The 72,089-nt window shown below is 39.6% G+C and overlaps 3 long non-coding RNA genes across 3 annotated transcripts; all 3 read left to right on the top strand.

Annotated features, from left to right (window-relative positions):
- The first annotated feature begins 30,232 nt into the window (after positions 1–30,232).
- LOC117292902 lies at positions 30,233–45,916 on the top strand. Its single transcript, XR_004519331.1, has 7 exons — positions 30,233–30,376; positions 31,228–31,317; positions 33,040–33,074; positions 37,543–37,635; positions 38,759–38,855; positions 41,732–41,837; positions 45,039–45,916. It is a non-coding gene; the product is annotated as an uncharacterized LOC117292902 (long non-coding RNA).
- Positions 45,917–51,791: 5,875 nt separating this feature from the next.
- Positions 51,792–53,563, top strand: LOC117292173. Its single transcript, XR_004519267.1, has 2 exons — positions 51,792–52,196; positions 53,059–53,563. It is a non-coding gene; the product is annotated as an uncharacterized LOC117292173 (long non-coding RNA).
- Positions 53,564–56,089: 2,526 nt separating this feature from the next.
- On the top strand, positions 56,090–65,904 carry LOC117292946. The gene is made up of 4 exons (XR_004519336.1): positions 56,090–56,198; positions 62,625–62,751; positions 64,630–64,720; positions 65,833–65,904. It is a non-coding gene; the product is annotated as an uncharacterized LOC117292946 (long non-coding RNA).
- The last annotated feature ends 6,185 nt before the right edge of the window (positions 65,905–72,089 follow it).

Genomic DNA, 72,089 nt, shown 5'->3' with positions numbered 1-72,089 from the left:
CCACTGCCTTTAATTATATAAGTAAAACACAGTTTTAGAGGATTCTCACGGGTCGTAATGTCTTGTTTGTTTTGTTTCCTCGCTGGGTAGTTTGTCTGTCTAGGCTGTCTTCTCCAAGGCTTGTCTTAATCGGACAGCCCCACACTCTCTTTATTTTGTTTTACATAGATTACATATTTCCCCATCCGTCCTCTGCGCTCATTATGTTGCTCATATGTAATATTCTGTATACGTTAGAGAAATAGTGTTATGAACTCAATGTTGCTTGAACTGAATCGAAAAAGGAGTGTCACAATCACAGCCTAACAATCGTGCAGTGATATATTCATACTTCTGAGGTTGAAATAAGCGAGTTGTGTTTATTTAATCAGTGACTACTGACTGCCTTAACTGTGTGAGTGCTAATTATGAGAAGTGTGGGGGTTGACTTAATGACTGTTGTACCGGTAATTCATTAGAGCCAAGGTCATAGCGTGATGTTGCCGGTTTAAAACGATTTTAATTACTTCGGGACAGTTATCACGAGTTCGGCTTAATTAATCAAAAAGTAATAACATGAAATGCACTTATTTTATAACAGATAAAATAAAATTAGCTGTTGCAAACAACTTACCAACCAAATGGACCGATGGTTTGCAAAAAAAAGTTAATGGCCTGACGTTTCGACCCTAGCAGAGTCTTTCTCGAAAGCTAAATGAGAACACAACAAACATGAACAGGTAACTAAGTGAAACATAAGCAGTGAAGTGGAAATATAATAGATGTTAAATTTGCATCGGGGACACTTGTTAAAAAGCCTTCAGAAAAGAAACAAGGGTTATAACATTAACAAATGATGGCCTGTAATGTAAAAATTGTTGTTTTGGTTTAGTTTGGGCCCACCCCTTGCTGTTGTTTTTGTTGTTGTTGTCGTCGTCGTCGTCGTCGTCGTCGCCGTTGCCGTCGCCGTCGTCGTCGTCGTCGTCGTTGTTGTCGTTGTTTTTTGTATATTTTGTGTTTTCTTTGTCTTCTTCCTATTGTTGCTGTTCTAATTGTGATGTTATTGTTTAGGAGTTTTTTTATTTTTAATTGAGCTCAGAAAAGTACATATTTTGTTTTGTTTTTTGTGTTGTCCGTTTTTGTTTGTTTTGCTTGTTTGTTTGTTTGTTTGTTTGTTTGGTGTTTTTTGTAAAAAAAAATTGGGGGGGAGGGGCCTTCTTTCTGTATTTAGAATGACTTGCGTTGAAAAATGCATGTGTTTCCTTGCTTGCTGTTCAGCATTGGTTTCTACACTATCGGAATCCTGTGTCAAAATAACCTTGATAAAGCTCTCTATTTGTTACTTATCATTTCCGTGTCGGAACCCGAGTTTTCGGTTGACCATTGGCCGGTATCTGAGTCCCTAACAAAATGCACGACCCGGAGTACCAGAGTCCATGTCAATTGGCCAAGGGTTCCTGAGAATTAGCAAATGGGTTCCTGGATTGAAATGTATAGCCTTAGCCTAATATGTGGTATACATTAAGGTTCTTGGCTACTGAATGTTTTTTTGTTTTTAACACAATAGACTTTTACTATATCAATTAAATATATAGTTTTTCTTTATTTTTTCTGCATCGCGCACAGTTTAATTTAAATTGAATCATGCACTGACACGTTTAAGCGTGAATTTAATTCATTGGGTTGCAGTGTTATTTAATTGATTTAGTAATACGTATATAATGTTTATCGTAAACAGACTGACTCGTGCAGTTATCCAAAGTCCATGGAACACGTTGTCAAGCCTGTCATCCATGAGTCCATCTTCGTCACTTCAAGATCACACTAAAGAGCATGGATAAAATAAGGTATGTAAACACAGCAAGCTTTAATATTCAACCTTAAGCTGACATCATTTTGGACCCGGGTTGAAGGTGTCTGTCTAACATCTAAATATTGGAAACCTCTGCTCTTTTTGAATGAATTTTGTTCCAGATTTTTCTGACAGTCATGAACTTGCATCACTCACATATATTGGTTAAAATGTATGTATCTTTGTTTTGTTCTTGGGGACGCTGTGACAAGGAGTATCGTATTAAAATATAGACAAATCCATCAACGCCCAATATATAAAGAATGGGGAATAACACTAAAACTTGCTAAGCACATGAAAAAAATGGTTACCATACAACATACCATTAAGTTGAAATTAGTTGTGACTTGTGCCCCCTCATTTTTTGCTTGGTAATTAAATTTGTTAAGCAGTATTTTCTGCTAAGCTGTCGTCACTCCAGACGCAATTGTGATTTCTCGGGATGTTTACCAAAAAAAAAATGTCATGCGAAAGTCCTTGGCTAAATCCCTCGTTTCCAAACCCGGATCTGATGGGCAGCGATATAGAACATAAAACCTTAAAAAAGGGACCAATTAAAAAAACATCCTTGTGGTCAGCCAAACTGAACAGAAAATACAACTCCGATTAATTACCATTGCAGATTACTACCTCTTCGCGGCGACTATTTATTAGTTTTCTTGGCCGGTATTACTTAGTAATCACCTGGCGTGTTTTTGTCAGTTTCCTGATAACCTCATTTAGACCCGAGAGTCTTACCTTGGAAATAACATATTGAAGAAGAATAAGTCCCCCTTGTCTTTCTGGTTCCGCTGACTTGTTCATCAGGCTCTGATAAACCATTGATTTGCTACGAATGGAATTGTCTTGGCATGTACAAAATCCCTACATGCAAGTCTCCTTGAGTGTATTCATTAGCTAGTGTGGGGAGACGAAGCCAGAGATAATTAAGGTGAAGTTAGCTTTAGGTAGAACGGCAACGATTTGAGAGAGAGTGAGAGAGAAGAAAATATGAGTTCATTCTGTGTGGTTTCTTGTCTCTCGGGAAATTAGATCTTCAATTAGTAGATTGAGAAGACCTAGTTTTGAGATATTCAACAGGTGTTGATGACCGTGTTCAAGACACCCCCAATCCAAGAAAAACAAAATGTAAATCTCATGAATAATAACAGAACGAATGCAGCCTTACCACTCGAACACATCCAGTCGTGTGTTGTTTACCCTCTCGGGACATTTGAACGTACTTTTCGAAAAGAGGCCAACCACAATTAAAGGGTTTTGATACATTTTGTGTATCCAGTTTTTGGCCATGATATGAATCCCCATACTCAGTGTGAATGAAGGTTAATGTGACATTATTTACATGTGAAAGTTTCTGCTTTATAAGTCGTCAAGTTTGTGAGAAATAAAAAAAATAAAAACACGCCACCATGTTTTCAGGAGTACCGCACATCCGCTTTAATTTTTTCGTGAAATAGTTTTACTCATTTTTTTTTTTAACTACAGCACCTCGGCAAGTAGTATTTTTAAGGGAAGATTTATACAATAATCATGTTTAAACCGAGTAAGTTCAATGTAAATCTGTGGACGTTAATTGTGTTTTCTGTCTAACAAACAGTTCCCGAACCCTTTAAAACATTGTCTAAAACTCATTGAAAGCTGGTTTCATTTTTGTTCAGAGGAGATCCCTCTAATATTTTTCTTTGCGAACAATTAATTGTAATACTCATAGTCGAAAAGGGAATTCTCTAATATATACAGGAACAATTCGGGTCAACTCGTACCCAACTCGTAGCCGCGTCAACTCGTACTCGAGTCAACTCTTACCCAGTTCAACCCGTAAAAGCAAGAATGAAACAAGAGAAAGCAACAACTGTCTTAAGCGTGAGCAATCGTATAAATACCACTCTCATGGAGGTCTAGACTTGCAGTGTGTACAATACTCATCTGTACAAACACAATATGCAGACAAATTAATGCAAGAAAAACCCCCACCAGCTGTACATTTCATTATTTTGTTGAAGCTTCTGTTTACTCACCCACTCGGTTAGCTACTTGCTGTTTACCTTTCTCACTAAAGGGGATATTTTGAAAGAGACCCAAGGTGAGAAATGTGCTGTATTTGCATTGTCTGTCCGTTAAAGGAACTGGACACTATTGGTAATTTACTCAAAATAAATGTTGGAATAAAACTTACTTGATAACGAGCAGTGGGGAGCTGTGCGCAGTGTAAAACATTGTGAGAAATGGCTCCCTCTAAAGTAACGTATTTTTTTATAAAGGGGTCATTTCTCACTCAAATTACAATGCCTTTTTTCGGCATCTGAAAGCACAACAATTTGTGCACAAGTGTTTTTATTTTATTTATTTCATTATACTGGTCTTTGACAATTACCGAAGTTGTCCGGGACCTTGTAGATGTATACAGAGAACGGTATTTATAATGAAATTGTAACGTGCAACCTACAACTCGTGTTCTCCGATCATCATCTACCGCCCACATGGAATTCAACTCTGGTCCTATCCCCCGCACTCGCTGTGGAAACCGCTCCTTCTCAATCGCCACTCCCACTCTTTGGAACAATCTTCCCGTTCACATCCGTGCATCCACTACACTGGACTCATGTAAAACCTCTCGCAAAACACACTTATTTAAATCCATATAAGCTGTTCTGTTCTTGCTATTTCATCCCCGTTTAATTTTTCTTTTTCTTTCGTCATTCACTTCTTGTTCAGCGCTTTAGGAACCTGGTATCAAGCGCTATATAAATGCATGTTATTATTCATTTTATTTTATATTTTCTTACTAGAGTCGCATACTCTTGCTCTTCTCTCGTTAAGGGATGACAACTTATTTCCGTTTCACAAGGGCCCTCGTTGTATTTTCAAAAACTACTTTACCAAATTGCCTGTAGAAGAATTATCAATAACTATGGCAAACATATTGACCTACAAGTTGTTCTTTATATTTAGATACCCGACCCTTTTCCCTTTGTACTGTGTTATTGGTCTACTTACTTGCATGACATATTTAAAGGCAGTTGACACTATTGGTATTTACTCAAAGTAATTATTAGCATGAAACCATACTTGGTTACGAGTTATGGGGAGAGGTTGGTGGTATAACACCTTTTGAAGTGACCCCCCGTAGTTTTCGAGAAAGAAGTAGTTTCCCACGAATTGATTTCGATACCTCAGATTTAGAATTTGAGGTCTCGAACAAGGGTGTTTTTTCTTTCATTATTATCTCGCAACTTCGATGACCAATTGAGATCAAATTTTCACAGGTCTGTTATTTTATGCGTATGTTGATGTGACCTGTGTTTACATTCAAACAGCCCTCTGTCGACAAAAAAATGTATACGTCATGTTTCGCCGGTCATGGTAAGATTACATACCCTTTCCAGCTGGCTGCCAAAACACAAAGGTTTTTCGTGGGAAACTACTTCTTTCTCGAAAACCACGTCACTTCAAAATGTGTTATACCGTCAACCTCTCCCCATAACTCGTTACCAAGTATGGTTTCATGCTAATAATTATTTTGAGTAAATACCGTATGCGCGCGAATCATGTTGTGATTTTCGAGTGACGTCAGAGGGTCACATGGCACATATTCTGCTATTTAAGTACTCTTGTTTTAAGTATGCATATCCTATATTTATTGATATAGTACTCTTGTTTTTGTAGGCATGGCATAAAACACGGCCTATAGTCCTTATGCGTGCTCTTGTTTCTGCAGTTATTGCCTGCGGTTGTCAACCATTTAGTTATTTTGTTGATGTAGGCATGGCATGATGTAGGCCTACAGTATTTTAATACAATACATTACATGTATACACCAATCGGGCCTCACCCTGGCCGATAGTGTGTGTAAAACTAGTGTGTAGTATTGTAAAGACATTAAGCGTCGGGGGACACGACCAATAATCAAAGACAATGAGCAGCACATTAGTAATCTAATCGGTCTAATGACAATAATAAAACCCCATCACTTCTTTGTGATGGCGCGAAACTTAATAAATGTGGCTTGAAGATCAGTCATCCTAAAAGATGTTTTTTTTATGTGAAAGCGTTGAAAACAAAAAACCGAACAAACAAACAAAATGATGAAACGACATTGAATAAAAACTCACCAACCATCAGCAAAGTTCGTTGCTCCTGTTCGAGTTATCCACAAGCCTTATAGACACTTTTAATCGTTCTCAGGTTTAGGTCCCTATCCCCCAACCTCTCTACCTCGAACCGAAGGCATTCCCAAGAGCCGGGGTTACAAACAAAACATGGGTGTAGAACAAGCCTTCCCCTAAAAACAGTGGTCTGGAAACGCCCAGTCTTGAAATGTATAGAATCAATTGACATTACTTTTTAATAAGTTTCAGCATGCTGCACTAACTATGACCTGGCATCAGCACTACTCCTAACTTGACCACTCTTTGTTGTCTTTTAGCCGCAAGGGATAAACCCGATGAGTACGATTTGTGTCTTTTGTTCTACTCGAGAGCAAAATTCATAAAAGTGATATCCCGGGATTTTCAAATGTACATCTCCCTTTTATCAGACCAGTGATCTTGGCTAACAAAATGGGATGCAAACTATCAGGTTACTATTGGGTGTGTAAGGATGATAATTAATTTTGAGAAGGGATTTTATTATTTTTCATTCTGCTGTTTGGGGAGACGTGGGCGAGTCTTTGGTAACTTTGTTAAGGACTTGAACAATGGAATTTTCCTGTCCTTTCTTTTAACAAGAGTGCGAACAAACCTGGCTTGTAATATGACCCACTAAAGGTTTTTTGTAGCTGAAAAAGGGAGAGATGTCTGATAATTTGCCAAATGGTTTTTGTATGTTATTGGATCTCTTCTCTTAGTGTTGCATTAAACATGGCAGACTTTGCACGGAAAGGGGCGTGGGGTATTGATTGCATATTCAACTGGCCTAATAAATGAACAAAATCCGTTCAGAATGGACCAAGATATGAGCAAAATAAATATCGAAAGTCCGCTGGATGTTGTGAGAGCTTTATCTCTATTGGGTCGCTCAATGCTGGCTCGTCCAACACGATGCTGAGGACGCGTGTAGTTAAAAAAAACCAGCAACATACAGACAAACTAAACAAACAACCAAACAAACAATCAAACAAACAGACAAACAGACAGACAGACAGACAGACAGACAGACAGACAGACAAACAAACAAACAAACAAACAAACAAACAAACAACAACTGGACAGTGACACCTTCCTTATGTGGTACCGGACACCCAAACTGCAATAACACATTCACTGACAATGCTGTCACTGAGGTCTTTCAATGGCCATTTTAATGTACAAAGGTTTGTAAAGTAGACGCGACCATGGCAACAACCAACAATATGTGCCAACTTCGGCAACCTGCCTACTACAAACACTTTACTTTTTTTTACCAGATACCAAATGAAAATCAACGCAATCTCGACTTGGTCCAAGTGAGATGCGGTTCGAACACATTCAAACAAATATTAAATGTTTCACATAATAGTTATTCCTAATTTTGAAAGGGCTTTCAAAGAAAACGAACTGTTGTAAGAACTGTTTCTTTCATCTTCACTTGCCTATTCTGCGAAATTCATTACCAGCTTACGAAAACGGAAACAAGGTTATGTCCAGTTCAACTAAGTCTGCTAATTTTGATATTTTGGTTTTATACAGAAATGAAATACGTATATTGAATACTTTTAGACGCATACAAGAAAATTAAAAAAAGGAATTTCTAGTTCAAAGCACACTAGCAGCTCTTAAAAATTTAAAAACAACAATAAAAATTGAATATTTGCCTATATTGAACGAGAAACCTACTTAAAGGCAGTGGACACTATTGGTAATTACTCAAAATAATTATTATCATAAAACCTTTCTTGGTGACGAGTAATGGGGAGAGGTTGATGGTATAAAACATTGTGAGAAACAGCTTCATCTGAAGTGCCATAGTTTTCGAGAAAGAAGTAATTTTCCACGAATTTGATTTCGAGACCTCAAGTTTAGAATTTGAGGTCTCGAAATCACGCACCAGAAAGCACACAACTTCGTATGACGAGGGTGTTTTTTCTTTCATTATTATTTCGCAACCTCGACGACCGATTGAGCTCAAATTTTCACAGGTTTGTTTTTTTATGCATATGTTGAGATACACCAACTGTGAAGACTAGTCTATGACAATTACCAATAGTGTCCACTGTCTTTAAGTCCGCATTATCGTTTTCATCATCGAATCGGACCGTTACCACATCACTCTGACTTATCAAAATACTAAGGACCTATCAGTGTGATCACGAATGAAGTTTGAGATTCTTAATGAAAACAACAAAAAACAAATCAGACATCAGATTGGCGAATCAGATAAGTTGCGTCAACTATTTCTTCGTCACGCACATCGGTTTTCGAATCACTCCATCTTTATGATTGCTTTTCACTGGAGTCTTCGCCTTCCTTTTGGGAACAGTTGCTGGCCACCCTGGGATTTCTGCAAAAGAAAAATCTTCAAAATAACCGACATTTTCGTAATGTCAATACTGGTGGTGGAAAGTATCCATCGCATGATGTTGCTTTCTCTCAAGACACCTGTATTGAATTACTTTTTGTACATTATGATTTGGTACTGAAGTTCCCCGCACCTCTCCCGAGAAACAGTTACTCCCCCCTGATTCATTAAAAAGAGACTCCTGCAGTAAAAGTCTTGGTGACAATTCCAACAGTTTTTGTGAACCAGTCTTTTGAATATAAGAAGATTATGTTACCGCACATCCCTTGTTTATCAAATAAGAAAAAGTGATTGGGTGGCCGGAACGTGGCAAGTCTTAATTAGAATTCTGTTGGGTCCGATTTCATTCCGCTGTTTACCGAAAGATCATGAAGCCGAAAATCACTGAATAGAGAATGTGCTAGATTTGAATTCGACAATCAGAACAAATATCATCTCGCTCATTTTTAGACTCAGGAAAATAGAGTTATAGGATACCTTTCGTAGATGAAGTTTTGTTGATGACGTTTTTTGCCCTGACATGAATCCCCACTCATCACTGGGCATGAAGATGTATGTGCTTAGTTTACCTGTAGCAGTTTTAGCTTCATTTGGGAAGACAAGTGAAAGTCACAGAGCATTGTTTTTAGAATAGTTGCTAAAAGTACGTTGTAATTTTAGAAAAGTTGTTTCTGCAAAACTGGGGGTTTTTTTCGGTTCAAGTTAACCATGTTATGTTATGTCAGTACATGCTATGTGGCAGCACAACATGGTGTATTCGATAAATAAAGTATAAATTATTTAATCACCGGGTGTGTTAAAGGCATTATATACGTTTGGTAATTACTCAAAATAACTCTCGCAACCTCGACCACCAATTGAGTTCAGTTTTTCACAAGTTGGTTATTTCCTGCATATGTTGAGATACACCAAGTGAGGTGTCCAGTGCCTTTAAGTGATTGTATTTCAGTACATCGCTATTGTAGGTATTTTCAGGAATTGACCAGTAATTTGTGTTACCATCAATGTATCAGTGAGCACCTTCCATTCAATGTAGCACTGATGATCACTTTCTTCAGAAGCATGGCCTAAGTCACAATGTCTTCTCTACTCTCATCTTTCTTGAGAGGGTCTAGGATTGGTGTCCCACCTCCGACGGGAAAAGGGCATGAGGATAAGCTTCCAAACATCATAAGAGACACTTCGTAACCAGAGATGGAATTTAAATAAATATCAAGATATTGTATTATACCGGTAAGAAGATACTGTAGGTTGTTTTCTGAATCTCAGTGTTGAACTTTTCAGAAAAAATTATATACATAACGTACGTGCTGGTAACTTGTTTAGATCATCAGCTAAAAGGTATAAAGCCCGGCTGCCGTGTCCAGGCTGTTCGTTTCATTCCTCTTAGATTGCTTATTATTTAGAGGAGGGAGGGGGCCAGGTGTCTTTATCCGTGCCCACACAATCAAGAAGTCAACTGTACTTTTCATTATATTATTTTATGTACCAACAACAGATACGAACGTGACCGAACCTCCACCAAAACCATGGCTCTTTCAATGCGATTTGTTCTTATAATGTGTCACATTACAAGCTTTGCTTCTTTATTGATCCCTCGGCAGTTTCATGAACTCCAACGCGTGTTCAGTATTTAAACTATAGTCTTATCAAACAACGCTGAACTTCCAACTTCTATTATCTTTTTTGATGGAGTTATTGATATACATTTGCATATCCATCTTATCCCCATCCCAAAAGTTAGTTTGTTTAAAGAGATACATGATCGGACCAAATTTGAGTATTATGCTTTGCCAAACTAACAACTTCCAGACGTACCGTAGCTAGCATTTAAAACGGCCTCTTGTCACCGAGCGATTTCGGTTAGTTCTAGAATGCAAGATAGTCGAGGTTTCGGGGTTATTTTGTTTCCTCAGTTTCAAATATTAAACAGGCACTACTAACGTATATACAAATTTCAATAATAGTGCAGTTAAGCCAGGTAGATGATTTGGGATACTGCAGGGGAGCTCACTAAGAAGCACGGCTTTTAAGCGTGAGCCCCAAACAGGCAGGGCCTACGCTCGGTGAGCCCAAACCAAACACCCATGTAACACCCACAAATACATACGTTGAGTAATAAAATAGCAGTCGTTGGTTCAAGTTCCCCACGAGATGTTTGTGGACTTTATCCCCCTTTTAGGACCCAGAGCACAGAGCATGTATTGCTTATTCACTATAGTGTGTATATAACAAACTCTAATGAAATTGAACTGTGCCAGTAAACGCGATATTTCCTTCTCTTATTACATGCCAGACGACTTCCTTCTTGCCTGCTCATCGTCGTTTCCGTCTTCCGTTAAGCGATATCATCTTGCACTTTCCCCCTCTCCAAAGCATCTCATCGACCCTAGTGTTATCCCTACCCCAAACCTGTTCCCTTTACGATCTACCGTGCAGCAAGAAAAGGGCCGCGACTAACAACGTTTAATTTCCATTATGGTGGTATCACAGCAAGATTTACAATAACGAGTCACGTTAGGCGTTTCCCGTTGCAGGGTCATTTTGAGGGCCGTTGTTTTCATAAGGCACGGTACCTCTTAGTTGAATGTTTTGTCCTGGTCACCGATATATAGTTCACCCTCTCACCCTCTCAGGTTCAGTATAACTGCTCTTCGGAGCAAGGTTGGGGCATGCCTCTTATCTTCAATATCCCTAATGATGGATCGGTAAGGGAGCTTTTGATAACCGGAGCGGTGTTTCTTCAACGTGCCTCTCGCTTCCTCCCCGAGCCGAGAAAACATTTTCGGTAACGCTTTCAACTGTCGGTATATGTAGCCAGAAGACGCGGGCAACAAACTTATATCGTCACCAAGACACATAAACCAAAGGGAAAGCATAATGTGTTATAAGAGTTTATACACGGGAAAAAGGCTTATGTGGCTTATAGTAACTTCCTTGCTTTAACGGTCCATGTACCTTTTGTAGATCAGTTTTTGACCATGACATGCATCCCTGCTCACGTGAGTGAAGAAGTATGTAATATAATTTACCTGTAGAAGTTTCGACTTCATTAGTCGTCAAGTTATGAGAAGTGAATTGAGACATTAAATTCGTTGAACATTTTAGAATAGTGTTAGTGTTACTGTAACGAGCATTGTTTTCGTGACATTGTTTTGGTAGTCACTGTAGTTGACCTGTGGCTATGACCTTTTTGTAGTTGAACAGTGGATATGACCTTCATTGAAGTTGACCATTTATTGACCTGTGGCTATGACCTCCAGTTGCAAAACCCCTCTACTTCAGGGTACCAGGGAGCATAGCCCATCTAACTGACCTGGAAACTGCTGAAAGATGGGTTTCGTCTCAGATTCTGCGACTCAGTTAAACATAGTTTTTTTTTTTTTTTTTTTACACTGATTCTTGGTCATATAAAAATAATTTGGGGGCACCTTTACAGCGGTATTGGGTCATACGGACCTAAATGAGTCAGGTCCCATAAGACCCGGTGTGGCGGTTTCAGTCTTCCGCCGTGTTCAGTTTTCCGGGTGACGTAGTCGGACATATCAGCACGTTGTTCGAACGGTTTTAGCTTTCCGGCGTGTTCAGTTTTCCGGGTGACCTGTCAGATACCGCCGCGAGTACCCTGGCGAGTACTGTAGTTCTCTCAGCAGTGACCTCAAATTGTTTATATTATTATGATTCTTTTCTGTGTAGTCACATAATCTCTTGCCCCATCTTTACATGTATTCATGGTACAACTTTAGTCAGGTCACACTCTGCTTGCATAAAAAACATTTCATACGATCCACGCGTTTGCCGCTAGTTGTACTCGACTCGTGGACGCCGCCATGACAGCTACCGGATGGTAACGGATGACTCAATACGGCACTAAAAATGGACTACTTTCGCTTGCTGTGCGCAGGCATCGCATGACGTAATGCTACCGTATTTGGTCATTCGGAAAACTGAACACAGCGGAAAGTTGAAACCGCCACACCGGAATGGTTTTTTCCCCGGTTTTTCCCAAAGGATATCACAGTGAATCGCAAGATCCCTCTCAAGTGTACCTTTCGGCTCTTCGTTGAAACTGCGCTTAAAACAGGAAATTTGAACGTTGAAACCAATCTAAAAAACATTTACTGATGGGTCTTTCTTTATAGAACGAAGTACAGATAACCAATCCAGGGAGGAACTTGCAATAATAATTACTTTTAAAGAGAGTCATCTCACATCCGAGTGCAGGAATTCAAATTAAATTGTGTTTCCTTATAATGTCCAAAGTGATGCCAGACTTAAAGGGTTAATGTTAGCCGGAAGGTGGGCAGGGCGAAGGTATATATTTTTCATCAGTGACTTGTTGGACTAATGAAATCCCGTTCTTGAATATTGAGTCTACTGCTTCAGGGTGGAAAAATAATGGGTTGGACTTAGACGTTGATATCTATCTAAATCCTCGCTTAGAGTTTTACTCTAAAAAAAAAAAAAAAAATACACACACATATGTTTTTGTATGGTCTATATTTATAATACTTGGAAGGGAGATGGCCTGAGCTTTCAATCCAAACCGGACCTTCGTAAGGGGGCATTGAACATGTACAAACAAAACATATGTCTATTATAAATAGCAAAAAGATGAGCAAAGGATTGAAGGTGTAGTGGACACTATCGGTAGTTACCCAAAATAATTGTTAGCATACAAACTTACTTTGTAGCAAGCAATTGAGAGCCGCGTTGATAGTTCAAAACTTTGCGAGAAACGGCTCCCTCTGAAGTAACGTAGTTTTTGAGAAAGAGGCATCTCAAAGGAAACGCATTAATTGTGCAACAAGGTCGTGCTTTATTTCAATCTTCTTTTGCAACGGCGATGACCAATTGGTTATAAATGTTCCCAGATTTGTTATTTTACGCATGGGATACATTAAGGGAGAAGACCGGTCTTTGACAATTACTCTAAGGGTCCAGTGCCTTTTAAGTGAAGGTATCCGTAAAGAAACAGGGACAATCATATACAATCAAATTGATTAATTTACCAATCAGGGGAATATAGAGATGATGATGGTCAGCGTCAAATGGTGGTTTTCTACTGGACCATATGCAAGATTGTTTCATCTGTTTCGACATTTAGGGCTCTTCTGCTCTAAACTATATTCCGGTTATGTTGTTTTATGTATTACTTTAATAACAATCAAGTACTTTGCTAGTTCGTTCTGCTTCTTCTCAATAATAACACAAAATAATATTTCTTCAAGGATACAAAGCGCCTTGGAGTTTACTATTACGAGACCTAATCCTATGCACCATGTAATGGTTTACATGGTGCTGTGGCCGTTTATGCTGCCCTTCAAACCAGGAACACCAGAACAAAGCCCTACTCTTTTCGATAAGTGCACTGGGTTCTTTAAACGTGCGTTACACAACACACGTGACCAACGGTTTTATGTTCCATCCGAAGGACGAAGCCAATGCTTTAAGGACACAATAATCCAAATCCGATGCTGTCTCATTTATAACTCTAAGGACATTCGGGGCTCGGCTTCCCTAAACTAGTTCAGTTTATTTTCTCACCCACTCGATGATGTTATTCTTACTTTTGTTTTCCCGGTTACATCGGCTGATGTCAGATTTGATTCCACCAGACCGGAGTCCACGTTATGCATGGAATAATCAGCATTTGACGAGTGGTAAAGCATTGGTCAGTTAGGCGTGTATAACAGACGCAGTCAGTCAAGTGGTGGAGGCATTTCCAGTTGTTAGTCATCGGGAAATACAATTGTACAGGTGGTAATGAACTACCGGTGTGGCAAATGAACTTAGGCCTATAAATCAAACTCATATTGTGCTGGAAGATTTAACGTTTTTTATTGTTTTAGTATTTTGTGTGCCTTATGGTGTCGAGATTTTGGTTTTTAATTGCAATTTTTAATTGATTGTTTTTAATTTGTGACAGTTTTTTGTTTTACTACTTAAGTCCATTCGTGTTGGGCTTTGGTGATTATTTGGGACCTTGTATTGTTTGGGTTTTTTTAAGTTTGTCCCTGCCTCCAGTTGGTGTTTTTGGGGCGTTATTTTGCCAGGATGTTTAGATTTTCTTTTGTTTTAATGTTTTAACGTTTGAGTGCAATCTAATTATTATAACTTTGTATATCGTTGGCAGTGGTTTGGTTGTACACATCTCCAGATGACAGTTTTTATACTTTTGTATAACCTTGACAGCCCAGGCCCAACTTGTAATCATTGTGTTTATGCTAAGATTTAAACAAAATGTTGACACAAAAATACCGTTGGTTACGCTGGTATGTAGTGCTCGTAAGACATTATGTAACGGTTTTACATTAAGGTAGAAGGAATGAAAATCCATTTCTGATTACCACTGATTTAGAATTCCGAGTCGTTATTGGATAACATATCTTTTGAGAAGACTGACCTTACAATATAAGAACTTCTTATCGGGATAAAGGTATAAAGTTCATAATGCTGGAACGCTCGACTCGATACCCTCGTTGCTCTTTTTTGCATGCGTGAGTTTACAAGAGCTTCGTGCATTAACAAACATGAATACCGGCTGCTTGTTTTCTACGTTCTGCAATATTTAAGTGCCACTCGGTATACATTCACAACCCGTACCGCTCCGACGACCGAAGTCAAATTGCAAATGAGCAGCACTTACAGTTTAGCCAGTATCTCCATGATGGGGTGTTGATACAGCTATGGTTGGTTTGGTCCTGCGGAATCAGCAACAACGGGCAGACGGAGCTACCACGCCACGGTTTGATCAAGCGTGCGTCGAACTCATCCGTTGCACTTCAGTGGAACATCGTGGAATTGGAGGCGCCCTTGTGGCTCGTTCGTCCGCACGTAATAACTCCCCTGTCTGAAACAAAAAACAATAGCAGCAGCAACATTCTCATCAACAACATCAATACAGATCAGCAGCAACAACAACTACAACAGGAACGACACCACATCAACAATAACAACAACATCAGCAGAAACAGCAGCAGCATCAACAATAGCAATAAAAGCAGTGGCAGCATCAGCAGAAACAACAACAACACCACCAACAACAACAACAATAACAACAACAACAACAACAACAACAACAACAACAACAACAACAATAACAACAACAACTAGAACAATGATATAGGAGCAGCAGCACCAACAACATCCAAAACAACACTAACAATAATAACAACAACAACAACAACAACAAGAGCAATAGAAGCAGCAGCACCACCAACAGCAACAACAACAACAACAACACCAACAACAACAACAACACCAACAGTAACAAAAACAACAAAGACATTCTAATTTTAGAAACAGAGTTCAATAAATAATCATAAGAAAATCGCCACATGACTGTACTTTATGCTTCTGAATCTGCCGATGCGTGATGCAAATTCAGTTTAGTTTTGGCATCTGGAAACTAAAGTCACATTTCCTCCGATGGACTAATCCGTCAATTAACATTCATTTAGTTTTGCAAGTGTATCACATTTCGTGTTGAAATCCCCTGCGAATAATATTGGCATGACCCAAGGGAGTATGTGCGATAGTGCCATCAGAACGAAAGACCCGTTCAAATTAATCGGTACCAAATTACACACTTTAGAGCGCTAAACATGACTGCTCAAATTACTCCAAGCAGACTACCCTTTTTTTTTCTCCCACCATTTTCTCATTCATAATAAATATGCCGAAGGGGACGTACCACTGCTATTTGTGCGGGGGTTTATTATAATTGGATATTTGTGTTGCTAATTAAAGCACCTACAGCGAGGGCACTAACTATATACCGTGAGTTCTGCGCCTTCAAACATCACAGACAACTACAGAATGGTTTGTTTTGTGAGAGGGGCTCACCATAGTTCGGTGTCCAATAGAAATCATATGGTTACTAATTTAAGACCCAACTGATAAATTCGTCAGCCATACATGTATAACAACGTTATGTGTGCTGCCATGACATTATTGAGTGAAATTGCAACTTGGTTTGTTTTTTATGGGAGGGGCTCGCCATACTACCATGTCTATATGATAATACAGCTACCACCGACATGTCAAGAGATCATTAATGGGTGCTAATTTAAGACCAGACTGAATCAATCATCAAGACGGATATAAACTTTGTGTGTGCTCCCGTTACGTCATTGAGTGAAATTACAAAATGTTTTTGTTTCTGGAAAGGGCTCGCCATACCCCGATGTCTAATGGTATTACAGCTACCACCCACATGTGAAGAGACCTTTTATTCCCTTATTTAAACACCCCACGTGACGCGCTCTCCACCAATAGGAGTAGCGAAACTGTCTGGGGTATTTATGACCCAACTGCGAAATTCATCAGAAAGATATTGAAGTTGTGTGTGCTCCCGTGACGACAATGAGTGACATTGCAAAATGGTTTGTTGTGTGATGGGAGGGGCACACCATACTTCCATGTCAGATGATAATACAGTTAGCACCAATATGTCAAGAAATCAAAAATGGGTGCTAATTTAAGACTAACTGATAAAATTGCAGACATACGTGCACATGTACAATAACTGAACTGATAAATTTGTCAGACAGATATTTAAGTTGTGTGTGCTCCCATCATAGAGTGGAACTACAAAATGATTGTTGTTGTTGTTGTTGAGGGGGCACACCATACTTTCATATCCATTGATAATACAGCTACCACAAACATGTCAAGGAATCATTAATGGGTGCTAATTTAAGACCCAACTGATAATTCATCAGACAGATATTAAAGTTGTGCTCCCGTGCCATTATTGAGTGAGACGATGGGACTTGATTCGCGGGTAGATATTGCCAATTAAGATGAGCGTAATTCAACTATGATATATAGTGCTCCCAATGGACACGCTTAATTAGAAAGCAGCTTTCAAAACAGCTACCCCCCCCCCCCTTATCTTTCTCTTCTCTCTCTCTGCCGATGACTTTTGTTTACGTATTGGACTGATATCAATTCCTCTTTACTTCCATATGGAACTGTAATAAGACGGTGGGGCACGGTGGGGAACGGATTTTGAAGACAGACAAAATAGTATGATAATGCAGGATTATTTTGGTGTTTGGATGGCATGGAAGGTGGTGTGGGCAGGGAGGGTGTGTTTGAACAAGAAAAGAACATCACATTAATGACTTATATGACGTATGTGGCCATTGACTTTTGCTTTTGTGTGCGGTGATTGGTCGTGGCAATTTACATTGGGTGTTTGAGGTTACATGTACATGTACGTACGTGGTATTTGCAAACTATATGGTCATCAATATATTGATATCAAACAGATTACACTGTAGAAGCATCAGATAACAGTATGGAAAACTTTGGTATATTGGGCCGAGCGAGCCAGTGAACCCAGTGTAGTGCATGTCTTACTGTGCAACGCCATTAGCACAAACAACCTTTTTATATTGTATAGTTATTTTTGTTATCGTTGGCAGGGGTCTGGTTTTACACATCTTTTGATGACAGTTTTTATACCTTTGTTTTAACCTTGACAGCCCATGTACAACTTGTAACAGTTGTGTATGTCTAAATATTTAAAATAAAATAAACAAATAAAAAAAAAACGACGAAAGTGATCATGACAGCGACATGGATAATGACAAAAGCAACACCAGCACCAACAACATTAATATCCAAAACAGAATTGTATTCTGATTGCTGTTCTCCTAAACGTAGAGCCTTTAGAGTTGTATTGAAGTTATAGGGCCTATAATTTATTACCATACCTCAAAAACAGTCTGTCATTTTAGGCCAACATACTTCTGAGAAGTGCACTTTAAGCTCGTAACGCGGACAGGTTAAAATCGTAAACAAACTGCTTACGTGTGAAAATACGTTATTGCTTTCCAACATTCACAGGTGCGTTTTTACACATACTTCTCCCCTTGTTTTCTTTCATCATCGATTTATTGCTATGAAAAAAGTTCAATAAATCAGAGCATTTTTACCCAAAGTGTAAACTATATTTTCTTGAGGCGCAATCTACCCAAACCTCCCGTTACACAAGGGGTGTCATAGCCATGAACTTTCCGGCTCCATCAAATGAAATCACACGTTTCAAATATCAGTGTCGCACCCCGTTTTGTTACAGGAAGTAAAGCAACCTTATATCTTACGTTTAGGTAGCATTGTGACATTCAATTACTTTGCTGGGTTTTTTTCTACTTTTCAAAAACACCTACCATGCTGTTGTTATTCAGCTGATGCATTTATGCGCAGCTTTCAGGCGAGTCTTCGTTTCCATCGCGGTGGACAGTAAAATCAAAAACAAAGAAAACGGGGAAAAAAATTCAGAATAGAAAGAGAAAGAGAAAGAAGCAGACAAAACACTTGATACTTCTTGGTGACAACCTTTTATCGAACCAAAAACAAATATCAAGAAAAGGAATACGACATTCAAAATAGAAAGAAGAATAAAAAGGCAGAACAAAAAAAAACTAAACTCGTTACTTCTTGCTGACAATTTATTTTATCAAATTTATTTCGAAACGGAATACAAGAAAATCAAAATGAAGAAAAATCAAACATCATTCAGAATAGAGTGAAGAAGTACAAGACAGAAATGTAGGAAAGCACATGATACTTCATGCAGACAATTCACTTGGGCATAAACCGTATGTCGAAAAAAAAAAAAAAAAACGAAGACAAAGAATTCGGCATGCAGAATAGAAATGAGGAAAAATATAACAGAGAGAAATAGAAAGCTCTTTATGTTTCTTGAGAAGTAGAAAGCTGCTGATATCTCATGCTAGCAATTCACTTGGGCATGAACCTTATTTCGCAAAAAAAAAAAAAATCGTAAACGACGACAAAGAATACAGTATGCAAAATAGAAATGAGGAAGAAAGTAGCAGATCAAAAAAGAAAGTTCTATATATTTCTTGCTGACGACTCACTTGGGCTCGAACCTTATTTTGAAACAAAAAGGAACACGCCAATCAATGGTTACGAAACTAAGTCTCCTCGTGCTTTTGACGAACGTAACAACGGCAAGCCGGATATCAGTTGGCTTTCCTTAAGTCACTTTGAGATTTCTCCACGAGTTCCCATTCAATTACTGGAATACGAACAGGCTGATGACTTTGAATAATTAGTATAAAGACTAACTCTATGAATATTCATTGAGAAAGAACTAGGTCATGGGGGAGGATGCATCAACAGTAGCCCAGATATTAATATCTAGAGCAAAAAGCGAGAAAATAAATCAACTAATGCACACTCAGGTTTACCTTCTTTGTTTTAACCCACACAAAACGGAAACATGTTTGTAATTGAAGTATGCACGCAATATTAAAGTCGGGTTATGCAGAAACTGCAACTCCACCTCTACTAATAAAGAATTCAGTCCATTGCTACCAATACATTCACCGCAGGCGGCTTCGCAAAGAAGGTGTTTTCATGAAGTAGAAATAATAAAAGCACCGAGACCTGTAAGCATAAAGGGGAAAAGATAGTGAGATGAGTCAAACAAACAATTAATGTGCGACCTAGGCCTAGGCCTGGCCTAGCCTAGACCATTGCATTAGTGCGTTACGACACTAGGAATACTGAAATCAGAAATATTGTCACCGTTATATAGGATAGTCAAATTAAGAACTTACGAATCCTTGTTTATGATAGCTAAACTACTTTCTGGTTTATTGGTCATCGAATTGGCAAGGAAATAATACAAGAAAAAACACATCCTTGTGGTGCCTAATGTATGTGCCGAAAAAGGGCATTTTCATATTTAAGTGAGGAATCACCCCTTTCTCAAAAACTACGTTACTTCAGAGGGAGCTGTTTCTCACAATGGTATACTACCAACAGCTCTCCATTGCTCTTTAAAAAGAAAGTTTTTATGCTAACAATTATTTTGAGTAATAACCATTCGTGTCCACTGCCTTGAAACTTGACCAGTATCTAGTTCGAGGAAGGTGAGATGACAATGAGTCAACGTGAAGGGTTCATATTGGTTGGCGATTTCTGGGTCTCTTCTAACACTGTAATTGGATAAATCAATAAAGACAACAGCTCTGTTGTTCCGTCCGTCCATTTTGTTTAACCGAGACAGCGAGATAATGCCATAATTGTGTACATAATGTAATTGTGAATTGTATGAAATGGGTTTGTGACTTGAGGCTGGTGTGAGCTTTATTGTTCCTTCTAGGGAAATTAAGAGAGTCCGCCCCTATTGCTGTAGTGTTGATATTAGTAGATATAAGGCCTGTTGTTTTATTACTTGTTGTATAAAGTAACTTTAGGGTCTGTTTTTCGTAACTGAATATCGTAGGCATACACATTTTGCATGAAAGGAATTAAGATTAGTCAGGTATTGTATAAGGCTCAGTTTTCTTAAACAAAGACACCCTCTCCCGACCATTCGAATTCAAATTAAAGGAATAAATCGTCCGCGGACAGTTGACTTATTCGAAGTGCCTTTTGACACACACACGTCCGACATTACGGGCATTACACTGCCTCGCAGTGGTCGGCACTGCCCGCAGGGGAAATCTCTCCCCATTTCTAGCTCTCTCTTCTTCCCTTTACCCAAAACCAAGGCCCTAATACCCAGACCTGGCCATCGCCTTCTTGTCTTATTTTCAATTACTGCAAAGTGACAAGCACTGCACTTCATTTGCAATTGGCGTACATACATGCATGGGGAGGTATTCAGCACATCAACATACCGAAGATCTGAAGTACTCCACTGGCCGCACCACGTTCTACGGAATGAGAATTAGTCGCGGTTTACGGCGTTCTGCAACTTGTCCGTGTAATTATTCGCGGGGTCTTGTCTTTCTCTTCCGTCCGGTAGTTTGACTCGCTTCACGGGCCAGCCACCAGCGCCATCTTCGCTTTAAATAGTTGGATTCGGTTTCATGTGGTTTGCTTGATCTCATCGGTGCTATAGCCGGCTCATCAGAACTAATGGACATACACCGCACCGTCCGGTGATCGTAAAGGAAGCGGCAAGCACGTCCTCTGTTTGCATTATACACCCGTCTTGTTACCCGATGGGATTCTTTCTGTGTACAATGTAGACTCTTGAATATCATTCCCGGGAAAAAAATCTCTATCCAACAAATGAGAGTTGAATATAATCAAAGAAATTCAACTTGCAATCCTTTTAGCAAATAACCCCTCTATATCAAAGCACGTCCATTGTTATATCAGCGGTGATGGAACATTTCCCGTAAATCACCTACATCACGAGCAGGTTTAGTTTCTAGTTTACACTCGTCAAACCACACGGGATTTGTGACTTTTCTCGCGGACTATAAACAAGTCGGTCTTTTGCTCCATTTATTGATGAGAATCTAGAGCAAACCTCTGCCCTTAATATTCAAGACAAGATTTTCTTGCCTTGAGTTTTTGGTTCCCAGCGGAGAGACACTGTGTAGCCTAAGGGGTCAGGAACGCTCAGGTTTCGTTCCGACACTCCACGAACGTTGTCTTTAGGTATCTGAGTGATCTTAGCTCTCATTGAGCTTAAGAATTCCGTTGCCGTGGTTACTCCCTCCAAAAATTGCGCACAACTGTGTCTCGTGAGACCAAGGAGAGTATTTAACCTGCCCCCAAGACTGAAATAAGGCCGAGATGCTTAGCCAGTGTGTGTGAAGACAAAGCTGGATGATATGGCCAAGGTTTGATTTCTGTCGCACTTAAGATCTGGGATAGGCTGAGTCTGGAGAGACTGTTCACACGGGGCATGGGAATCACTGAGCAGCCAGGCTATCGCTGCAAATAGGTTGGGAATGATAATGATGAATCAGGCTCCTATAATTAAGTGGAGATAACTATATTTAAACAGCGCAGAGGAGGTCTATATATAATATGTATGTGATTAATTTCTGGTAATGGTCTTCAGATGTAGTATTCAAACCATTGCCAAACATGCAACCTTCAATTATTGAAAGTGGTTGGCAGCAACAAGCAAAACACATGTTGACACTATAAGGCTACATCATTATGTAAATTATTTCCTGATTTGTTTTTTGTGCATCTCCAGTATAATAATAATAATAATAATAAGACATTTGTAAAGCGCCTAATGCAAAAGCCTTTAAGCGCATTAAAGAAACAATAAAATAAACAATTAGAGAAAGATACAAGATACAAATAGGCAAATTACAAAAAAGAAGCTTTAAACAAATGAGTTTTCAACAAGGACTTAAAGCATTGTAAAGTATTAGCTTGGCAAATATGCACAGGAAGACTATTCCAAAGAAACGGTGCGGCGTAAGAAAAAGATCTGTGGCCATAAAAAATGGAAGAAGCTCTAGTAGCAGAAAGCAATGACTGTTGAGATGATCGTAAAGTCCGAGTAGGGGAATAATGATGAACAAGTTCAGATAAATAAGCAGGAGATTGACATGTTTGAGCCTTGAAAGTTAACAGAAGAATTTTGTAAACTGTTCGAAACTTAACTGGGAGCCAATGCAATTGCATTAGTACAGGTGTAATATGGTGAGAACGAGGCAGACAAGAAACGAGGCGAGCAGCAGTGTTCTGTACACGTTGAATTTTAGCAAGATCTTTATCGGGGAGTCCATACAGAAGTGAATTGCAGGAATCAAGTCTAGTAGTGACGAAGGCATGAACAAGACGAAGAGTAGTTGCTTCATCCAGGTAGCGGCGAATTTGTGATATTTTCCTAATAGCCATGAGAGCTCCTTTGCAAACATTATCAACATGTCTACTCATGCACATTGATGAATCCATAATAACACCGAGGTTACGGGCAAATTCAGATGGTTCAATGACAGACTGGGCAATTTGTATTGTTGGCGGCGAAATCAGTATGAGACACGCAGCTGAACTCAAAAAGAAAGGGAAAACTGGGAAAGTGTTTTGTAAAACTATAAAGAAAGCTAAAAGAGTTGTCCAATGAATGTTCTTGCACTTCTGTCACCACTTTGGAACAACCTGTTTCTTATTGTAATTACCCGTCATATATAATATAATTATGTCATATAATCATAAGTTGGATGAGGCTCTCAAACCAATTTTTTCACTGCTGCGTTTCACATAGATGTGTGTGTTTCATTCCTTGTGCAATGAGCATCACTTGTGATGGATACCAGTGCATTGTATCTTAAAGTGTTCTTCTTATTATTATTATTATTAATTTGAACAATTGCCTCTGCAATGTGACACACCTTGCAACAGGGTTATAAAGTATGTTGCTTTATAGTTGTTCACGTCCTGGCAGAATTATAAATTACCCACAATGTTACACCAATTGTAGATATAAGTTCCCATGATAACAACAAGTTTGACATCTCGTAATTTTCCTTTGGAATATACAAATATTGACACAAATTCAGGCGAATAATAGATTGACTTGGACACAACTCATGCATGTGGATTTAAGGGGAATTTTTTACCAGAATTGCAGCATGGGGATGAATGAGAAGTAGTTAACTACCCATGGCCAGTGTTCATTAGTCTATGGAATTCATTACCACTTGACCTAAGAAAACAGAACAATAACATCAATCTGCATCCGACCACAACCAAAATGATCCTGGACTTTGTCTTTGCGAATCGGTGCTCTTGCAAAAATGTTGTTTCAGATAATGTACGATTTGTAAGTGAATATTATTTGTATCATTCTAAAGATGTCATGTAAGCCTCATTATGTCGTGTTTCCTATATAAAGAAAGAAATAACCAACAATTCGCATTACGTAAACATAGCACCAGACTATTGTTTAACTTCAAGCCTCGTTTCGGTCACATCGAACTGATTTCAGTACTATGGCGAGAGATATAAATTAGTTGGTTCAGTCCATTATTTATTTATTTCCAATTACTGCTGACCAGTGGCCTACGAGTATCGTTATTATGATCAGCATTTAGAACATTTAAAGGAACGTTACAGAATTGGTATAAGAAACAAAAATCGTGAAGATCACAGATTTACATCTAACTATACGGTGTAATGACGATGATAGTTGAAAACATCCCTTGAAATATTTCTGTCTGAAATGTCATACTTGATGAGAGAGAAAATAATCTAACTTCGCGTTTGGAGTTTATCGCTCAGAGAGCGTTTTATTCATTTTTATTTTTGCATCGATGCAATGGAAAATTTGTAATCGGTTTTTCACTATTCTCTCGTGACCCAGATGGCCGATCGATCTCAAACTTCTACAGGTTTGTCAGTTTATGTATAAAGTGGATTGTGCTTACACTGTTAGCAAAAACCAATTCTGTAATGTTCCTTTAATTCTTTTTGGGAAGGTGTGCAGTATAATGGATGCATACTTCAAGTTGCAAAGCCTCGGAAGACCTCTGTCCAAAGTAATTAGCTACTACCTGAAAAAAAGAAGAGATTGATGTTAGTACGGTGCCAGTGTAAACGTCTTGGTTTTTGTTTTGTTTTAGTCAGACGGCAACACATTTAGTTACCGAATGAAAAACGCCAACCCATAAATTGCCATTCAACTCTTGTTTAATATTTCTGTCCAGCATTGATGGATTTGTGATTCGTTCGATCGTGACTACTGTAATAAGACATGAATCTATTTCCCAATTCCCCCTCAACATTCGACACCCAAATAGCTATACTGCACTTTCAAACTGTGCCCGCCTCACTTGCTCCGAAAGGTGTCGGGCGGTTCACGGGTCGTGACGAGCTAATTACAAGCAAAACCACCAACCACATTAAGTTCTGTGCCACTGACTCTATTTAATGAGCTACCTGTCCAGTCGTGAAACAAGGCTCTGGAGGCAAAGTGGTAATCGGCACGAGTGAGTGTCAGATACTGTCCGTTGTGCTGTTGACCGTGAGTTTCACTAAAACACTTGCCCCCGCAAGGGAGGCCACAGCGAAAGGCCGTTTTAGGAAGAAAAACGAAAAATGAAGGGAGTCTGTTCCAAATCGTCAAACTCCCCGGTGAAAGGCATCAGAGGGGGATGATGTTTTGCATTTCACTGGACAAGTCCGTTGTGCTATTGACCGTGAGTTTCACTGTAACACTTGCCCCCGCAAGGGAGGCCACTGCGAAAGGCCGTTTTGTATTCATTTGTTTGAGGAGAAAAACGAAAAGTTAAATGAGTTATTTCCCTATCCTACATCCCGAAAACACCCTGGTGTGTAAAGCATCAGAAGGGAGGATGTTTTGCATTGAAGGGCAATGGACAAGTTTGGTAACGAGCAACATATAGCTGTTGATAGTATAAACATTGTAAAAAAAAAAACTACTGTAGTAACGAAGCTTTTTCTCACTAAAATATTTGAATCAAAGAAAGACTTCAGACGTGGGCAAAATTTCAAAGAGCTGCTCAGCACAAAAATTTGCTAAGCATGACATTTTTTCCTTGGTAAAAACAGGATGACCAACCAAACTTCCATTTGTTGCATATTGATTGTTACTAGTACTCAGCTGTTAAAGTTGTTTGCTTATCCTGAAAATCACGTGGAAATCGCGTTTGTTATTCTGCTTTTATCAAGGAAGAAATTTCATAAGCAAATTTGTGTGCTTAGCAGCTCTATGAAATTTGGCCCTGAAGCCTTTCTCAGGCGTCTGAACGCAGACGAACTTGTTCAGTATTTTTTTGGAACTTCGAGCAAAAATCTTCACCAGATATGTAGTGTTATGCATATGGATACACCAGGTGAGAATAATGTTATAGTCCCAGTGCCTTTCACTTGATCACAACGCTCCCCCCGAAAGTAATTATGTTCCTGGGCCTCATGAACATGTGTATGTCGCTTTGGTGCGAAGTTGGTCGTAAATCGTCACAACTTTCTTTTCAAACATTAACTAACGCGATATTGCCACTTAATTAATACAATATGTTTATAGTAACTTTGTGTTTATTGATCTCCATTCGGACAGCTATGGATGGGTGGAGACTCTACGTTCTGTTGCCGTGCATGTCGTCTGGTAATTAATGGGGGTTTCGTGTGATTTAATGCGTGTTAAGCGGAACGGACAGTCCAACCTTCTGCCTTTTCGATCAATTCCTTTGAGAGATGTCGTCAACAGCAATTGACAGCAAATCTTGATATCGGTTGGGATTTTCAGAAAATGTTTTGATTTCAGATTGTTTATTATTTTAGGTAACAATTGATTTATTTATTTTCGGTTTTTTTCTTCTTATGATTACAATCCATCTCCCTTGACCGTAAGGAGAGTTGACATTACTTAATCTCATACAAACATTATGGTGAACGCATAAACCATACGGCTTGTTTGAAACATCCCCCACAATATTAGGCATTTTGACTTATTGGGCAGGTTTATTATTTTTTGTATTTTATTTTTGTATTTTTGTTACTATTTTTCGTTAGGTTAGGTCACTTAGTCCAGCTCTAGTCATGGTTTTCTTGTGGTTCATTCAAAAACAAAAGAGTAGCAAATCCTTACAGGCAGTGGACACTTATGGTAACAACTCAAAATAATTGTTAGCATAAACACTTACTTGGTAACGAGCAATGCAGAGCTTTTGGTAGTATAAGACATTGTGAGAAACGGCTCCCTCTATCGTATCGTAGTTTTCGAGAAAGAAGTAGTTTTCAACGAATTTGATTTCGAGACCTAAGAATTAGATTTTGAGGTCCCGAAATCAACCAACTGAATGCACACAACAACGTGCGACAAGGGTGGGTTTTTTTTTCTTCTTCCATTTATCTCAGTTTCGACGACCAATTGAATTCAAATGTTCACGGGTTTGTTATTTTGTGCATATTATGTTGAGAAACATAAAGTGAATAGTGGTCTTTGAAAAAACACCAAAGGTGTCCAGTGCCTTTAAGGTAATCTCCTCTGCCGCTTCCCATGAATTGTATTGATATTTTGGCGAAGAATTGGGGCACACCGAACCCGTGAAAAGACTTCACCAAACATCTATGCATAATATTAGTATGGTCTAAACACTGAGCGGGTTAGCTAGCCTGTTACTCTGTTTCGGGAGGCTATGTTCGCAGAACCCGTTTTGCAGGACTTTCTAAAACAACAACCTTTGGCTATGGTGGGCCTTAACTTGGCACCTCTTGCCCACTTGAAACTCGCAAACTCTATGACCGCGACTCTAAGGCTGTGACACCCCCAGGCGAGCAAAAAAAAAAACACCTTCCAGATGGTGAGATCAGTTCGAGAAGTTTTAGTCTGCGCCTGCAACTATACCGTCACTCCACGCCGAAGCCCCCATCAGGCGATTGCACCTGAATTAGTTTAAAGAACGATGTCCTAATTACTGGATACATGCCTATGGGAGCTGTCACACTGACTCGACAACTGTAGAAAATGTCAAGCTATGTAAAGTCGGTTGTTACATCCTAAAGCAATGCTCCCATCATTATAATATGGATTGAAGATTTATGTCCCTCTTTTTTACATCCGTGTCCCCCTCCCTTATTTTTTTGAATAAAGAGTGCGTTTGGTCCCAGTTTGTGCAGCAATTTCCGTCAAACGATTTTACCTTGCGGGCCAACGTTGAGGGAAAAAACAAAGGATTCGCTTGGGATTATTCATAAAATGACAAACAACCTTATTTCAGCGTTTTATGTGGGCAGTGTATAGAATGATGTATAATCTAAGTTTTGGGTATTAATCAACCGCAGCTTAGCAATTTATACGTTTTATATACCTTAAAGACACTGGACACTAATGGTAATTGTCAAAAACTAGTCTTCACAATTGGTGTATCTCAACATATGCATAAAATAACAAACCTGTGAAAATTTGAGCTCAATCGGTCGTCGAAGTTGCGAGATATTAATGAAAGAAAAAACATCCTTGTCGCACCATGGTCACACAAAGTTGTGTGCTTTCAGATGCTTGGTTTCGGGACCTCAAATTCTAAATCTGAGGTCTCGAAATCAAATTCAAGGAAAAATACTTCTTTCTCGAAAACTACGTCACTTCAGAGGGAGCTGTATCTCACAATGTTTTATACTATCAACCTCTCCCCATTACTCGTAATCAAGAAAGGTTTTATGACAATAACTATTTTGAGTTATTACCAATAGTGTCCACTGCTATTAACATTATTAAAAGACTTCAAGCTGAATTACTATTTGAGTGAGAAATTTTCTCTTTCTCAAAAACTACGTTACTTTAAAAGGAGCCGATTTTCACAATGTTTTATATTATGAACAGCTCTCAAATGCTCGTTACCAAGTAAGTTGTTATGCTAACAACAACAAAAGTTTACATAGCCTTTATTAATCAAAGTATCACACTGATGCAGTCAAAAAAATTATTAAAAATTTACATTCATGTAGCCCCATTTTCACAACATGACTGTAGATAAATACTTGAAAACAAATCCGATAACTTAATTTGGTTGTGATCGGATACAGCGGTTGCAATTTTTCGGGCAAAACTTTGTGTATACACCATGTTCAACTTTGGGAACATAGTGCGCCCGGTCTTGAAAGAGCTAAAATCAAAAGCCACACATCGAAACTGATGCGGTCAAGATGAAAATGTAAAATGCAATCAGTTGTAACAATCAAAAGTGTGACCTTCTTTTATTAACGAAAGAATGATGGTCCATGACACATCCCATTGTGCTGAGAACCAAACAGAAATGAAAAATTGATGACGTGTTTACTGCTACATCATGAAGAACACTGGTACGGCGGAGAGTGGTAGTGTGTGCGAGTACGGGCAATTCCCTCGGTGTTTGAGTGATGTTTGCATGTCGCTACGTGTCGCCTACAACTTCACAATTTTTTATTATTACACTCTTGGCCGTAGGGGCATCCTTCACCTGCCACTGCTACCTCGTGTTAACAATGGCTACAACCTGGGACAATTAACCACTTTTCTGTCATGAAACAACAAGGCTGGATGTCAATTTAATTGGGTAGAAGGGCCGCGTAGGAGGATAACAAAGACGGTATCTCTCTTCCAAAAACATACCAATTATATGTGTTTCGCTAGGGCTTTTTGGCACTTTTTTATGCAATAATGAGAACCATTTGGCGACATAGTATTGATTGGCGACTGCATTCTCCTGTGCCGAACACGGAGAACTAAATGTCAAATCTCCAAGGAGATCGTTAGGCATCTTAACTTTTAAAAAACACATCTCCAAAAACAGACCAATTATTTGTGTTTCATTAACAATTTCTCGGCGCTCTTTTTATACTATAATGATCACCATGTGCTTACATTGTATTGATTGGCGATTGCATGTCTGTGTCTTCTGCGGATCATTAAACGCCAAATCAACAAGGAGATCGTAAAGACATCTTAACTTTTGAAAAGAAATCTTCCCAAAACAGACCATTATTATTTGTGTTTTCGGTAAGAATTTATGGCGCTCTGCAGTACACATGAGGGCGCTTTTCATCAAATGGCTATGTTAATGCACTAAACACTGTTTCTCGGGCGGTTTTGGGCGTTACAGTCAATAGGGCGGGCGGTTTCGGGCGGAACGGGGATAATAAAGGGCTCATTGTTTTGATTACATCAATAAAATCCGTGGTATTCAAACTGTATTTTTTTCTTGAGGTTAAGATTAAGGTTATGACAACAGAACATAAATTCAGTGAGCTAACTGTTGACAACTTATTCCACTGGTGAATTTGGGGCGCTAGGTGGCAGCAGCATGAGCAACCGAAGCGTCCCAAAAGTACACAATTAAAACACAGAGAAAAATCTAGCAGACGACAGTTAAAACTAGCCTGAATATCTGACGTCACACTTCGAGGCTCGTGAAAAAAAGACGGGGCCGTAGTCTGTAAATAATGTGCATTATAAAACATGCACAATTTAATAGTCGTACAGGAAAAGTTTCCGTATGGCGCCACCACTTTTTCATTCGAAATAAAATAATAATATAGTATCTAATTTACCTGATTGATAATATCCCTTTTTGTAAAAATGAGTGAACAAGTGGTGGCGCCATACGGAAAGTTATTCGTCGTACATACTGTATAGGATACGTACACGCTGTTGTTGTACAGTTACTTGAGAGTTTTGAGTGATTTTAAAAAGTTGCTTTTCGGGAGCAGTCGACGTGTGTTGATCGAATCCTCGATAAAAAAAAATAGCACTGACAGTGACAGAGCGACCAAACAAGTGTTACCAATGTACTTTACGGTTGAGTAAGTATTTGAGTATATGGGCTTGGCTATTAAATACATCCAATGTTTATAACTAAATACATTTTTAAGTACTGTGCTGTGGATTATCAACTGCTGTTTGTAGGCCTATGTCTTTACAGACATTAACGCATTACAAGTTAATACAAGTTAATAAGGCCTACCCTGCAGTGCAGTGATACAGTATCCTGGTTTCATGGGTTTTCAGTAGGATAACAGGGAAAATGTTCTCAAAACTAAATGATTTTCTTTTAAATTATCTATCCAACCTTTTTACAAAGACACTTGCACTTCATGTTTTTATCATGTGTTGAAATCTTAAAAGTTTTGGTTTTACGTTGCGAGAGATGTATCACTTTTTATCAGTCCGCCATTTACAGTGCTAATGCATGCATGACATTGGAGTAAAGTTATAATGTTTTCAACACTTTCATTGGTAGGTATTTATTTAGTATTCAGAAGCTAGTGTATGGTGTGCAAAATGAAGTAATGGCGACTGTGATGAGACCGATGTTTAAAGAGAGCCATTTAGTTTACAGCTCAACAAGGTGGGCTGCCAGATTAGTACTTCTACAAACTAAGGCTTTGCTCACGGGAGCCTTATAGTTGCTTGAAGTACTAGATTAGAATCCGGAGATAAGGCATGAAAGTAAAACACCCCACTTCTTGAAGCAAAAACACTTTACGTAACAATTTAATTTCACCAATTTCAGACCAGCAATGTTTGGTTTCAGCAGTAGAAACCAATCTGTTAGTGTATTTTCTCTTTAATGTAGACATATTAATTGTTACGTTTATCAGAATTTATTACAGTCTGCAGATTTAATAATGTTTGTCATTTTTGTTCAACTCAGGTTCATATCATTTGTTATGAGGCATCCAAGGCACCAGGGAGACTGTTAGCACCTACTACATGTACAACTGTGTCCATCTTTTACTCTTAGGTAAGTTCAGCCTTAATAACTTTTTTATTATTTTGTTTTTTTATAATTTCAATATTTTGTATGGAAGATTACATGCTTAGCCTGGGCGACTAGTTTGAAGTTGCGACTTTTGGTTGCTTAATCGAGTCATGACTACCGTTTCTTAACTTCTTGGTTCATGCCACCTACATGACTAGTACAAAAAATAGTTGTGACTATCTGTTTGGTGAACCAATTGTGTCACACACGACTATTCACAACAACATAACTTACTTACGAAACACAATCTTACATCAGTGACTCAATTCTTTTTTCCTTAGACCATTAATTTGTACTAAGTTGTGTCTGTGGCAAACATTATGCCGTAAACGCATCTTAGAAATAAGTCACGACTATTGTCGAAGTCGCAAATATTTGAGGCACGACTAGTTGAGTAGTAAGTTTACTAGTTGCCTAGGCTTAAAACTTTCATCCATGTTTTTTTATACCAAGATGATAAAATACCCTCATCTAGTAAAGGGCTAGAAACCTCAGTTGGTAAGCGCCGGTACCTTACTCAGAGGTTTTGGTTCAAATCCTGCTCTTCTAGGCAATTTGTCTTTGTTCAACTCCAAACATTTACCCTGTCATTTTCCCTTTTTGGTTTATTATTTGATAAAAAATAACCATCACATTTTAGATTCTCACTTTTAAGTAAAAACAAAAACCTGTTTAAAACATGTAAGAGATTTTTGCAAATATATATTCCTTCATGGTAGTGTTAGCAAATTTATGGTCTGCAAAAAATAATGGTGTTTTTCAATTTTATTTTACAGAACTTTGAACAGAGTTATTTTTTTAATGAGCTTTCAGTTTGACAATACCTTTTATTTTTGAAATGTAGAGGTATGAGGCAGAGGTAAAACATTTCCACAGGACCACAGGCCTGAGAACAGTAGTTTTGGTATCAGGCCAGAACCTGTAAGCGGACAAGTCCATTTTTCTTGTTCTGTTTTATTATTATGAAGAATGATACTTTGCTACATGTATGTCACATCTTGAACAAAAGGTTTATTTTCAAATGTTGACTTTGGTGAACAGATTGCAACTCAATTCTATTAAGTGATGACATGAAGTTGGCCTATACTCAATACCTAAAGACAAATGACAGAAAATCATCTCATTACATGTCTTAGCTCTTGTTCAAAGCAATGGAATACATGTACAACAGGTTCAGGAACTTCTCTTTCCTATTATAATTCTGGTCTTTCAAAAAGTTTCCATTGTTTGATACAGAATTGTTTTGGAAGAGTCTACCTGCTCATTTGATTGCAGCAAAGGTTTGTTTGAAGTTAGCAGGAATTTTGTAACAGTGAATACTTTTCGTTTTATACATTATCGCCCTAGAGGTTTGGTTAAATACAAACTTCAAGTTCATAATAAGTAAGTGTTCATAATATCTTTTGATAAGATTTGTTGAGGAAAGGTATTATGCGCCATTGAATTTTTGGAAGAGTTATTTTAATGCGAATTCATCCCGTAACCTGAAATAACAAGCCATACAAAATACTTGATGTAAATTCAGAAGCGTATTTCACAGATTAGCAGGAAAATCAGGTGACCAACGTAATTTTTGTCAAAAACTTTGTTACCTCAGAGGAAGCTGTTTGTCACAATGTGTTATACTATCAGCAGTTCTCCATTGCTCGACCAATGTAATTTATATGCTAACAGTTACTTTGTGTATATCATTTTACTCCATAGGCTCATAACCCAAGATCTTACATGCCTTCTTTAAGGTAAGTTAATGATAGACAAGTTATTCATTCATTCATTTATTATTGGTTTATTCTTTAAAAAATAAAATTCCCCTGGCAACCGGAGGTCAAATTACAGGAAAATATACAGAGATAAAAATTTTTTTAAAATGACACTATTAGTATTACAAATTTAAGAAATAATGTGTTAAGGAGAGACAAATATTTACAACTAGTTACAGTTAGTTAAATGGAAAGGTATAAACTCTTTTGAAATTTTGGTTCTTATACGTAGGAACACATCACAAAAATAAGCACAAAATAAATATACGGTCAAGAATTAAATTAGCAGCCAAGCAGATCTCATGTACCATCTGTGACTGTGTCCTGCTCACTTAATAAAATAATAATAACTTAATTTGTAATGCGCCAAACAGCTGTCAAAAGACACAAATAATAAATGCCTTGAATGCAAAAGCCTCTAATCCCATAAAGAGAACACAAATTATACAATGAGTGAAAGATGCTAATAAGGCACCTTATCAAAACCTCCAGGTTGGGTTGTATGATGGGTTTCAGTTGCTCTTCCAAAAAACACATCTAGATGCAGTTTGTCTCATTTAAAGCTCAAACTTGTCAATCTCTTGCTATCTAAACTTCTTCACCATTATTCCCCTAACAGGACTTTATAATCATCTCAACAGTCTTTTCTTAAATAAATCGCACAAAATACAAGAGCTTCGTCCATTTTGTTATGGTCTTCAATTTGGTTAGCTTTTCACTTGTCAATGAAGACAGCACATCTCTTACTATTTTGTGTGATATATTTTTGTCTAATTGCGCGACATGCAGAATGTGGTGCATAATTTGTTTTGCCGATCGGTGGGATTTTGCTTATACCTTGATTGCATCAATTAAGACAAGCTACGTTGGTTTGTTTTTTCAAATATTGCTTCATCACAATGTTTTAAAGTCACCTGGAAATATAATTTTTTTTTCTTTCAAACACAAGAGTATATGCTTACGAACAATAAAACAATTTTTTTAGTAATTGTTTGTCACGATTTATATGTTTAAAAAATATATAAAGTTGTTTGGGGGGCTGACTCCGCCTACCCCTTTTGTGACGTCAATCGAGGCAGACTTTGCCTGCAATGCGTATAGTAAACGCACGTGCAAAGTACATGTACGTCCAAGTCGTGAGTTGGTACATTTCAAAAAGTGTTTTTCTGCATTCAGCAGCAATACACCTGGTCGGCATTGCCGGAAAAAAACATTTTTTATTTTGTTTTAAACGTACAAACTCACGATTTGGTCCGTACATGTACTTTGCAATTGTGTTTACTCTACGCATTACAGGCAAAGTCTGCCTCGATTGACGTCACGAATAGCGCCCTCTCGGGTCGGGTCTACTCTTAAATTTGTAAATAACATAAGAACTGATTGTTTAAAACCTTAGCTAACTGTTTATTCACATTCCACTCATCAGAACACATATATTAGTGACAAAAGCTTTATTTTGAAAAAATACCACTTCCAGGTGACTTTAAAATGTTACTTTCTCATGTTTGACAGTAAGTGATCCCACAGCAACTTAAACATGTATTTAAAGATCAGTTGTTTGAGTAAACGCTACAGAAACCAATGTTTTTGAAAGTGTATTTGAGTCCTTCATTATTGTAGCAGTGGTACTGATCAACCTGTAGGGGGGGCAGGCACCAGCACGACTCCTTGTCAGAGCACTCTGGACGCCCATGGCTTAAATGTTCTACTTCATGTAAAAGTTTTGACATGTTGAGTGTAAATAAAGCTCCAGAACAAGGGGTCTGGATAAAACGATCAGCAGTTTTGGAGAGTCCATCTGATGTCTGGTATCCAAGAGCTTCTACAGTTGCCTGTCCAAGCGCAGGAGGAATTGGCAGTGGATGCGTTCCGCAATGAACTGGGGGATGAGCAACTCGATCCACACCACATATTTTCAACTGGCAGTTGCAGCAAAGGAAGGAAAAGCAAGGCTTCAGAGATGTCAACAGTAGTACAGCCTTCACCCCTCAACGAGTGAAGAACAATAGTTTCAGTTGCCATGACTTTGGCCTCTTCCAGTGAGATTGTCCACACCGTAGGTGGAATCGAGACGGACACAAAGACCGTATGGCATGGGACCCCCCCAGACAAAGCCACACACACACAACATGATGGTACACTTCGGAGCAAACAATGTTTCTTGGAAGGTTACATCCCATCCATTGGAGAATGCAGCCAGTGGAGAAGAGGTACCGGCAAAACAACAAATTGCTCTCTAGGTCTGCTGTTACTGCAAGAAAGACTTCTTTAAGGCCAGAAACTAGAGGAGAAACCAGCACACAGCATATTTGTCCACTACTGCAGAAATAGAGTTTCTACCGCCCAGATATTCACCTCCTGCACATGCAGTATTACCCAGCTCGCCCCCGGCTCACTGTCGCGGCTGGTGGGAAGAGTAGCCATTGGGAGCACGTAGGAAGTGCATATCAGTAATACAGAGATGAACTACCCAGGTCAAAATTCCAGTTGAACCTAGTTAACTGGTGTCAACTGGTTCAACTGGATAGTGACCAAACTCGTCCATTTTCCATATTAACCAACTGGTTTGGACTAGGTTTAACTGAGTTCAACTAGGTTGAAATTATAAACCATTAGGTTTCTGTCCATTTTCCGTATTAAACCAACTGGTATTAACTGTGTTTAACTAGTTTATCAACTGGTTTTCAACTAGTTCCAGTTAAACCCAGTTTAACTAGGTTCAACTGGAATTTTGACCTGGGTATGTAGGAGGCAACGGAGCGGGGGGAGCTTTGTGACCACACGAAGCACCCTCAAACTGCTTCATAAAAACAAATCTCAGCCGATGAACCGTCAGAGATGAACGAGGAGCTGACGGAGCGGGGGGAAGGGTTTGTCTCCACTTGGAACATCCTCCAACTGCCCCACCCAACCCAACCAACCCAACCACAGCCAGGCCATCCAGGTAGGGGGACCTTGACGGCACTGAACAATCCCCGCCTCCACATCCACTACACATACGGAACCGTCAGCACTAGCAGGGGGAGATGATCACTTGGGACAGCCCCTGACAACACATCGAGTGGAACTGAGCTACCACGTCTCTAGGGACAGCCTGGGCGACAGGGTACACCTCCACTCAAAGTAGCCCCTGACAACACCTCCCCCAGAGGCTGGTAGCCCAAGCTTGAAAGATGAAGCAGGAATGCAGATGGCCTGGGACCTGGATTACATGACAGCCACCCCATTGTTTATTGCCATTATGAAGAGGTTGCTTGCTGCCTGCTTCTGGGACAAGCCAGGTCCTATGAGGGGGCAGTGTAGTGTAGCAGTGGTGCTGATCGACAGGTATGGGGCGCCAGCATGTGTCTCCACGTTGGAGCACTGCTGGCGGCCGATCGGTAAACTCAGTTGCCTGAGAGGCCGTCCTCTGGTTTAGGTGTTCTTCTTTGTGTAACAGTGTTGACTTGTTGAGTGTAAATAAAGCTCCAGAGGGACAGAAAAGCCAGTGATTTGTATTCTTGTGTTATTTTAAGCTGTGTGCATCGCTACACATGTATTTTTTAACCTGTTATATTATGGTGAAAAAATCATTTTCTTATGCCTCTTCCCTTTGAGTCAATCTTCTCTTAATATCCACACTTCTGTAGAAACATTTAAGTCCAGGTTGAAAGCACATGAAGTTAAAGGCACTGTTCACGTTTGGTAATTACTCGAAATATAAATTAGCATAAAAACTTACTTGGTAACGAGCAAGGGAGAGATGTTGATAGTATAAAACATTGTGAGAAACGACTCCCTCTGAAACAACCTAGTTTTTGAGAAAGACGTACTTGGGCCTAATTTCTCACTGAATCAATAAGCCTTTCATGCCTTTCTAAAAGCACACTAATTTGTTCAACTAGGGTGTTTTTTCTTTCATCACTTTCTTGCAACTTCAATAACCGATTGAGCCCGAATTTTCACAGGCTCGTTATTTTATGCATATGTTGGGATACCTGAGTGAGAAGACTGGTCCCTGACAATGGACCCTTCCAATAAAATATGCTAATTACATTCATGCGTACAGACCCTGTTGGTTGGCAAACACCATAGAGTTGTGCACTAAGCAGACGCGCAATCGCGTGTTCGTCACGCACCCATTAGCCGTGTACAAAACAGCGCGATTTTCCCTCATTTTGCCAACCAAAACGTTAGTGCGCACGCGCTATGTGCAATTTACATATTTCATGGGAAGGGTCTATTACAAATCGTGTTCATACAGTGACTTTAAGTGATCATTAATTCTTTGTTATGATGATTCTTTATTTTACTATTACATAGTTTTTTGAATTAATGTTTCATGTTAAAGCTTTTACAGGCAGTAATGAACTTTATTATGATATTAATCCTCCCACATGTCAGATGGACAGCACAATGTTGTACAAATTAAAACTTGTACTAATGTCTGTCATTTTATTATCCTCAGGTTCATACCTGGTGGCTGCTCATCCCAAGATATCTTCCAACGCACCAAGTAGTTTGTTAGTGTCTACAAGTGTGTCCAAATTATACCCTTAAGGTAAGCATATATAATACCTTTTCATGTAACTGTGAAAGTATGTTACCGTGAAAGTAAATATGACTTCCTTTCTTACACAATAATTCCCCCGTTAAGGTGCAGGACACCTTTATTGGTAAGTGTCAAAGACCAGTCTTCTCAATTGGTGTATCTCAACATAAAAGCACACAATAACAAACCTGTGAAAATATGAACTCAGTTGGTGTTTGAAGTTGCGAGAGAAGAATGGAAGAAAAACACCATTGTCGCGCAAGTTGTGTGCTTTAAGATGCCTTGAATTTGAGATCTCAGCTGAGTTCTTGAATTCAAATTCAATTGTTATTTTAGTAAGAAATAACTTGTCTGACGAAAACTGTGTTCTCTACAGAAAATGAAAAATGGTGCGTTTTGGTCCATATACCAACTCACCCGATTCACGACACGGGCCCTTAAAGAGGCTTTTTGCAATAATGCGCTTTATAAAAAATATGTCCATTCATAAATACCTCTGACAGTTTCGCTGTTCCTATTGGTGGAGAGCGCGTACGTGGGGGTGTTTAAACCTTTGATAATGACCAGTGTTTATAACCGGTTGTGAGCGGATACTCCGCACTAGTCTTGGTGCAAGACGTTTCTTGTTTCGGGCGATGCAGGCGTTGTCGGTGAGTTGGCCGCGCTGTGTGAAAGGAAAACCAGAACATGTTGCACCAAGACGGGCATGCGCAGGAACGGAACCGGAAACTGTCAGAAATAGGTGTCCAAACAATGCAACACACGGACATCGTACATGTACTTACCACGGAGGTAGAAACATACCGAGCTCAAGCACGTCAGAAACGGATAAGTTTTACAGAGTTGCCTACTTTATTACGCCTTTTAACCAAATCGGCATTTATGAATGGGAATAAAAGGGTAGCGAATAGTTCTTTCACGGCCGTTTAAACCTTGCAGGGTATAATTGCCTTGTGATAAAGGCAATTACCTTCGGCTCGGGCCTTTATCACACGACAGTTCGACCCGGCCTGTTTTAAACGACCATGAAAAAAATAGTCCTACCCTTTTATTCCCTTATTATTTTATTAAGATAACCACACAGCAGATGGACAACATGTCAAACTTGTACCAATGTTTGTATTCTTCCCAGGTTCATACCTTGTGACTTCACTTCCCAAGATATCATCCAAAGCACCAAGTAGTTCGTTAGTGTCTACAAGTGTGTCCAATTCATATAGACCCTAAAGGTAAGCATTTGATACCTGTATGTTACTGGAAAGGTGTGTTACTGTGAAAGTAAATAAGCATGACACCCTTTGACCCTGTTCCCACTGGACCCTGCATTGATCTCCCAATTCGAGAAAAGGCCAATCAAGAACCCGAAGGGCGTTCAAAGGGCAATCAAAGAGAAACAGTGGGAACGCGAGGGCAATCAGGATCTGACCGTGCAATTGTGATCCTCCTCGAGAGTAGGATTAAAGCGGGATCTGATCGCCCTTGTGGATTAAACGGGCCATCAAAAGTCTAGTGGGAACGCAAAGGGCGATCAGACCCCGCAATTTGCTAGCAAAACAGTGTTCTTTTGAACCCACTTCCGTTCCCACAAAGGAGGATCAATGCGCGATCATACTCAAGTGGGAACGTGTTCGCGATTTCACGCCTGCAACTAATCTTGTTGCGGGATCCCAATCTCGCAATTGTGGATCCAGTTTAAACGCGGTCTTTGACATGAGCTTTCTTACATGATAATTTACCCCTTAAAGACACTGTGCATTAGTTGGTAATTACTCAAAATAATTATTGTAAGCATAAACATTTACTTGGTAATGAGCAATGGCAAGCTGTTGATGTTTAAAAAACGACACTGTAAAAAACAGCTCCCTTTATTGAAGTAACTGAACTTTTTAGAAAGAGGTAGTTTCTCACTCAAATATTTTTTAAATGAAGTCTTTTTTAGGCATTTGAAAGTCCTAATTTTCACAGATTTGTTATTTTATGTTGGGACACACCAAGTGAGAATCGTTGACAATAAAAGGCGTCCTCTGCCTTTTAAAGGTGGAATGTGTTTTACTGATTTTAAAGGCAGGGTGTGTTTTGGTAATTACTCTACTACAAATTAATTACCATAAAAGCTTAGATGGTTGATATTATAAACCATTGTTAGAAACCATTTTGTCCGCCATAGTATTTGAATGAGGCTGCAAGCATGAAGCCCTTCTCATCAGGCAACTAAAAGCACACAATTCTATGCATCAAGTGTTTCCATTTTTTTTCTTTGGATATTTGATGACCAAAACTGTGCCTTAAAGGCAGTGGACACTATTGGTAATTACTCAAAATAATTATTGGCATAAAACCTTACTTGGCGAATATGCTAGCAAATATGCCAACGAAAGGAAATATTTGACAATCGCTCAAACTTTGCAGCATTCGCTGTGTCTTCGTAAGCGTTGTTTTAAACAAATTTGGAGCGTTCACTGCATTCGCTGTCGATTTTCGTAAGTATTGGTAACGTTGGTAAAGCATGTGTAAGCGTTGGCAAAGTCCTTACAGGCATGGCAAGCGTTGTTAAGCATTTTAATATATTTGTAAGATATTGGTAAGGAGAGGGACGACCGAGGATGATCGAGGGGTGAGACCGAGATGAAAATACTCGCTATCCAATCAACATTTTTGGACAAATTCAGCACAAATTTCAAATATTCATCTTCGTAAGAACATTCGCCACACTGTGAGAGTAGCAATACGAAGCGCTTCCGTAATTTCAGCGTTTGTTGTATTTTTTTGTAATTTTTGTAAGCATTGGTAAGCCATTGGTACAGTTGGTAAAGTGTGTGTATTATTTGTGAGATGATGGTATGGAGAGGTCGAAGGATGACTGAGAAAATATTTATCATCCAATCACAACTTTTGGGTGAATTCATCACAATTTCAAGTATTCGTATTTGCAAGAATATTTGCCACAGTGTGAGAGTAGCATAAGTGACAGGTTTGTTGCTATGTGCATGTTTGGATACACCTAGTAAGGATAGTGGTATTTGGTCAGTGTTCTAGCCAAGGTGTGTTTTGCTTGGTGGGCCTGCCCAACCAGAACTCTAACTTTTGCCCAGAACTCTGAGCAAAATGTGGACCAGTCAAAATATTTTCCACTGAGCATTGATGTGAGACACAGCTAATGATAAGTAGTATCAAATGACATTCAAAATGACAATACATGGAACCATAACACAATATGTTAGGAAATTTGGCATCATACCTGGTGCTTGCACTTCAGCAGTGATGGCCCCATAATTAAACATGAATTGTTTTGTTTTGTTGATCTGTTCGCCCTTGGTGAAATTTGATTTATTGCCCATCACTAAAAGTGCTCTAGCAACAACCCCGTCTTTGACACTAAATGTATAAATGCGTTTAAAGGCACTTGACACCTTTGGTAGTCAAAGACCATTCTTTTCACTGGTGCGTCCCAAAATAGATGCATAAATTAAAAAACCTGTGAAAATTTTATTTCAAGTGGTCTTCGAAGTTGTGAGGAGATAATAATGGAAGAAAAAACACTCTTGTCATACGAATTTGAGGTCTCAAAATCTGATTTTAAATGTTTCTGGGGAAAATCACTTCTATCTCGAAAACTACATTCTTTAGAGCGAGCCCCTTCTAACAATGTTTTATACTAACAACAGGTCTCCATTCCGTGTTACCAATTATTTGGAGTGTGATAACAATGGTGTCCATTGCCTTTAAATTATTAACTTGTCTTGTAAGGTTAAGACTTGACTTGATTTGAACAATTTGCTCCCCAAAACAGAATATACATGAACACGGAAATGTACATATTATTATTCCCACTCTTAATACCTGTAGTAGCTTTTACTATTGCTTTTAAATTAAGATCAAAATGTCCTGATCTAGAATTAATCTCTTCCTTAGAAAATATTTGTTATTTTTATTATAGACCTTCAAGATCATGAGTCACATTTCGATATTACTGTTGATCGATTACCTCAGATTGAAATCAAGAACTGCATGATATGCTGCATAACTGCCATGTTTAACTTATTCAGTATTTATTTAAAGTAACTTCCTGTAGTGATATTGTACACAATTTCGTTTTTACCTCCAGATAGTCTTGGTATAGTCCAACCTTACAGTCAAGATGTCTAAACTAATTGTACACAGACTGTTTGATGGTGAGGTCTGACATGATCTGATGATGAGATATGATCATGGTGAGTTCAAAACTAATAGAAAGTTTCTAATAGCTAATTGTAAATGCAACTTCAACCCAGAACAGACTTGACAAGGGCCTTCACACCAGCATGATGAACCTTCACAGGTTAAAACCCACAAGCTTTAAGATATCCAAGTCCCCCCACTCTTTGAAACCCACAGGCTTTATAAGACCCCAGTACCCCCACTCTTTAAATCCCACAGGCTTTATAAGACCCCAGTACCCCCACTCTTTAAATCCCACAGGCTTTATAAGACCCCAGTACCCCCACTCTTTAAATCCCACAGGCTTTATAAGACCCCAGTACCCCAACTCTTTGAAACCCACAGACTCTATGAGACACCAGTAACCCCACTCTTTGAAACCCAGGCTCTATGAGATCCCAATACCCCCACTCTTTGAAACCCACAGTCTTTATGAGAACCCACAGTCTTTATGAGAACCCAGTACCCCACTCTTTGAAACCCACTGGCTTTATGAGATCGCAGTACCCCCACTCTTTGAAACCCACAGGCTCTATGAGACACCAGTACCCCCACTCTTTGAAACCCACAGACTCTATGAGAACCCAGTACCCCACTCTTTGAAACCCACAGACTCTATGAGAACCCAGTACCCCCACTCTTTGAAACCCACAGGCCTTATGAGAACCCAGTACCCCACTCTTTGAAACCCACAGGCTCTATGAGACACCAGTAACCCACTCTTTGAAACCCACTGGCGTTATGAGAGCTCAGTACCCCCACTCTTTGAAACCCACAGGCTTTATGAGAACCCAGTACCCCACTCTTTGAAACCCACAGGCTCTATGAGACACCAGTACCCCCCCCCCCCCACTTTAGCAGGCTCTATAAAACCCACAGGCTTTATGAGATCCCGGTCCCCTAACTCTGTGAAACCCACAGACTCTTTGAGACACCAGTACCCCCACTCTTGGAAACCCACTGGCTTTATGAGATCCCAGTACCCCAACTCTTTGAAACCCACAGGCTCTATGAGACACCAGTACCCCACTCTTTGAAACCCACTGGCTTTATGAGATCCCAGACCCCACTCTTTGAAACCCACAGGCTCTATGAGACACCAGTACCCCACTCTTTGAAACCCACTGGCGTTATGAGAGCTCAGTACCCCACTCTTTGAAACCCACAGGCTGTATGAGACCCCAGTACCCCCACTCTTTGAAACCCACAGGCTCTATGAGACACCAGTATCCCACTCTTTGAAACCCACAGGCTCTATGAGACACCAGTACCCCACTCTTTGAAACCCAGTGGCGTTATGAGACCCCAGTACCCCCACTCTTTGAAACCCACAGACTCTATGAGACACCAGTACCCCCACTCTTTGAAACCCACACGCTTTATGAGACACCAGTAAACCCACTCTTTGAAACCCACAGACTCTATGAGACCCCAGTACCCCCACTCTTAGAAACCCACAGACTCTATAAGACACCAGTACCCCCACTCTTTGAAACCCACAGACTCTATGAGACACCAGTACCCCCACTCTTAGAAACCCACACTCTTAGAAACCCACAGACTCTATAAGACACCAGTACCCCCACTCTTTGAAACCCACAGACTCTATGAGACACCAGTACCCCCACTCTTTGAAACCCACAGACTCTATGAGACACCAGTACCCCCACTCTTAGAAACCCACAGACTCTATAAGACACCAGTACCCCCACTCTTTGAAACCCACAGACTCTATGAGACACCAGTACCCCCACTCTTTGAAACCCACAGACTCTATGAGACACCAGTACCCCCACTCTTAGAAACCCACAGACTCTATAAGACACCAGTACCCCCACTCTTTGAAACCCACAGACTCTATAAGACACCAGTACCCCCACTCTTTGAAACCCACAGACTCGATGAGAACCCAGTACCCCAATCTTTAAAACCCACTGGCTTTATGAGACCCCAGTACCCCCACTCTTTGAAACCCACAGGCTGTATGAGACCCCAGTACCCCCACTCTTTCAAACCCACAGACTCTATGAGACCCCAGTACCCCCAGTCTTTCAAACCCACAGGCTGTATGAGACCCCAGTACCCCCACTCTTTGAAACCCACAGACCCTATGAGACACCAGTACCCCCACTCTTTCAAACCCACAGGCTGTATGAGACCCCAGTGCCCCCACTCTTTGAAACCCACAGGCTCTATGAGACACCAGTACCCCCACTCTTTGAAACCCAAATGCTTTAAGGACCCCAGTCCCCTACTGTTTGAAACCCATTGGCTGTATGAGACACCAGTACCCTCACTCTTGGAAACCTGCAGGCTTTATGAGAACCCAGTACCCCCCACTCTTTGAAACCCACAAGCTTTATGAGACACCAGTACCCCACTTTTTGAAACCCACTGGCGTTATGAGAGCTCAGTACCCCCACTCTTAGAAACCCACAGGCTCTATGAGAACCCAGTACCCCCACTCTATGAAACCCACTGGCTTTATGAGATCCCAGCACCCCCACTCTTTGAAACCCACAGGCTCTATGAGAACCCAGTACCCCCACTCTATGAAACCCACAGGCTCTATGAGAACCCAGTACCCCCACTCTATGAAACCCACTGGCTTTATGAGATCCCAGCACCCCCACTCTTTGAAACCCACAGGCTCTATGAGAACCCAGTACCCCCACTCTATGAAACCCACAGGCTCTATGAGAACACAGTACCCCCACTCTTTGAAACCCACAGGCTCTATGAGATCCCAGTACCCCCACTCTTTGAAACCCACAGGCTCTATGAGAACCCAGTACCCCCACTCTATGAAACCCACAGGCTCTATGAGATCCCAGTACCCCCACTCTTTGAAACCCACAGGCTTTATAAGACCCCAGTACCCCCACTCTTTGAAACCCACTGGCTTTATGAGAACCCAGTTCCCCCACTCTTTGAAACCCACAGGCTCTATGAGACCCCAGTACCCCCCCCCCCCCCTTTAGCAGGCTCTATAAAACCCACAAGCTTTATAAGACACCAGTACCCCTACTCTTTGAAACCCAAAGGCTATAAGGAGACCCCAGTCCCCTTCTCTAGCAGGCTCTTTGAAACCCACAGGCTCTATGAGATCCCAGTACCCCACCCCTTTATAGAGAGTTCCTTACATCTTGAAATCAGTTGAAATTTCCAGCATGCCACCTGAATTATTCATTTTTTGTTTGTTTGATTTTTTTTAGGGGAGTGTGAAATAAAGTGAGTGCAACATTTGATACTCAATGGGACCATGCATAAGACTCCATGGAGTAGGATGGACAGCCTACAACCCTAATGTAACTCAACGTCCCGAGTACAACTATACAGACGCGACAAAGCTGGACAGCTACCCAATATGGGGACGCCATGCCATGTACCTCGGTGGCGGATACATCTTTGATGTGGATGTCAGCAGTATAGAAGGGGTCAATGCTTCCATGAAGAGGATGTATGAATAGGCTTGGATTGACAGGTACACACGCGGTCTCTTCATTGAAATTTCCGTCTACAATACTCAGACAAATCTCTTCAGCTCATCAACTTGATCAAGGAGATCTTACCAACTGGAGGTCCCAATTTTGTTTTGATTTTTCACACTCATAACAACAGACAATGTTCAGCAATAGCATTATGTAGCAATGTCACAGACACGCTTATTGATAATTTTGGCAAGGGTGATCTTCATTGCAAAGAAATGTAACTTTGAATTTGATAAAAATGCTGCAAATTACCCTTATCATTGATCAGTCAATCATGCCACAGAGAACAGAACAAGGAGTACAAATTATTTGTTCTAAAAGCAGGTTTAATTTTATGTTTAATGTAAAATACATGCCAACTTAATTTAACATCATTTTATGTATGGGGGTGGTAAATAACACCAGAATAGTTCACAAAAGAAAGGTTAATGCTGAAGTGGCTTTTCTGTTGGCAGAAAAAGTATGCGTGGTGTAGGATTATGGCATAGGCCGAGTTTCTAAATTGTTGCACTGTCACAATTATTGCTTTTTGATTAAAGGCACTGATGGACACTGGGTAACTACTTAAAATAGTTTTTAGCATTAAAACTTACTAGTATAAAACACTGTGAGACAGCACAAGTAAATTGGTTTTGAGAAAGAGGTAACTTCTCAACCCCCCCCCCCCCCCCCCCGCCAAAAAAGGGAAAACTTTTGGCCTACACAACTTTAGGCATCTGAAAGCACACACGTTTGTGCGACAAGGGTGTTTTTCTTTCATTGTTCTCTTGCAACTTCGATGACCAATTGAATCCACATTTCACCGTTTTGTTATTTGATTTAAATGTTGGGATACACCAAGTAAGAATACTGGTATTTGGCAATTACTGAAGGTGCCAAGTGCCAGTGTAAAGAATACAAACTTTTAATGTTACAAAGCTTGCACTTTTTATTTCTTTAATAAGGCACAATATTTCTGATTTTGAATAAGTTTTAACTATACCGGCATTTGATATGCTTGCTTTGTTAACAAATTAGAACTAAAACGAAACATGATGATAGGCTGGAGTTTAGGATAGAGAAATTCAACATAGTGTCTGGATGACAACAGTTAAAAAAAGAATATATTTGCATTGGATATTTAGTTTTAAATAAACTATTTATGCGCACTTAGAACCCCTTTGGAACACTAAGCAGGATCTAGCAAAAAACAGGACCCAATTTCATAAAGATGTTCAACAGAAAATATTGGTTAGCAGATTTCTTTTATAAACAAAACTGAGTGGAGCACCCATCGCAACATTAATAACTTTTTTTGTGGTAGCCTGCTTCTGCTAAGCAATGTTTGTATTAATTTTAACAAGTTTGTATACTTAAACAGGCTTTATGAATTTTGTGGACCTAGTCAACGATGGTCCCAAAAAGTATCTGTTTTTAATTTGTAAAAAATTGTTTAGCCTTCATAATTTTATTTACTAATCATGATAACGTTGATTAAACTTCTTTAAAACAGCATTTACTTTCAAATCTCTTCATAAACTGTACAAGTTTTACCTTCAATTTTGGCATAAAAACTAAGCAAAAGGTACAAACTGTTTCCCATTAGGGGACATGGGGAGGACAGTTGGGGATTTGTTATACAGTGGCAATTGTTTCATTCCTTAACTATAACTATGGGCTAAATACTGCATTCCTTCAAAGCTTCAACGAACCTTTTCCCGCCAGCCTACAGTGACGTTGGCCTATATTCGATCATGGGTAATTACTTTAAATATTTAAATTATCAATTGTGTCAGTTCAATATTTTTATAATGAATAAACACACCACTGCGTGAATATGCGCTACTCTATAAATTGACCATGGCCTACAATTTGTTTACTCACTTTGTCAATATTGTTCTTTCCTATGAATCCAGGCTCACCCTCCCTCAAGGAAATCTAGTGCAAAAAATGCGCTGTGAAAATCTGGGCCATTCCTGCCCCCCCCCCCCCTCCTCCAAAGGAAAATTCAGGCTAGCTTTCCTGACCACCACCCCCCTTAAAAGTTTAGGACATTCCTGCCCCCTCCCCCGGCTTCAGTGAAGACCCAGACCATTCCTGCCCCCTCCCCCGGCTTCAGTGAAGACCCAGACCATTCCTGCCCCCTCCCCGGCTTCAGTGAAGACCCAGACCATTCCTGCCCCCTCCCCCGGCTTCAGTGAAGACCCAGACCATTCCTGCCCCCTCCCCCGGCTTCAGTGAAGACCCAGACCATTCCTGCCCCCTCCCCCGGCTTCAGTGAAGACCCAGACCATTCCTGCCCCCTCCCCCGGCTTCAGTGAAGACCCAGACCATTCCTGCCCCCTCCCCCGGCTTCAGTGAAGACCCAGACCATTCCTGCCCCCCCCCCCGGCTTCAGTGAAGACCCAGACCATTCCCGCCCCCTCCCCCGGCTTCAGTGAAGACCCAGACCATTCCTGCCCCCTCCCCCGGCTTCAGTGAAGACCCAGACCATTCCTGCCCCCTCCCCCGGCTTCAGTGAAAACCCAGACCATTCCTGCCCCCTCCCCCCGGCTTCAGTGAAAACCCAGACCATTCCTGCCACCCCCCCCCCCATGTGAAAATGTATTGACTTATTAACCAATTTTCATTTATTCCATCATGCTCTAATACAATCTAAAACACACAGCAATACAAGCTAGGAACTTTATGTAATCATATTTTTGGCATTACTCGTTTGTTATTATTGGAATGTGGCTCAGCAAAATGTGTGGGTACGCAAAGAATTTATAATAATTTTTGGCTCGATGTGTTCAAATCGTGGTCTAATTTTACTCGGGTCCACTTACCCACAACTACAGTGGAGGTACTAAAGAGCACGCTTTGGTTTAATGATAAAATTAAAGTTGGTGGGAAGTGTATTTATTATAAACATTGGGAAAGCAAAGGAGTTAAGTTTATTTGCGATCTTATTGACGAGAATGGGGATTTTCTCCCTCTTGAAGATTTCAAGAACACATTTAGTGTCCACACTAACTTCCTGGAGTATAGTGGGGTGTTAAGAGCTATTAAGTCGTCCTTTAAGGACATCTTGATAGAACACTCGCATCTTAATTTTCCTTTTTTACCTTTCAACCTTGAAGTCCTTTTAAAGGACAAAAAGGGGTCACAAAGAATCTATCATGTTTTAGTCTTATCTAAACAGGTCAAAAGGAAATTTATTGACAAGTGGAACGTCAAACTTAATACCAACCTCGATTCTTCGAAGTGGTCTTTTATTTTTAACATTCCCTACTCATGTACTGTGGACACTAAACTAAGATGGTTTCAATTTAGATTAATCCATCGGATCCTGGGCACTAATTCATTTTTGTTTAAAATCAATAAGACCGACACTAATCTCTGTACATTCTGCAAAAAAGAAGAAGAGACCATTTTCCATCTTTTCTGTTCCTGCACCCATACTATTTCTTTTTGGTCCTCAGTGTTTTCATGGATAAAAGAACAGACTAATTTCTCCCTTGCAATGGATAACGAAGTCTTTCTTTTTGGTAATACCAAAAATAGCAATGTGGTTAACTTGATCCTGTTGATATGTAGATTTCATGTGTATACAATGAAAATGATCGGGAAACGCCCATCACTTTTAGTTTTAAAACGAGAGGTGAAAAAGTACTATTCAATGGAAAAATTTATGTTTTTTACTAATGGAGTAAACTTCAAGTTTTATCAGAAATGGGACTCATTTTTGATCTTAGGCCAAGGTTAACTTGCTTTTGTTGTTAATGGTATTGTATATTGTATTTGTCATGTAAGAACTGTTTGTACGAATATTGAGACAAGTGACAGTGGAAAATAAATGAGAATCCCTGGGATTATTAAAAAAAAAAAGAAAAAAAAAAAAAAGGAATGTATAATTATTTAAAAACATTTGGAAAACAATTTACAGAGACATATCAAACAAACAAAAACCAAACAGAGGCCTAGGGATTGCCAAAAAGCGAACCAAATCACTATCCAAAGGAGTAAACCCTTTAACTATAAGAAAGTAAATAAAACAAGCAATTAAAAAGGGGAGCATTTTAGAAATATATATGAACCATTAAAAATGAACCTTTCAAATAACTTTGGCAAGAGGGCATTTAAACAATCGAACAATTACAGAGAAACACATCATGAAAGAATCTAAGATATTAACATGGTAGCCTGCTTTCTTTTAGTGAACGCCAAGGTATTCCAAATATAAGGTGAAAAATTGTTTTTTTTAAAGCAGTTCATGTGCGGCTGTAGATTCTGTGCCCCCCCCCCCCGGAGATTTGGTGTCCCCCCCCCCCCCCAAATGGAGAACTGTGTACAAACTACTCGCAATGGCGCCCTCTTTTGAATCTTCCCAGCCAGCCCATGTTATTTTTCCCTTTGGGGGACCGAATCTCTGGCGGACAGAATTCCCCAGGACACCCGCTCAATAATTATACCTTTGGTGGAGGCAATTAAAATCAAAACGAGAAGAAGATATTTGTACTGGTTAGCAATGGGGGGGGGGGAGTTGAAGAATGTTTAGGCGATCTTTGTAACCTACATCCCGTCTACAATTAAAACAAGCTCTGGTATTGTTGAACATTTTCGAGAAAACTACCACAAATAAATTGATTAGATTGAAATGGATGCCAAGGAAGCCGGAGAAGTGGTCTGCAAAAGATTTAAAAAGTAATGTGAGGGAAACTGAATGTTTTGAACGAACTGTAGGCCTACGCCTACAAAAACTGATATTATTGAAGTATTAAAAACATTCGCAAGAGAGTTCACACAAGTACTTGTTTTACGACCTCCAGAGAGATTTGATTGAGTATTTTAGGGACAATTATTAAAGACAATGGACACTATTGGTAATTGTCAAAGACCAGTCTTCTCACTTGGTGTATCTCAACATAATGCATAACATAACAAACCTGTGAAAATTTGAGCTGGATTGGTCGTCGTAGTTGCGAGGTAACTATGAAAGAAGAAACACCCTTTTCACACAAAGTTGTGTGCTTTTTATGCCTGATTTCGAGACCTCCATTCTAAACTTGAGGTCTCGAAATCAAATTCTTGGAAAAATTACTTCTTTCTCGAACACTACATTACTTCAGAGGGAGCCGTTTCTCACAATGTTTTATACTCAACATCTCCTCATTACTCGTTTCCAAGTGAGGTTTTATGCTGAAAATTATTTTTGAGTAATTACCAATAGTGTCCACTGCCTTTAGGCTGTGAGTACTATTCATCATCATTTTGCATTTCTGCATCCTAGAAATCATTGGTAGAGCATGATCTTCCAGGGAGAAAACCATGTTGAGCCCTCGAAAACCCAAGCCAACTTGCTCCCCCCCCCCCCCCCGGTGAAAGGCTAAACCGGTTTTTAGAACTTTCGTTTCCATATCTGTAGAAATTTTGGGGTGTTTTCGGCAAAAGGCGCGTCGAACAAAGTTTGGTATTTGTTCCTGATCTAAAAATTTATGTCAATATCAATTTGACAAAAATATTTCTGCTTCGAGGAGAAGTTATAGCAGTTAGCCCCTATGGAAACAATATTGGTGATTTTTTCTTGTAACGATTGAAAAAATAGAAAAACATTCTTCTTATTGCAACCAGAGTGAAACAACACTGTGGGGCCAATGGCCCCCTTCATTTCTTAATAAATAAAGAAATAGTAGTAATTAACACGTTTGTAAGGAAATAAAACAAGGAAATAAAACAGCAGAGTTTTAACAGTAAACCCCACACCCACCTGAAATACCCACCGTAACATTCTTTTTTTTTGCCATAGCATTAGGCCGTGTCCGAAACGACGACTGCGGCTACAGCTACGTCTAGATCAGCGCGTCTCGTCAGCGGTTTCACGAAGTAGCACTCACTGCTATACCAGCAAAAAACAACAATCAAAGAAAACGGCCTCTGAAGTTGAACACTTTTTAGAAACCCGCCTCCCTTCAAAACTTCAAAGTATTTCCATTTAAATTTTTCAATGTAGATACTTGATGACTTGAACTTATCAATTAATCTTATTTTGACTCATTTGCATAATTAATTATGAAACTAGACACAAGAGAAGATGCGTGCTACTTCGTGAAACCAAAATAGTGCAAAATATGTCTTTTTGCGTTTTCACGAAGTAGCACTCGCCTATGTAGACTTGTGGACAAGTCGTTAAATCGGCCCCACGTGCTGAGATAGTGCTCCCCCGACAACACTGCTCTCGCGCGAACTCACTGCTCTCGCGCGAACTGATGGCTCCCCGATTTTGACTCCTCATTAACGACTTGTACAAGTTGTCAGCGGTTTGTGCACAGCCTATGGGCACTTCAGCCGAAATCGTACGGACGCATCTGATTGGTCGATGTCGTTAAATCAATGAATATTCAACATGTATATGCTATCAAACAGTACACCCTGTATTGGATGGGTTCGGGAAGTCACATGTATGAATGAACGATCAACAAACCTGTCAGCGTGTATGTCTACACACTATCTAGACGTCGTGTGTGTATGGTTGTACTTTTGAGTACGGATTTTCATCGGGAACTTTGACGTGCATATTAAATAAATAACTTCGTCTTAACTTGGTCTGACTTGGTTGATAAACTTGAAGAACAAGATATAGAAGCAGCTGTCAAGTAGCCAGTTTTCTCAAGGCATGCAACATGCAAGAGATCTGCTCACGTCGACGACAGGTCGCAAGGAAGAAGAAGAAGAAGCCGCCATTTATATGCATCATGCCAACACACACACACTGCACACAGCGTGTATTGATTGATGAAAGGCAATGACACTTTTGTAAACAAATGATTTGCACCGGCCGAATATTCGATGTAATCAGTAGCCTTGCTCAAGGCAGTGGTGATGGTTGGTGCATACTGTGTTGGCATCATGAAATCAACACAGGTGAGCTTGCTGTTAAGTTTCTTAATTAAACTACTAATAAATTTGCGTTGACAAATAATATTGCAAAAATCTACCTCCATGGAGTTACCGGTAACTTGGTTTGGGGCTTCTTACTTAAAAGAACAAGTTTTGTTTTGAAGTAAAACTGAACAAAACATGTGTTATTATTCATATAACTCACTGGTTCCACCATGGAGGTCGGTTCCACAAAAAGCACTGTCGTCAGTGGCGGTTGCACCGACACACACAGGTTATTAAAATTGAGCCCCTACTTCTAAAGTTCTAGTTCTACACAAGGTTACTTGTTTTGCATTGTTGTTGGAACTTTTGTATCTAGAGAGTAGAGTCTCAAGCAATGCAAAAAGTACCAAATTCACTGTTTTTGTTGTTGTTGGTTTTTATAATTAAACATAATTGTTGTTTTTTTTAGAAACAATAATAAAACATAATAACAAAATGTTTAAAAAATTTAAACACTAAAACTTAAATAAGATTTGAAATTACATGAGAGTCTTTATTTGTGATGGTGTTGCCTAGAACCTCACTTTAGCCCGTAAGTATTAGGTAGGTTTTATGAGCTGCATGTTATGCCAGCAAACACGTGAACGTGAAGGTCAAAACATTGTGTTGTTAGGTGACGTCACCACTTTGGGCTTATTTCATGCTCACGTAAGACGTCTGCACAGAGAGGTACCTGACGTGAAAAATGGTATCTTCATGTGTGATTTTAACAACACAATTTTCTGACATTTACGTTAACTTATTTGCTTGCAATAAGTATTAGCCTATCATACTACGGATAGTATTACACAATCAACATAAGTTCAGGTCAACATTGTGTGTTTCTTTCTTTTCTCCACAGGGTCACATGGCAGCCTGACAGTGCAAGGGAAACACTCCTCGTTTAAGAAGGAAGTTCGTTCCACCCCTACCCCTAAGCTGCTGTAAAAACTGTGAAAGTTTGATCTCCTGCCTTACTGCGAGTCATGGGAAAAGTTAGCCGAGATGGATCTGCATTGGAGTGAAGATGTGTACGCAAAAACTGATACAACTCTAGACACTCATTAAATTACTCTGGTGCCTGATTTATAAAGAAATGTTCATACAAACAAAATAATCTTAATTGCAATCCTCTGTTTAATTGGTAACCAATGAAGCGATCTTAGAAGGAGCATGGCATCACGACGGCGATTTAACCTAAATATAACACGAGCAGCCCAGTTCTGCAAACTGTGAAGTCTCTTTTAAAATATGCATGTGGGTTTTCTGTAAGCAGCCCATTACAACAATCTAACCGAGAAAGAACATGGCTGCGAATCACATGATGTTATGAATCGTCAGATACATACTTCCTAATCTGTGACACATGAAATCGAACAGACTTGCAAAGCTGGAGCCGTTTTCACGAAACGTTAATCTTAGGGTTTGCATGTTACGTTGCAAGGCTGGGACTCAACTCAAGTCGTAAGATTAACACAAGTTGGAAAGAGTTTGGTGTAAACGAAAGCAGGTCTATTTGATCAGTCATAGACAATTCAATCAAAATATGCACCAAAGTTCTTGACTGATGTGGATGGTGCATTCTGAATAGTTCCAAATGTAAGAATGACATTTATACTGTGCAATTACCAACAATTATTTTGCTCATTTTAGTTAAAATTTATTCTTTCCAATCCAAATACTTAAATATCCAAAGCACAGACTGAGAGGGTTTGATAATGTATAAAGGCTAGGCGGTTGTGCAACATAGGTAGAAGACCCATTTAAAATGTTCATTCAAGTTAGTTTTCCCATATCCACCACCGTTTACATTTCTGTACGGTCTTCTAGCGGTGTCCACCCGAAGGTCCGTTAGTCCGAAGGTTCGATTGTCCGAACGCACAAATTTCCCATAACAGGGGGTTCATTAGTCCCAAAATGAAGTAGGTTTCATTAAACCGTACATTTGATACGATAGTCCGAAGGTTCATTGATCTGAAGGTTCACTGGTCCAAATAAGGTCCGATAGTCTGAATCGTCGATCAAACCTTATTGTCAATTCGGACTATCGGACCTTATGGTCAATTCGGACTATCGGACCTTATTGTCAATTTGGACTATCGAACATTCAGACTATTGAACCTTCGGCCATCGAGCTGTAACCCTTCTAGCACTCGCCTAGTTTGTAAATTGTTTAAAGTGTTTTGTAATGAACAGGTTTTGCAAAAGTCAACTACTCATTATGTTTATATAGCAACCTGGAGGTGCAAGGGAAACACTCCACATTTTCTTTATTTACAGTTTCTACCATCAATATCCATTAGTCTGAAGGTATTTTCATTGTTTATTGCTCAATTTAATTTATTTATTTCAACCACTGGTTTGCATTTGTTGATCGATTTATCAATAAATTTGTTTCTTGTTTTTTGTTTGAGGCAAACTACAATTTGAGTCACTGTTCCTTTTTTGCATTTCACGGTGTCTTTACCCTATTTGAGCCTTATATTAATTGTTATGATTGCTTGGAAGTGAGAAGTATTTTTCGTGGTTACAGTTGCTTAAAACAAAACAAAAGTACAGCTGCTATATGAAACCTTGTCTTGCAATATCTTGGGCAAGTAGAGTGTATGTCGATGATTAGCTATAATACCTTTAAAATACATCGACATCTGAAAAGAGTTACTGAAATTTTCCGGAATCCCTGCGATCCGCACACGACTGCCCTATGAAACTTGTCCACAAGACTCACATATCAAACTTCCACATGTCGACCATGGTTTTCAAAATCACTTTTTAGATGAAAACTTAAAATAAAAAAACATTTGTCAGTAAACAAATAATGAATTTTGGGACTGGTAGTATTAATACAAACTATATTTTTATGTTGCAACTTGTCCAGTGTACACAGTCCGAGCAGAACACATCGGGTTAAAGGATTGCATTGGACCATTACCATTGACCGTGGGCATTATTTATTTGCATGAGGCAGCTCACGGATATTAAACAGATAAATAGTAATGCATTTGAAGATGACTTTATAAAGTTAGGCCCTAATCAACTAATAAAGCAGTTAAATCAAAATAAAAAAGATTCACAGATGCCCTCCGGTTCAAGCTTTACAGTATTAGAAACTATTACTACCCTCTTATAAAAATGGACTCGTCTGCACGATTGTCTCCGCGGCAACAGTGAAGGTATACCGCGGTCGTACTTGAATACATGAATACGTACCGCTGACAACTTGTACAAGTCGTTAATGAGGAGTCAAAATCGGGGAGCCATCAGTTCGCGCGAGAGCAGTGAGTTCGCGCGAGAGCAGTGTTGTCGGGGGAGCACTATCTCACGCGTGGGGCCGATTTAACGACTTGTCCACAAGTCTATCGCCTATGCTACAACACAGCATTTTGTATTGATTTTTGAAACTAGGTCAGCGCGCGCGCGCTCACACAACTTGCGTGCTACTTCGTGAAAACGTTTTTACCAAACTTTGACTCGAGTGCGTGCCATGCATACAACGGTAAACAGAGGTTCGGGTGCTACTTCGTGAAAACAACAAATGCCACGTTTGTGCAAAAATTGAAAACACTAATTAGCTTAATTAAAAAAGTAAAGCTGTCTGAGCTTCGAAACATTATGGAATTGTAGGTCTTCGTGCATTATCAACAGAAATGTGAAAAAAATTAAAATGTGTAAAAAAATCCTTAAGCACGTAGAGTGCTACTTCGTGAAAACGCTGACGCAGTGTTGAAGAATAGGCAGACGCGCGCGATCTAGCCGTAGCTGTAGCCGAAGTCGCCGTTTCGGACACGGCCTAAGTCATAGCCATATCCACTGCTGAAGCAGCGCCCTGACGTCGCGCTACATACACTAGTGCACCCTGAAACACCGAAAGGCACCAGGTGGTCGCCATTTTACTACAAGAAAAATGGATGACGAAGACCGTTTCAACCGACTTCTGTTCAGACGTTTTTTCTACTTTTGGCGGACAGTTTTGTGGCTAGAATTATGGCAAAACTGATACTGGTAAGTTGATCATGTTATCTTTGTGGAAAGTTAAGTTAATGTTTAGAGTATTGTTGGTAAATTTTGAGGTTTTAAACAAGGAGGGCGCAACATTTGAAAAGCACTGAGGGGTGGACGCATACATTGTTTGTGATGGTCTCGATGACGAACCTGACAAGAACTTTCAGCACTTTATCCTCTACGCGATAGTGGGGTTAACTTTATAAATAAATACTCCCAAAATGCTCAGCAACAACAAACCAACAAGAGATTACAACAACAAATGGGCAAACTTAAAATGCCATTTAATGAAGTCAAAATAAATGAAAATATGCCTAACTACCAATGAATTGTATTTGTCATGTTATGTTTGTAAACAACTTAGCACATTGTGACATAGGCCATAATAATAATATAAATGGTGTATGGCCACACCAGTAAGTGACCAACGTACAGCTTGCAGTGCTGATACAGCAATGATAGTGACAGTGACTGTACTGTTTTCTTTTTCTTTCTCAGACTCAAAATTATTGGATAACTTTCCGTATGGCGCCACCACTTTTTCACTTATTTTTACAAAAATGGATATATCAATGAGGTAAATTAGATACTATATTATTTCATATCGAATGAAAAAGTGGTGGCGCCATGCGGAAACTTTTCCAAATTATTTTTGCAAACAATGGTTGGTAAACATTTATGTAACAATTTGAAAACATCTTTCCAACCATGCATTTTATAAAAAACGGTTACAAATGCTTTTTATTTATAGACCAACTCGTCCGATCCAAGGCAACGTGCTCCTTTAAATTTGCTTGAAGCACATGTATTGCAGTCCTTGAAAACTTACCAACATTGTGTTGGCTGCTAAAGTTTAAACATTACAAATAGTGCAGTCTCATTCACGCATAGCGCGTTGCCATCGATCACACCCGACCTGCAACTGTTGCGCACAACGGGGTCAAACTTTACAGGCAGTTGGCGAAGTAGTTGTACATTTTAAAATTTTTGCTACTTCATATTCTATTGAAGGCATGAATAGTCAAACATTTCGCGGTATTTTGATGTTCATATCTTAAAAGAATCCACTCGCTGTAATTAAATTTCAAGTTCATGTCATTTCGTGACCTGTGCTACGATGTAAGTAATGAGAGCGCGCAAGCATGCTTGCTTTATCCCTACCGATGCGTTGTGTATAAACAACCGTCATGTTCTTCGCGAGCACCAGTGAGTTTTTGCCAAATCAGGTACTTCAGATCACAAGGAAGATGGTGCCAGCTTTGTTTACTGATGTCGTTAAACTAATACATGTACACCTGCTAACCGAAGTTTAAGTACAGGTACCATATATGCAGTTATGTTGACTCTGCAACTTGCATGGCCTTTGCATTTGGCGTATGCAAAATGGACCTGCTCCACTCTGCTTGTGGGTGCGTTTGATTTGAAGTATTATTCCGGAGGGGGTGGACATGCGTGCATCAATCCGCTTCATTATTATTATTATCATTGTTTTATTAAAAATATTTAAATCAAATTAAGAGGCTGGGGTGTTGTACGTGACAGTCTTATATTTAGCACTCTTTTCAGTCCACATGTTTATTCTTACCTTACAACCTATCCCTGTTAAGCAATGGTTCGTTCCATAAACTTTTGAGCGTTGTGGTCAAGGCTTGCAGTGTGTATGTGCCATGTGTGTCAAGCGTGCTGGAAAACCCATAATTAAGCAGTTTTTAACGATAGAACAACACCAAATTAAAAATCTCTATATTGAAAACTTCAGTTGGCCACCACCTAAGTGTCTTTTCCTCTATGTTCTAATTACTTTAAATTCAGGAATACTGCCCTAACAATCCCTAACCCTACAAAATCAAACGGGCTAAAGTGTTGAACTTTGATAGATCAGGTATGGCCCAGTTAGGATTGGGTGTTTGATTCTGTGGGGTTGTGTATCATCTAGCAGTGCTGTTGAGATTTGATTGAATGGGTATGGTGGATGTGTCAAATGTAGTGTCTGGCATTGCTCTATCCTCAAACGTCTACTGATGTGTAATTTTGTTTGAGTGGGGAAGGTTGAGGTGATTAGTATTAGGGTATGTGTGGGGATGGTGTGTGGGAGGGTATGTGTGGGGATGGTGTGTGGCTTGTAGCAAACAAGTCACCAGGGTGACTGGTGGTAGTTAAGATTTATGTGTGCTTGTCCTTTTTTCTTGCCATAGGTCTTGGAAATGTTTACTTTGTAATAAACAATGCATAAGGCAGGTGGATGGACTCTACCATTGAAATTGAGGTAGTTTCAAAAAGTAATTGTACTTTTTATTTGTTATTGTTATCTAAAAAAGCATATTTCACAAATTTGTATAAAATGTTACATAATCTAAGTACTGTGATGTAATAGTTATGAATTAAAATTTCAATAACAATGGCACCATTTCCTATAAATATGAGGGTTTTCTTAGCTTCATCACCCAGTCTTCAAGTGACTACAGTGATAACAACATGACAGCTTGTGAAGCAAGATTGCTACAGCAGAATTTGAGAAGTGAGGAAGATGATGGGTTTCTAGAGTCCATGATGGGAAAGAAGAAAACCGAGAGACAGCGCCGGAGTGAGGATGAAGGAGTGGTCAAGGGAAAGAAAGGAGGAGGAAAGGGGAAAGCCAAGGCGAAAGGAAAAGGCAAGATCAAGGTTCGTCGACCAAGGGAGACCGAAAAAGCAAAGTTAGATCGACTCTATAAGGAGGAATGTGATGGGCTTCGTCAAGCTATTCGGGATAGTGTAAAGAGGAGTGGCATATCTATGTCCAGAGGAAGATATCGCGCACTTGCTGAAACCTCTGAGAGTGAGGAAGAGGAGTTCCTAGACAGAGCAGTGGCAGAGGCAACAGGATCGCCCCCAGCTTGTTGTGATGAGCAAGCAGACGCCATGGAGGTTGAGGAGACTGGAGAGGAGACAGGAGAAGAGACAGGAGAAGAGAGGGGGGAAACTTCACAGATAGAGACGGGAGGCAGTGAGGAGACAGGAGAGGAGGAGAACAGGGGAGAAATTGCCAGGGGAGATGGGGGAGGAGAAGAGGAGGAGACTGCCGAGGAAGATAACACTGGACCATCCACACGACCACCCAAGACCAAAACCCCCCGAAAAAAGAAGACTAAGCAAGTTCCGCTACCCGACTCTGACAACCCGCCATCCGCCTACCAAGATGACTATGCCCCCGATGAGGCAGGTTGGACTAGAAGCCTTGAGGACGTCCGCATTAGATCGTTTAGAGGGAAGAAACCCCATGGCCCAAAATTTTCGAAGAAAGAGTCGCTGCTTAAGTATTTTTTGAAGTTTTTTCCATTGGCTTTGTTTACCATGATCGTCACTTGGACCAACAAGAGCTTACGTAAAGGCAGGCAGCGACCAACATCACTACAAGAAATTAGAGCATGGGTAGGGATCCACCTGATGATGGGCCTGGTAAAAATCAACAACTACAAGGACTACTGGTCTTCTCATCCTGGGCTGCGCAACAAGCTAATTTCACAGAGCATGAAGCGCCATCGATTTGATGCCCTGAGTCATCACATCTCCTGCAATGACCCGGATAAAAACCCAGATCTGATACGTGACAAAGTTCATCGCTACCATGCCAAGAAGAAATCCCCACTTCATCCAATCCTGCCTGCATGGGACAAGGTGCGCCGAAAATGTCTCAGAAACTACAAACCACACCGGGAGCTGAGTCTCGACGAGGCCATGGTGAAATACCGAGGTTTTAAAGCCAGTGTAAGGAAGTTTTTTATGCCCTTCAAGCCCATTCGCACTGGATTTAAGATCTATGTTCTCGCTGAGGCAGCCACGGGATTCTTCATCAACTTCACTATTCATCCCCACGGAGGAACCCCTACAAAGATGGTAAACATTGTGATGGCGACAGCAAAGCATCAACTCAACCTTTACCATCACATTTTCACAGACCGGCTCTACACCTCAGTTTCCCTGGCTCGTACCCTCCTCGCTAAGCGTACCTATCTGACTGGTGCTGTCAAGAGTAATAGTAAAGGGCTACCAAAGGACTTCACAACATCACAGAGTAATCCAAATCACAAAAAGGTCAAGCACTTGAACACCTGCGAAAGGGGAACCTTTTATACCCGCCAGAACGGCCAACTGACATCATGCCTTTGGAAAGACAGCAAAGTCATGATGCTCCTGTCATCTGCACACCAAGGTTGGAGGGATCCAAACACAGGCACGGTGGTGCGCAAAGTGGCCAACGCAGATGGACGACTTAAGAAAAGGTGTATTCCTGCCCCACCCCAAGCGGTTGACTACACTAAGAACATGGGAGGCGTCGACAAGGGTGACCAACTCAGATCGTACCACACTTGTTCACGGAAATCACAACTTTGGTGGCACAGCATCCTATACTTCCTGCTGGATGTTGCCAGGGTAAACACCAGCAGCCAACGACGGCTCAAGTGCCAGTACCAGTGGCACTGATGACGACCAGAGTGATGGCCGTGTACTAACACACTCCAAGTTCGTGCTTGCAGTAGTCTCTGAGCTTATCGATGGGTACGCAACAGGAGATGTGCCAAAACAACCTCCAACTTGTCCTGTCCCTGGGAGCAACAGTGCAGGCCACGTCTCCGTGAAGATGCCAGGTCGGAATGCAAGATGGTGTAGGTGGTGTCGGCTGAAGAAACGCCTCACTAAGTCGGGACATCCCAAGTCAACACGCCGAGGTTGCAATGTGTGTGGAGTCAACCTATGTCCAGGAAGATGCTTCATAGAATTCCATTCCATCAAAGAAAGAGAGGCAGACTCCACCACAAGCACCACCGACTAGATCTACATGCACCACCAACAAGGCAGCCACTGACCGCCCCTCCCAACCAAAAAAAAGAAAAAAGAAAAGAAAAAAAAAAGGAAGGATGAAAAAATAAACAGAAAAATAAACAAAAAACAACAAAAAGGACAATGATGATCTATGAAGCTAACAGTGCGAAACCCAAGTTGAGCTTCAAATGAACTGAGCCCTAACAAAATTTAAAAAAAATAGTGTACAGTGTACATACATAATTGTTTGATTATGTTGTATTAGGTACTCTGTGATTTCACTGATCTTTTTGTACACACACCATGTGTACACACTCCAACAAAATCAAACAAAGAAGGCCTGTTGGAGTTTGTTAGGTTGTGTATTTTCCCCTTTGAGCAGACTGTTTCATTTTGTTTGATTGGGTACAGTTCCCAGTACATAGTGGTAAAAGCTGTTGGAATGTGTTGGGTTAGGGATTGATTCTAGTAAAAACCTTTTGGGGGTTAGGGCTTTAGAGGCAGAGGACACTATTGGTAATTGTCAAAGGCAAGTCTTCACACTTGGTGTATCGCAACATATGCATAAAATAACAAACCTGTGAAAATTTGGGCTCAATCGGTCGTCGAAGTTGCGAGATAATAATGAAGTAAAAAAAACACCCTTGTCACACGAAGTTGTGTGCGTTCAGATGCTTGATTTCCAAACCTCAAGTTCTAAACTTGAGGTCTCGAAATCAAATTCGTGGAAAAAATACTTTTTTTCACGAAAACTATGTCACTTCAGAGGAAGCCGTTTCTCACAATGTTTGATTACACCAACCTCTCTCCATTACTCGTCACTAATTAAGGTTTTATGATGATAATTATTTTGAGTAATTACCAATAGTGTCCACTGCCTTTAAATGCCGATAAAAACCTGGCTAATATTTTGATCGAATGTGGCGAGTGTCCACGGCATGTACATGTACAATATTGAAAAAGCGCTGACTCCAGCACTCGTAAACCTTCACTGGCACACACTGGGTTTCTGCCCTCACGCCCTATAACAATCGTGCATTACTGTGCACTGTGCATAATTGAGAAGCGACTTAGTAGAGTTGAATAATGACGGTCAATGTGAGACTTGGCGTGTATACAAACTATTTGTAATAAAAGCGTAAGTTTTTGAGTACCTTAAAACCTTGAAGTTTAAAATTTGTTGAATCCCATTTGAACTAAACCCAAGTGGATTCTACGACTTCTCAATTCTCTAATGTTGTGCAGTGCAGCAATTTTCTCAGAACATGTTTTCCAGTCCAGCAAAACTTGCCAACCTTTTACCTATTACCAGCATATAAGTTTCTCAAACACACCTTTTTTCTGTCTAAAAAACAAAATAATTTTGTTTAACCCCAGGTTTTTGTTTTGAACTTGTGCTGTCTTAACTCACGAAACTTGATGTTGTGAAGTTTCTAAAATGCTGTACTGTTTTGGTTTTCCTTGAGGCTCATGTTGTCCCGTCACTGAATGTTTTGGGCTCTAATAATATTCAAACTCTCAAATAGTAAACGAGTCCATGTTGTACTGTTGCTGAAATTGTCCATATAAGCATGATTGCATTTGATAAAATGTTTCTGACTGTGTATGTTATTTTGTTTGCAGGTTAGGCACTGACTGAAGAGCAGTATCTATCATGGACAAAAGCTTCCTTCATGAGAAGATGTTTTTATCAAGCTCAACTTGGATTGTCATATTTGGGACAACTTTGCATCACTCCTTCCTTTCTAAGGTATTTTGAAACTGTGAATTCTTCTTAGTGTTGAAACCCCGGGCAATGATTTAAAATTCTTAAATTGCTCCAGATGATGACGTCTCTTAGTTGCCCCAACCACATGCAGTTACAGTCCTTGAAAACTTGCCACCATTGGGTTGGCTGCTAAAATCTACGAAGAATAAGTTTTTGAGTACCTTAAACTTGAAATTTAAAATTTGTTGAATCCCATTAGAACTAAACCCCAGTGGATTCTGCGACATCTCAATTTTCTAACAGTGTGCATTGCATTAATTTTCTCAAAATATGTTTTCAGTCCTACAAGACTTGCCAATCTAATGCTTATTACCAATGTATACGTTTCTCAAACACACTTTTTGTCCAGTCCCCTATAAACTTGCAGGTCTAAATGTTTTTTAAAGGCAGTGGACACTATTGGTTATTACTCAAAATAATTATCATCATAAAACCTTTCTTGATTACGAGTAATGGAGAGAGGTTGATAGTATAAAACATTGTGAGAAACGGCTCCCTCTGAAGTGACGTAGTTTTCGAGAAAGAAGTAATTTTCCACGAATTTGATTCGAGACCTCGAGTTTAGAACTTGAGGTCTCGAAATCAAGAATCAGAAAGCACACAACTTCGTGTGACAAGGTTTTTTTCCTCTTTCATTATTATCTAGCAATTTCTACAACCGATTGAGCTCAAATTTTTACAGGTTTGTTATTTTATGCATATGATGAGATACACTAAGTGAGAAGACTGGTCTTTGACATTTACCAATAGTGTTCACTGTCTTTAACTCTCATACTAAACCCCCTTTGTTTAGAATCTGCGCTGTCTCAACTATTGAAAGCTTAAGTTTTCTAAAGATCTTTTCTCCAGTCCCACACAACTTGTCACCTAATGATATTCCATCGAAAATTTAGTCATGAGCCTCTGTTGGGATGTCTGCCAAAGTTTCCAAACTTGCTTAACTATTACCAACATTAAAAAAATTTCTGAGCCAATGTTGTGATGTCCACTAAAAGTGTTTTTCAGCCCCTCGCAAACTTGCAGGTCTAATATTTTTCAGACGAATTATTGATGTCTCAACTCTCTTTAAAGCTGTTGTTGTGTAGGGCCTACATCTTCTCAAAAAATTTTCTCCAGTCTCACAAAACTTGACTATAAAGTTTTAACAACGAGCAATTGGTTTATGTTGTGGTTTCTGCTCATGTTTTTCACAGCACATGTTTTGGAGCTCTTAAAACTAAAACTTGGAAGTCATGTGGGTTTTTTCTACTCTCAAACTGAACCCTGATTCTGTGCCATCTCAAAGCTTGAAAGCTATAGTTGTGCAGCACTTAAAAGCAGTAAACACTATTGGTAGTTACTCAAAATAATTATAATCATAAAACCTTTCTTGATTACGAGTATTGGGGAGAGGTTGATAGTATAAAACATTGTGAGAAACAGCTCCCTCTGAAGTGATTTAGTTTTCAAGAGATAAGTTATTTTCCACGAACTTGATTTCGAGACCTCAGATTTAGAATTTGAGGTCTCAAAATCAAGCATCTGAAAGCACACAACTTTTAGTGAGACCATGGTGCGACAAGGGTGTTTTTTCTTTCATTAATACTTTGCAACTTCGACAACCGTTTGAGCTCAAATTTTCACAGGTTTGTTATTTTGTGCATTATGTTGAGATACACCAAGTGTGAAGACTAGTCTTTGACAATTACCAGTAGTGTCCAGTGTCTTTAAGTTAACGTTCTCCAGTCCTGCAAAAATTGCCAACCTAATGATACATCAACATATAATGTTTTCCTGAGCCTTTTAATTAAAGCAAACAATCCCAATGTGTCTTTGGACTCGACTTGATTCTTTGTTACGCATTATCCTGTGTCTTTACAGCTACTGCTGGAAAGAATCATCAGCCATCATGAAACCTTGATCCAATCCAGCTGAGGCAGATCCCAAGCTTCAATAGATTCTATCAATCCAGGTAAGTTTTCAGCAGTTCTCTTTTTTTTTTATTTAACAAATATCCAGTACGTAGCAATTTTTAATTTTCAACTCTACTACCTGTAAGCTTTTAACAACTGTCTACTGAAATAAAAAGATTTGAATCACGGTGACCTTCATCAATAGAACACACTGCCATTGAAATAAAACTAATAATAATAAAACGTCAATCTTCCGAACCGAATATGTTCACGTAAGAAGAATTGTACCTATTAGGACAATCTGAGAAACATTACTGCAGTAAAGCTGCCCAGATTTAAATTTAGGGGCATAAGAACTTATGTCTTTTCAAAAAACCACTTTACCTCAAATTGAAATGTTTCTAAAATGCTTTAGGCTGGCTGCTGCTGCATGCTTCTAATTGAAGCTTTTTATTGACATTAGTTTGAAGGGCGATAACCAAGTGATAGTTTAATAAAGCAGAGACAGCATTACATTCAATAAGATAGAAACTTACAACCCTAAGAAATTTTACACTATTTTTGGACATGCTTGCCTTTGTAGGAAAGACATGCGAGACTTCAGTCAAAAAGAAATTCAATTATCTGTTACTCGGCTGTTCAAGGACAAATTTCTAACAATGAGTGAATGAACGCACCGTTTAACACTCAGAAATGATTATGGGGGTTTGGAAAGCATGCAAGCTGAAAGGCACATCTAAAGGCACAAAGACACTAATATTGGTAATTTCTGAAACTAGTTGTTACCATAAAAACTGACTTGGTATCGAGCAAAGAGAGCGGTTGTTGGTAAAAAAACATTGTGAGAAATAAATTACTCTAAAGTACCATAGTTTTTGAGTAAAGATGTATCTTCTCACTCAAATAATAACTGACTTCAACTGAAGTCTTTTATTGTGCATCTGAAAGCACACAAGAGTGTTTTTTCTTTCATTATATTCTTGCAAATTTTCAGTTTTGTTTTAATTTTATGCATATGTTAGGGTACACCGAGAGAGAAAACTAGTCTTTTACAATTACCAAACATATCCAGTGCCTTTAGGGAATTACTGATGTTCATTCAGAACCATTTGCAGACAGTTTGTTTATTAGACCAAAACTAATGCAAGAAACCAATTGTTTTATTTTACAGAGAACACAACTGTAACTAGATGATTGAGGCAGTGTTTACTCTACATGTAAGGCTCCAGTGTCGTTTCTACACTGAGTGTTGACTATATAACACTATCGGAAGGATATGCAATTGCTGAAAGAGGTACGCAAAACAATCACTGGTTTCTAGTACAAACTGCAAATGCAATTGCTGTGAGAGGTTCAAAAGACAACCTCTTTTTATAAATACCATCCTAGGACCAAACTATCAGAACAATAGAAATATAATTTGAAATGAATCTTAGATTTTCAGGCATCTCTTTAAAATGTCAAGTGTAGCACACTACACATTTTCACCACAAGGTTACTGATAATAGCTTGATTCAGTTGGTTCATTATTGTTGGTGTTAGCTAAAGAAGATCAGAGAGTCTTGTTTCGAATGTTGAGTTGTTACACACCCCGCATTCTTTTTAAAACCACCACTACTCAAAAGAGATGTGATTTTACAGAAAATGTTTACTTCATTGAATCTCCATCATGCCTTCCAAAGCAAGACATGAAGAGAAGATTCTAAAAGTAGTTTTCTTGCAGCATCAAAGCAGTTCAAATAGATTTAAGCTTTGAAACTCTACAGAAAAGTGCATATGAAAACGGTCCACTATCAACAAAAAAACAGCCACTAATCTGAAAAGTTATGTTTATGTTTCAGGATTACACATCAAATCAGTTGTCTGCCTCTACTACATGGCGAGCCATCATCACAGATGACTCAGACGCCAAGTATAGCTACCTATTTGTTCGATGTTAGCCAGGTTTTCAGCCTGAAGAGCCATCTTTGCAGTAAGGGCAACAAAGTTGGACTGTTATGCAAGAACAATTGGCGCAAGGTACGTTTTTATAAATAAAACAAACTATTGGAGAAAGCAACAAAACAGTTTTTGTTCCCAAAAGTCAATTTGTTCCAAAATTTCACGAAAAAATAGGTTTTAAAAGCATTCAGTTTCTTTTTGGGCAAAGGCTAGGCTCTCGGGCAGGCAGAGGCTGGGCTCTCGGGCAGGCAGAGGCTGGGCTCTCGGGCAGGCAGAGGCTGGGCTTTCGGGCAGGCAGAGGCTGGGCTCTCGGGCAAGCAGAGGCTGGGCTCGTTGGCAGGCAGAGGCTTGGCTCGTTGGTAGGCAGAGGCTGGGCTTTTGGGCAGGCAGAGGCTGGGCTCGTTGGCAGGCAGAGGCTGGGCTCGTGAGTAAGCAGAGGCTGGGCACTCAGGCAAGCAGAGGCTGGGCTCTCCGGCAGGCAGAGGCTGGTCTCTTGGGGCAGGCAGAGGCTGAGCTTTCGATCAGGCAGAGGCTGGGCTCTTGGGCAGGCAGAGGCTGGGCTTTCGGGGCAGGCAGAGGCTGGGCTTTCGGGGCAGGCAGAGGCTGGGCTCTCAGGGCAGGCAGAGGCTGGGCTCTCGAGCAAGCTGAGGCTGGGCTCTTGAGCAAGCAGAGGCTTGGCTCGAGGGCAGGCAGAGGCTTGGCTTGAGGGCAGACAGAGGCTGGGTCCGTGGTTAGGCAGAGGCTTGGCTCGTTGGCAGGCAGAGGCTGGGCTCGTTGCCAGGCAGAGGCTGGGCTCGTTGGCAGGCAGAGGCTGGGCTCGTTGGCAGGCAGAGGCTGGGCTTGTTAGCAGCCTAACAAAAAGCTCACTACATTTTTGTTCACTTTTACACTAAGATGACAGTCATCTCACAAAGCTTGTAGGTGGAAGACACAATTGTTATCAAAACTTGGAGTTGTTTTTGAAACCTAAAGTGTACAAAAGACACTGTACTGGAACTTATCAAACAAGTTTTTTAAAAAGCTCGAGTTCTACATCAACATTTCATGTAATACACTCGAGTTCACATACTATAAAATCTTGAATTCAAGGTCGGCTTTTTTGTAACCGTTCATATATCTTTATCTTTTGTCTTTACAGGACCATTGGTACAATCTTCTTGACGTTAAAGAACAGAGAAGACCAAGGATCAAGAGAGTCATCTTGTACAGATTCTTCTGAAAAGACTGCTTTCACTTTATTGTGGTAAAATCCAACAGTCAAACTACCACTTCCCTCCTCATGGTAATCTCCAACTTGCCTTTAAATTTATGTCTGACAACCACTTCACTCCATATGTCTAAATCACTTCTCTCTTTAATCTAAATACCACTTCCTTCCATCAGTCTAACATTCACTTCTCTCCATATGTCTAACAACTTCTCTCTATATGTCTAACAACATCTTCCCTCATACGTCTAACCTAACACTTCTTTCCTTACGCCTAACATCTGCTCTCCATACGTCTATTTCACTTCCCTCCATACGTCTATACCACTTCTCTCTTTACGTCTAACAGATCTCTCCATACATCTGAAAACTTCTCTCCTTACATCTCATTCACCTCTCATCTGTCCGACAACTTTTCTCCAAAAGTCAAACAAGCACTTTTCTCTGTACATCTAAATGACGTCTCTCCATACATCTAACTTCCACTTCTCCATACGTCTATTTCACTTCCCTCCACACGTCTAACAAATTCTCTCTATACGTCTAACAACTTCTCTCCATCTGTCTGACAACTTCTCTCCATTGGTCTAATTCGCTTCTCTCTATACATCTATAAGCACTTCTCTCCTTACATTCCTAACCCTAACAATTACTCTCCTTACGTCTAATTCTCTTCTGTTCATCTGTCTGACAACTTCTCTCCATCCTTCTAATTCCTTTCTCTCTATAAAGTGAAACAACCACTTCTCTCCTTACGTCTAACAACTGCTCTCCATGCGTCTAACTACCACTTTTCTCTGTATGTCTAAATCACTTCCCTCCAAACCACTTCTCTCCATACGTCTAACAACTACTCTCCTTGCGACTAATTCACTTCTCTTCATCTGTCTGACAATTTCTTTCCATACGTCTATATACGTCTAACAACCACTTCCCTCGATACATCTAACAACTTCTCTCTATTCATCTTAACAACCACTTCTCCCCATACGTCTAACAACTTCTCTCAATGAGTCTAACAACTCCTCTCCATACGTGTACAACATTCTTCATGCCCTAACAACTTCTTTCCATATGTCTGACAACTTCTCTTCATATGTCTAACAACTTCTCTAGATCTTCTAACAACATTCTCCATGCTTCTAACAACTTCTTTCCATATGCTAACAACTTATCTTCATGCGTCAACAACTTCTCTTCATGCGTCTAGCAACTTATCTAACAACGTCTAATTCGCTTCTCTTCATACGTCTGACAACTTCTCTCCATTCGTCTAATTCGCTAATTCGGATTAATGGAGTCATCTTGTAGCGATTCTTGTAATGAAAAGACTGCTTTCACTTTATCTTATCAAATTCTTAGCGTCAAACTACATTTTCCCTCCTCATGGTAATCTTCAACTTCCCTTTAAATTTATGTCTAACAACCACTTCTCTCTATATGTCTAAATCACTTCCCTCCATACATCTAACATTCACTTCTCTCCATACGTCTGACAACTTCTCTCCTTACGTCTGACAACTTCTCTCCATACATCTGACAACTTCTCTCCTTACTTCTAATTCACTTCTCTTTATACTTCTAATAACTTCTCTCCTTACGTCTGACAACTTCTCTTCTTATATCTTATTCACCTTTCTTCATACATCTGACAACTCTCTCCGTACATCTATCGACTTCTCTCCTTACGTCTGACAACTTCTCTCCTTCGTCTAATTTAATTCTCTTTAAACCTCTAACAACTTCTCTCCTTACGTCTAACAACTTCTTTTCTTACGTCTAATTCACGTCTCTTCGTACGTCTAACTACTTCTCTCCCACCGTCTAATAACTTCTCTCCTTACGTCTAACTCACTTCTCTTCATACATCTAATTCACTTCTCTCCATCTGTCTGACAACTTCTCTCCATACATCTAATTCGCTTCTCTTAACAAGTACAGTCTCTATATGGTTTATTCTATTTAAAATATAGACTAAAATAAAGGACTCTTTAATACAAGTTGTTTCTGTTATATTTCTTTATTCCTTACTCTCATTAAGCAAATACAATAAAATGTACTTTATTACAACTGTTTAGATAAGTTAAACATTAAATTGAAAATTAACTGTAACATTAAAGTAAAAATAGATGTAAGAAGAGAAGTTGTTAGACGTATGTAGAGAAGTTGTCAGACGTATGGAGAGAAGTTGTTAGACATATGGAGAGAAGTTGTTAGACGTATGAAGAGAAGTTGTTAGACGTATGGAGAGAAGTTGTTAGACGTATGGAGAGAAGTAAATTAGACGTATGGAGAGAAAGTGTCAGACGTATGAAGAGAAGTAAATTAGACATATGAAGAGAAGTTGTTAGACGTATAAAGAGAAGTTGTTAGACGTATGGAGAGAAGTTGAATAGACGTATGGAGAGAAGTTGTCAGACGTATGAAGAGAAGTAAATTAGACGTATGAAGAGAAGTTGTAAGACGTATGGAGAGAAGTTGTCAGACGTAAGAAGAGAAGTTGTAAGATGTATGGAGAGAAGTCGTTAGACGAATGAAGAGAAGTAAATTAGATGTAAGAAGGGAAGTTGTTAGACGTATGGAGAGAAGTTGTCAGACGTAAGGAGAGAATTTGTTAGACGTATGAACGGAAGTGAATTAGATGTATGGAGAGAAGATATCAGATGTAAGGAGAGAAGTTGTTAGACGTATGAAGAGAAGTGAATTAATATGAGAAGGGAAGTTGAAGTTTGACGTTAAGCATTTGTCCACAATAAAGTGAAAGCAGTCTTTTCATTACAAGAATCTGTACAAGATAACTCCATTGATCCGTGGTCTTCTCAGTTCTTTAATGTAAGCTCCATGACGGCGCATAAAGATTGTACCCATGGTCCTGTAAAGACAAAAGATAACGATTTATGGTTACAAAAAATCAACTTCGAATCAAGATCGGATAGTATGTCTTACTCAAGTGTACTACTTGACACAAGGAAAGTGGTAATTAAACGTATAAAGAAAATTGAATAACACATATGGAGAAAAATGGTACTTAGACTTATGGAGAGAAGTTGTTAGACTTGTTAAGAAAAGGGTACTTAGACTTATGGAGAGAAGTTGTTAGACTTGTTAAGAGAAGCGAATTAGATGTATGGAGAGAAGTTGTCAGACAGATGGAGAGAAGTGAATTAGACGTAAGGAGAGAAGTTATTAGACGGTGGGAGAGAAGTATTTCTGTTCTAATCAAACCTCAGGATTTGAAAAAAAACCCACTAAATTTAACAGTTGAAGTTTTCAAATTATATTGAAACTCAAGTGTGGTTACATGATGACAATTAAGCGATGAGAAAATAATCGATAGCCGGCATTCATTTTGCTTTACTTCAGGCAGATATCATTCCATGACCTTAGAGTAGAACTATGAAAGTTTTGAAATTAAATTTGATTTGAAACCTTTTTTATCATAAACCAAAATCAGGACGCATTATAGCTGACCCTGAACTTGGTATTAGCTGACCTGTGATGCAATAAAATCACTACCTAAAGGACTTGTATGTATAATTTATGACCAAAGAGTTGGATTGACTTACAAACTAATTGTACGATGAAATTTCACTCCTGGTGCATGAAGACACGGACTAGAAGCAAACATCACACAATCTTGGATGGTTCAATACATCAAGCACACTCAGGGGCACATGAAAGAAAAGTGAAAACAAGTAATATTAATTTAAAAAAACCTTTACGTTGATGACTTAAATGGTTTTGGTACTTTTTGTAGGACACAAAACACAAGGTCCACAATTTTACATTTAACTTACACAGTAAGTGGTAAATATGTTTTACATGCTAAAATCTTTTACATTCCTTACAGCTAATTCTTCATCGTACATTCCACACATGTTTCCAAAAGTCTTCAAAGCAACGACATGTTTTATCACAATGCTATAATTTAACCGTTTATCCATATTTGTATCTTATGTGGGATCGTCCCCTCCTCTATCGCAAAAAAAGTATTTCCCTTTAAAAAATGTGCTTTGCCCTTCTCAATGGAGATATGCAAATTAGTCACGTTGGCTCGCTCCTTCGATATAATAAGGCCGTGTCCGAAACGACGACTTCGGCTACAGCTACGTCTAGATCAGCGCGTCTACCAGTGTTGAAGAATAGGCAGACGCGCGCGATCTAGCCGTAGCTGTAGCCGAAGTCGCCGTTTCGGACACGGCCTTAGACTGGTCCCCTGTGTTTATCATTCATGATCCTCGTAGTGTGACGTCAGGGCTACTTTGATGAGCACATTTTCG

This window comes from Asterias rubens, chromosome 7, assembly GCF_902459465.1.
Source record: "Asterias rubens chromosome 7, eAstRub1.3, whole genome shotgun sequence".
Taxonomy (NCBI): domain Eukaryota; kingdom Metazoa; phylum Echinodermata; class Asteroidea; order Forcipulatida; family Asteriidae; genus Asterias; species Asterias rubens.
This window is presented reverse-complemented; position numbering and strand designations above follow the sequence as displayed.